This window comes from Tachypleus tridentatus, chromosome 10, assembly GCF_004210375.1.
Source record: "Tachypleus tridentatus isolate NWPU-2018 chromosome 10, ASM421037v1, whole genome shotgun sequence".
Classification (NCBI taxonomy): domain Eukaryota; kingdom Metazoa; phylum Arthropoda; class Merostomata; order Xiphosura; family Limulidae; genus Tachypleus; species Tachypleus tridentatus.
Genome location: NC_134834.1, coordinates 13,958,420 through 14,011,786, shown reverse-complemented (window position 1 = coordinate 14,011,786; position 53,367 = coordinate 13,958,420). Strand labels below are relative to the sequence as shown.

General features: G+C 35.8%; 1 protein-coding gene across 1 annotated transcript; it reads right to left on the bottom strand.

The window, feature by feature from the left end:
• Nucleotides 1–10,428: 10,428 nt before the first annotated feature.
• Nucleotides 10,429–30,762, bottom strand: LOC143228759 (CCN family member 4-like). The gene is made up of 5 exons (XM_076460079.1): nt 30,390–30,762; nt 19,355–19,565; nt 17,033–17,260; nt 12,795–12,990; nt 10,429–12,406 (listed from the first exon to the last, which is right to left on the bottom strand). The coding sequence occupies exons 1-4, from the start codon at nt 30,549–30,551 to the stop codon at nt 12,836–12,838; spliced, it is 756 nt and encodes a 251-aa protein (XP_076316194.1). The 5' UTR covers nt 30,552–30,762; the 3' UTR covers nt 10,429–12,406; nt 12,795–12,835.
• Nucleotides 30,763–53,367: the final 22,605 nt, after the last annotated feature.

Below are 53,367 nucleotides of genomic sequence, written 5' to 3'. Positions count from 1 at the left end.
AACATCAAATAGTAAAATGCAGTATATTATGGAATCTAGAACGGTCTAGGTGCGGTCTTGTGGTTAGCCTGTCGGGATTATCAGCAAAGGGCCCGAGGTTTGAGACGTGACACAACTACCTCCATCTTTTAGCCTCGAACGCGTTATCGAAGTGGCAGTTACTTCTGTTTTTTTTTTCATTTGAAAGTGGTGAATAAAGACCAAGTGCTGACTGTCTTTGCTATTGTTAGTTGTGTAGAATTACAAACGACCGTACTTTAGTCCCAAATATTTTTAACATGGTGCATCGAGAAACTATCTTCATCAATACTTTGTGTAGGAAGAGATTTTTAGCTAAAGATTCATTAAAGGCATAACACTTCCACCCCCGCTCTCTTGTCTTGCCCCCTCGTGTATCAATATTATGGTAATAGACGTACAACTCTAAATTTCGAGATTTGATTATCCGGGATTTGTATAGATAGCCAAATGCATGCTTTGCGCCCCGTCAAAAATACACACAAATATACATAATTAGTTTATTTAACAGCCATAGAGCTAAATTAGTTCTACATCTTGCAGCCTGACACGGTCTGGAAGTTAGAGCGCTCGACCCGCAGTCTGAGGGTCACGGGTTCGAATCCCCTTCACCAAACATTCACGCGTTTTCATCCGTGGAGGCATTATAATATTATGGTCAATCCCACTATTCGTCGGTAAAAGAGTAGCCCAAGAGTTGGCGGTGGGTGGTGATGACTAGCTGCCTACCACAGTCTTACACTGCCAAATTAGGGTTGGCTAGCGCAGATAACCATCGTGCAGCTTTGCGCGAAATTAAAAAAGAAAAATCCCGGAACAATATAAGCCTCTGTAATTAAAACCACATTCCGTATCTTGGGGGTCATGGGTGCGTTATAAGGGTAACAATAAATCCTATTGTTTGTTTTGACAAAAATAACCCAATAGTTGGTGGTGTGTTGTCAGTCTAGCTGCCTTTCCTTTACTAGAGCTCTGCAAGAAAATTTTAAACCAGAAGGAAAACTCCGATAGATATTTGATCTAAATAAACGACAACTCCCAACTAACACTCCTTGTATTATTTTTTCTTAACAAAACTGGTTTCGTAACCTGATCTTTAATAAATATATATGAACTTATTATTCCAAAGCTTCCTCCTTTACTTTTATTTCTGTTCAATATATGCGGTGTTCTAGCCTTCCCGAACCATTTCAAGATTCGGTTTTGGTTTTGGTTGTTGCTCCGAGCTGAGCTACATAATTGGTTATCTGTGTTCCTCCGGTTCATAGTACCTTCTGTTTTAGACAGGTATGGCCAGATGGTTAGAACACTCGACCTGTATTGTGAGGGTCGCAGGTTCGAATCCCCATCACACCACACATCTTTCAGCAGTGGGGCGCAATAATGACGTCGGTCAATCTCACTATTCATTGGTAAAAGAGTAGCCTAAGAGTCAGCAGTGGGTAGAGACGACTATCTGTCTTCTCTCTAGTCTTACACTACTAAATTAGGGACAGCTAGCGAAGATAGCCCTCGTGTAACTTTTGCGCGAAATTCAAAACAAACAAACCGTCTGAGCCACTGATATCTGCTCTTGTGTCAGATATATGTTTGTTAGTGTTTTTAAATAGTACGTTTACATACACATATATGTAAGTCGCCGCGTGTGTGTTAATATTTAATGTTTCATATTAATGAGAATGCTTTTTATAAATGATATTCAATATTCTTTTTATCAGCTATTTATATTCGTATTTTGCTGTATATAATATTATTATATTTGACATCATTTTTAATTAATTATTATTTATGACATTTACACTGTCTTAGTGTTGTTCATCACAAAAGTACAATTATTTAGGATATTCTACATTCTATATTCCTCAGGGCTGTTGTATTACCCTCTGCAATGTCCCTCAAGCTCACGAGACTTGATATCTTCAACTTATGCCTTTATTTCCCTGTACTTGGGTCCCCCGATGGTACAGCAGTAAGTCTAAGGATGTACAATGCTAAAATCAGGTGTTCGATTCCCCTCGGTGGACACAGTAGATAGCCTAATGTGGCTTTGTTACATAAAAACACACGCAGACACACGACCTCTATTGGGGCGTATCTTTTCTGGCTCAACGGTAAGTTTTAAAACCAAAAGCGATTAAAACCTGGATTCAATACGTTTGTAAGATAAGGAGTTTTAATAAATAAATTTTAAACTTGAGAAACATTACCTAAAAGGTCTCTTGTATCTTACTATAACACCATACGTCGTCCAAATCACCTTCATTCTACGAGTCACATAATCTCACTGGTATTTACCACCGTCACAGATCAAATGACTGGAAGTATTTTGTGCCGTGTTCGGCATTTTTTTAAAAGGATTTTCACCGCAATGTTGCGGTCTGACATCATTCAGTACTTTATTTATTGTGTGCGTTACCACGCACTGCAGTACTGCAACCTGTTTCAAATGTGAGTGTATATTAGTGTTCTAATGTGTATCATACAGACCAGTGAATACACGGTTCACGTCATTAGCTCATTAAAATCACCTAGGAAACCTCATTGTTATTGTCTTTACGATACCAGAATCATCTATCGTTAAAACTTTCATTAAATTCGACTGTTTCCTCCAGGTCATCCGATCGATAAATCACTGATAAGAATCAGTCATTTTTCAAATTTCTTCCACATCGGTTGTCTAGCCTATTTGTCAATTGATGAATCTGTGAATTCATGCATATACATGAGACGTGGGTTCATTTTTCATTAAATGAATTACATCTAATTTTTATCTAATACAGTTGCTTATTCTAGATCAATAGATCTAACAAACTTAAAATATTATTCAGTTAACGTTACTAACAAAGTTAAAATATTCTTCAGTTAACGTTACTGACAAAGTTAAAATATTCTTCAGTTAACGTTACTAACAAAGTTAAAATATTCTTCAGTTAACGTTACTAACAAAGTTAAAATATTATTCAGTTAACGTTACTAACAAAGTTAAAATATTCTTCAGTTAACGTTACTGACAAAGTTAAAATATTCTTCAGTTAACGTTACTAACAAAGTTAAAATATTCTTCAGTTAACGTTACTAACAAAGTTAAAATATTATTCAGTTAACGTTACTAACAAAGTTAAAATATTATTCAGTTAACGTTACTAACAAACTTAAAATATTCTTGAGTTAACGTTACTAACAAAGTTAAAATATTCTTCAGTTAATGTTACTGACAAAGTTAAAATATTCTTCAGTTAACGTTACTGACAAAGTTAAAATATTATTCAGTTAACGTTACTGACAAAGTTAAAATATTATTCAGTTAACGTTACTGACAAAGTTAAAATAATTTCCAGTTAGTACAGTTTTATGAAGATTCTGAATTAGTTCTTCACTGACCATAAATGAAAAGTCAAAACGTATTTAACATAATCATCGTGGAAACTACACCTTTACTACAATTAAAGATTATTTGTAATACCAGCAGCGACCGACAGGACACTAACAGTTGTATTCATTTGCATCACTCGAGTGTTCTTCTTTGTATCATTTTCAGACACGGAATTTAAGCTATGTTTTCTTGCAGGTAATTTGGGTTAGATCGATAAATCCTGGTAATCCTGGTCTAGGTGATACAGTCAGTGAAATTCACGTGTATATAAATTTATTTAATAAAAACATTTGTAAAGTAAACTCTAGTAAGGTTACTAGAATATTAACATAACGATAAGACCCACTGTTTTTTGTCCTTGTTTTTTATTCTATATTTTGGGGATATAATAGAAAATAGATTAATTCAGAAACGCTTTAAGTTTAAATTGAATCGATATTTTTACCTTCATGGTAAATTTTATTAACTTTGTTCTAGGCTAGGTGATCCTACACTACATCTTTACACTAGGCTTGTTATACCAACACTCACAACACTTATAAGGTTTCATGGCACTCCTCTCTCTAAAATCATAATGGGCAGGCAGTAATCGAACTGTTTTATCTGATAATTGCATTTTGGTTTTCATTTCTCCTATTTTGATAAATCAACCCTGACATGACGCGACACACTAGTTTTATGTTTGATAAATTGCAGTCGTTTCGTTGTTTCAAAAGTTAAAGACAACAAACAGAATATCTCAGATATTTGGATTATCATATAAAAATAAAATGGGACCATGATAGAAATATGCTAATGAAATGTTAATATCTTAAAACAAATTGTTCAAGTAATTTAATTAAACTGACACTTAAAAGATGTAATGAATTTTAAACAATACAAACTTACAATAATGAATAAAATACACCGAGAAGTTACAATAATAAACAATATACAGTGTAAACCTACAACAATATATAAAATACAGCGTGAACCTATAATAATGAATAAAATACACCGAGAAGTTACAATAATAAACAAAATCAATGTAAACCTACAATAATGAATAAAATACAGCGTGAACTTTCAGTAATAAACAAAATACAGAATAGACCTACAATAATAAACAAAATAAAGAAAGAACGTACAATAATTAATACAATACAATGAGCGCCAATACCAGTCAAGCAGCTTAGAGAGTATGTGTTATTTATCTGCTCACAAGACAAAGTCTGCCAATACAATCTTTCATCCGGGACCTTTACATACTCTCACGTCACGGGATAAATTACTAAAGAAAAGAAACAGAGACATCAAAGGTCTTATCGAATCCTATCTTACTATGCGCTGCACATTTGATATCGTGTAACTATTGTCACAGTATAATCTTCATTAATTTTGGACTTTGAGCTCCATGTGCATTATTGTAAAAGCTATCAAATAAAATCGTGTTATATAATTCGATCGTAACTATAGCAACCCATGTTTCTAGCCTCGTTCCCCTAGTTGCTGGCTGTTTTCACAATTTAAATGTTTAGCGACAGTTAATTATCGTGCAACAGAGTGGAGTAAATGTAACTTAAGATTCTAATTAGAGGCTATTAGCGTAGCTATGGAAATTTCTGCTCTGGACATCTTTGATAACCCGTTTAGAACGTTAAGGTTAAAAATAAATTATTTAGTAGTAACAGAAAACAATAAGCTACGAAATCAAGCTAATTAGGATCTCACAGGGGAAGTGTAAAAACTTTAAAGAAACCGAGTTACAAAGGAAAGGAGCACATCCTATGTTCTCAGCTCATTAACAGGTTTAAAATCCAGTGGATAAGAAAGGTAAACTGTATAGTTTTACGAATGTTTCAGCCAATGTAACTACTATTGAATAATGACAATGCGTTCGTAAATTAGGCTTAGCATTTCTATCGTGTGTGTAAAAGTATATATTTCTAAGGTGTCTGTTTCGCCTTAGACATTATTTATTCGGGTTTTTAAAATCACTTTTTGTACTGTTTTTCAATGACTGTAAGAGAAGAAAGGTCAAAAATCGATTTTTTTATTTCCTATGTCTGTTCAGTTGTCTTAGCCCCCCGCCCTCTTACGCTTAGCGATACGTCTTTAGACCTATACAGCTAAAAACCAGGTTTCGATGCCCCCAGTTGGCAGAGCAAAGGCTAATATGTAGGTTTGCACTTAACGACAAGACGTTGTCTTTATTTTAAATGTTGCCGGATTACCACATGCATACACATATTCTCTTTACTTTATAAACAAGACATAAGAGGGCGCTATTAGTTAATGATCTGGACTCTAGATTCTGTTTGAAAGACTGTGGGTACGAGGCTTGACTCACGCTTCGTTGTTGTGTCTTTGGGAAAGACACTTTAAATAAATAACTTCAGTTTACCTAGTTGTAAAATAAATATCAACTGAGGGTTAATTTGTGTTGAACTGGCCTTTTATCCGAAGGTAATCATGGTTCCATTATCTTCCGCTAGGGGGAAATCTTAAAATATATACAGAATGGATTTAACCTTAATCTTTCTCGTCATCAGAAAAACCGGAAGTGGAAAAGCAGCTGTGTGAAAACCAAAGATTATTGAAAGGTCCCTTAAGAAAGTGTTTAAGCTAATATTTTTGTTTGTTTGTTATAAACCAAAATAACATACAGAATTATCTTTTATCTATAATTACTACCGACAATAGAAATAATTAATTTATAATTAACTCAAGAACTTTTGGATCATCTGGGCTGTCATTATTCGTTCATCAATACATTCCTTTAAATCGATTTGGGATGTAAAGTCAGTAATTTATGCTTTTCCAAGATTAATTTAGAATGCCATTTAATTACCTCAAATATACCTCTAATATACCTCCAATATTTTCGATGTTAAAAATAATTCTTCAGTTTAATTATAGTATTTTTATTTATTTGTTTGTTTTTTGAATTTCGCGCAAAGCGTCCCTAATTTAGTAGTGTAAAACTAGAGGGAAGGCAGCTAATCATCACTACCCACCGCCAACTCTTGGGCTACTCTTTTACCAACGGATAATGGGATTGACCTTCACATTATAACGACCCCACGGTTGAAAGGGCGGGCATGTTTGGTGCGGCGGGGATTCGAACCAGCGACCTTCAGATTAAGAGTCGATTGCCTTAACCACCTGGCCGTGCCAGGCCTCCAATGACGTATAAGTCACTCAACAAAGCTAATATTGTGATTAACTCTAATAGTTATTTCTATTTCTTTGTGTATTTTAAGATGGTGCAACATGTGTAACCCACAGATGGTGGACAGTATGAAAAGTAGGTATTCGATGGCTAACACATTTCCCAGTACGGTGTTAACAGCAGATGTAATTTTCTCACAACACCAAACTTATTCACTAAAACAAAGTAATTAATGTAAAAAACTATTAACGCAAAAGCCAAATTCCCCGTTTGCTTGTTGGTCAGTTTCAAAGCTCATGACATTAGAATTTCGGATTCGATTCTCGCTGCAAGATACAGCTAAGTAATTCATTAGTTAGTTGGGCGGACATAACCAAGTGGTTAGGGCGCTCGACTCGTAAAATGGAGGTCGTGGGTTCGAACTCCTGTTACACCAAACATGCTCGCACTTTCGACCGTGGGTGGGACATTATAATGTTACGGTCAATCCCACTATTCATTGGTAAAAGAGTAGCCCAAGATTTGGCGGTGGGTGGTGATGATTAGCTGCCTTCCCTCTGGTCTTACACTGATAAATTAAGGATGGCTCACGCTGTTAATCCTGGTGTAGCTTTGCGCGAAATTCACAAAACAAACAAACAAACCATTAGTTAGCTTTGCAATAAAACTAGCAAAAGGGATCACAGTAATAAAAAAAATCACTCTTTGTTTATAACTTATATATACTAAAAATTAAAATATAGAAAGAAAATAAGGTGTAGTTATGAAGTTACGGCTCTTTCCACCAGGCTAAAAAAACAATGTGATAATAAGATTTATGGTTCAGTAGAAGCTATACGTCATAATGTGATTTCAACAACAACCTTGTTGAAGTCTGAGGAGAAAGAGAACGCTAGGTCGTTTCTGACCAATATATTACTGCACAACCTGTTCCGGAAATCTGGTAATAGCAAAAGGTTGTCTCTTCTAAACACTGCCTGGAGTAGAAAGAACCAATGCTGACGGGGCAAGTTGTCCTAAATCTTAAGAACAAGAAGTGATAGACAAGAAAACTTTTCTCAAGGTGATGAAATGTGTCCCCCTAGTGGGACGGTGGTAAGTCTTCGGATTTCAACCCTAAACTTAGGGTGTTCGATACCCCTCGGTAAACACAGCAGATAGCCTTATGTGGTTTTGCAATACCAAAAAAAATTGAAACCCCTTTAAGTATTTAAAAAAATTCGGTTTTTTTAGGAATGAATATAAAGAATGATGTTTGTACTTAACGTAGCTCATATCTTCTCATTAACCTTATATGATTACAAAAAAATGAAAACCTTATTTTTTAGACGTTTCGAAAGAGCTTCTTAAATTGGTAGACTAGTTTCTTCGATCGAAACTTACAACAAGAAATTTAAATTTTGATACGAAAACATATTTGATGAGTCATCTCGATTCTCTACACTTAAGCCTTTAACGAAGAAACAAAATATTTGGTAAATCGTTTGATGTATTTTATTGGTCGATGTTGAATCTTAAAAAAAAAAAAAATCCATTTTTACTGAAAGAAAGAAAATCAAAGCGAGGAGGAACAATTTTAAAGCACATCTCACGGATTGAACCTTGCAAGTTTGAAAAAGAATTGATTGATCGGTAGCAAGACTTTCTGTTGATACTGGACATAAGTAGCAATCAGTTTCCGGTCTAATGCACTGTTTGATGTGAATTTGTAAGGACACACTCGTACGTAAACATTTGTCCACCTAGCGGCGATTTCCTAAACGATCTTTTCTCGACGAGTGACATTAATTTCACTGTTTAGGAAAAAGTCCTGAGAAGGTTCACGGTCAACTGTAAACTTGTTTGAGGCCGAGGTTTGGCTTTTACCATGTAGACAGAACATTACAATAAAGTGTCTGTCTTCTTTAATTCATTAACTGTAAACAGAAAGCAAACCTTTACATTTGTTTATAAACTATCCATTAACTTCGAAAACATGAGATAACTGAATTTGGGTTTTCGACAAACCTCTCGTGTTCTCTTCTGTTTAGGTTGGCTCTTTAGTGAAAAATTGTGCTATAATCTGTCCACCGCAGGGAATCGAACCCCAGCTTTTAGCTCGTAAACCTACTGAATACGGACAGACGAAGACAGGAAGAGTACATCATCCACCATTGATGTTCGGAATTAAAAACTATATAATCTAAAATGGTTGAAGATACAACCACAGTTTGATGATATGACGCATGCGCACTGTACTTTTCACGACGCGCATTCCAATAAATGCTGACAAACTGCTAATTACTGTAAAATGCTATCAAGTTAGATGAATAAACTATTGTTTATAGTGTTTAATGTTTGTAATAATAACTTTTAGCCGGATACAATGACTTCCAAGTGCAATCCAAATAAGTGTGTATAAGGGAAAACACAAAGTTTTCATGACATAACTTTGTTTGTTATTATAATAAAACCCTTACCGTTTCTAACGTTTCGTATAGCACTCGTGAAACACAAAGAGGCTAGTCACGTGATTAACTTTAGTCGTATCTGTCTGAGGCTAATTTTACAGTACGAGCAAAACATTGTTCCAAGCATCCATTCGATTCTCTTCTTTGTTACCGAGTTCGTGTCATAACAGATGTTTTAAACTACTATAACAAGTTATATGAAGAAACTGACGCATATACACTTCCCTGCAGCGTTTTACACTACTTAAAGTGCGTATTATGTGTTACGACATGGCGTCTCGAACCATGGACTCTCCAGTCTGCACGTTAACCACAGAGCCACACCCGGCAAATTTTTATGACTCGTCATTTTAAAAAGGAAAAAAAAACAGGAATTCATTAGCAGAAGACGCGTTACGTTAAGGTAGATTTCCTTCATGTGAGTTAACTTAAGACAGCGGATTTACTACGTGGAAAACTTATATAAGGTGGGATGGGCTTAATTATGGTATCGAAATTTAATATATGTGTTTATCATAGGAATAACAACAACCTTTTCTGGGAGTTCAACGTGTGGTTGTTTTATTTATAACCAAAGTATAAGTACATTTACAATCCAACAGTTTTAATGTTCTTTACTACCATGTTTCTCCCAACAGTTTTAATGTCCTTCACTACCAAGTTATGTCCTTTACTTCCAAGTTTATCCCAACAGTTTTAATATTCTTTAGAACCGAGTTTTTCCATCATTGGTAGTATTCTAATTAACAAAACACAATCTAAACACCCCAACGTTTAAAGTTAAATTTCCTTGACAACCATATTCAAAACAAACAAGTTCTTCCTAATATAAATATTGTTATTTCATTTTCATTAAAAACAGAAACGCACAACCTAACCAAGATATTAGTCAGTTAACACTGGTTTCGTTATGAACACATGTAAATATTGATTCAATTTTCTTCTAAAGAATATTTATAGTTTCAGCACATACAAAGAAATAGAACTAAAGGATACATTTACTGTGAATTTCTTGAAATGAATATATTCTAGTTAACATGAGGCACTTAACTAACCCTAACTTCTAGTACATATCTAATAATAGAGAAAGAAAACTGGCTTGTCACGTGGTCCTAAGTGGTTACATATACTAACTCTATATTAACCTTCATTGGGCACGTGGGACCAACAAATTTAGGCCTAATAAAGAGTCAGTATTAAAACGAATGACCAGCCAGTACTGGTGTTGAACGTAAAGATTTATGATATGATAAATATTTAATTTCTATTGGGGTTAATCCAGTTATGTTTATTGGAAACTGACATGTAGGTGGTCAACTTTTCAACACTATTTTCTGGTTCACTCTTTGTTAACGACCGATTATTATAAGTAATATGTTTCACACGTACGTCATCAGGAATAAAGTGAAGAAAACACACAGAAACTTTAGGGTTCCCAATATCTCAATGACTATAGATTTAAATCTGCAAGTTCTGCAAGAGTCATGTGACTAATGACCTGACTTTACAGATTATCTGGTATCTGTGTGGCCAGAATTAAGAGTTCAAACGTTCTTAATGTCCACATGTTTAGAAGAATAACTTTACACTTTTTCAATGTCCACATGACTGAAAGTACAAGTTCACACTTTTTCCAATGTTTACATGACTGGAAATACAACTTAACACTTTTACAATGTCCACATGACTGGAAGTACAAGTTCACGTTTTTTCCAATGTTTACATGACTGGAAATACAACTTAACACTTTTCCAATGTCCACATGACTGGAAGTACAAGTTCACGTTTTTTCCAATGTTTACATGACTGGAAATACAACTTAACACTTTTCCAATGTCCACATGACTGGAAGTACAAGTTCACGTTTTTTCCAATGTTTACATGACTGGAAATACAACTTAACACTTTTCCAATGTCCACATGAGTGGAAGTACAAGTTCACGTTTTTTCCAGTGTCCACACGATTGGAAATACAAACTCAAAAGTCAACATTACGAGAATATAATTTCACTTGTTCTCCGCCAAACATCACTATAAGTTTGGCTTCACAAGCTCCCTCTGTTTAAGATTTTTCTAAATGATGTGAGTTCTCTGGTTTCTTGACATTCGCAAGACTAGAAGTATGAAATCTCCGATTGTTCGCTCTCCACATGACTTCATTAACCCATAAGGCTTAGCTTCGGTCATTAACTTCCGAGTTCCTTTAAAGCCGTTGTAAGTGGAAGACGTTGCGTTTATTAAAAATGTATTGTTTCTAGCAGTCTTAATAAGTATTAATATATGATTCTTGACTTAAGTAAATGATGTTTCACAATAATCCTTGTGCAGTAACCACGTGACTTTTATTATTTCCCAACAATCTATTATTATAATCACGTGATTATTATTGTTTCACGTGTAGCTTTGTGCGAAATTCAAAAACTAAAAAAAACAATTATTGTTTCACAACAATTCTTGTATTATAGCCACGTGATTAATATTGTTTCACAACAATCCTTGTACAGTAACCACGTGATTAATATTGTTTTACAACAATGTATGTATTATAACCACGTGATTAATATCATCTAACAACAACCTATATATTATAACCACGTGGTTAATATTGTTTCACAAGAATCTACGTATTATAACCACGTGGTTAATATTGTTTCACAACAATCTTCGTATTATAACCACGTGGTTAATATTGTTTCACAACAATCTACGTGTTATAACCACGTGGTTAATATTGTTTCACAACAATCTTCGTATTATAACCACGTGGTTAATAGTGTTTCACAACAATCTTCGTATTATAACCACGTGGTTAATATTGTTTCACAACAATCTACGTATTATAACCACGTGGTTAATATTGTTTCACAACAATCTTCGTTTTATAACCACGTGATTAATATTGTTTCACAACAAGCTACGTATTATTAACTACGTGGTTAATATTGTTTCACAAGAATCTACGTATTATAACCACGTGGTTAATATTGTTTCTCCACGGTCTTTGAATTACATGTGTTTGATCAGAAGGCAATTGTTACGTCTAGAGATACACATCTACGAATTTGACAAGAAACTTGTCTTCAGAGGGTGTATCACGTAAACCAAAATCTAGTTTCACAGGACGAGTTCTCGTTTCTTTGTTGACATCATAAACATTATTCAACAAACGTCTGTGCATTCACATCTTGCTAGGAACATTACGTTCTTGGAAACCAACTCTTCGCCTTTCTCGTCTAGCTGACCACAACGAAAGGGAACTTTGATCGTAGTGGACAGCTGTGGCTGACAACATCGATACTGGGGACATGTTCCACAGAATTTAAAATAATAAGCTTTGAGGGTGGTACAATTTCCGTTGTCTTCGAGGTGGACAGGAAAGGCACTCCTAATGGTACTCCGACAATGGTGGTGACGCTGTGATTAGAGGCACATTGTTAGATAATCTAATCAGTACTGGACATGATGGTCAATACAATAGTTAGACATCCAACGACATATAGAACCTGCTCTGACATTTTAAATAAATTAGTTCAAGTCTACTGAACGGCATCAGAGCTATGGTAACACTGCCTTGTAATCTTACCTAGTGTTATATGAAAGACATATTCAGTAGCACTGACATTTGAAACAGATACGAGGCCTAAAGACATTAGGTATCAATACTGTATACATAAGTTAGTAAATAAAAGTGCTAATAAAAATATATATGCAATGCAACAGGACCACTGTAAACAAGAAATGAACATTGGTATAAGAAAGCACTGAGCCGTAAATGATAAGAAATTTAAAAAGATATTCTTACTCGACTACGACGAAAAAGTGTTTTTGTGTTTGTTCCCATGGTTACAGTCTCACAAGGTCGCAGTTGACATAATCTTGTGTCCCTCCGCAAAGGCACTCATTATTGTCGTTCGTCTCTCTAAAAGATACTCCTACGCCACAGGTCACCGAACATGGGCTCCATACTGTAGAGTATCGAGTGCAGTTTCCTTTTCTGTCTGAATCAAAAGAAAGTAAAGTCACTTAACTTAGGTTTTGGTTTCGATCTAAACTCAAATGTAAATTCTCAGTTTTTTTTTTTTTTCTGTTTTTATCGTCACATTTATCTTAATCTATCAGTCGCTTTATCCTCAGTTGTGCATCCAACCAACGATTTTAGTAATAGTTAGTTAAAAAACACTCAAAGGAAAAAGTACTGTATTTGTTTGATTGTTGAGTTTCGCGTAGAACTACATGAGGACTACATGAGTTATTCGTCCTGAATTTATAAGCGAGAAACGAGAGAAATTTCATCCAATCAATATCATCCAACCCTAATTGTTGAGTTATTCCGTTATTAGCGAAAACTGCGTTCGATCGTCACATTATGATTCATCATGTTTGAAAGAAGTAGCACTCTCGGTGACAAGACTCGAACCAGCGATCCGCATAAAAAAAGCCAATAAAAACACGCTTCGCCGTTATTTACATATATTACAGCCTAATGTTATCTTTATCCTTAGGACAATTAATTCACGTTTAATATTTAGCACTTGTCGTCAGTATATCGTCCAGGACAAACATGGTAAAATGACGAGAAACTCACCTGAAGTAAAACAAAAAATGTATTCTAAAGACGGCTGGAGGAGGTACTAAAACTTTAACTGAAGTCAGTTCTAGTACGTGAATCGGTATATAGGACGAAGTGCTTTACGTAGTTTCTGGAAATGCCACTAGGCACAGCACTGTAGCGTGGGTTTTATATTACCACGTCTGTTCTGACAGATGTATTGAATATTGCATTTCGAAGTACTATTTTAAAAATAACTACTGAAAACCCAAAAAACTGAAACTAGTTACTAGCAGGTGTCAAGTCAAATAATTATGGTGGACATTTCTGACCAATGAGCATTAAATAAACATAGTCCACATCTCTTATTTGTCCAGGGGTGGTACGCTTGTAATGCTACTTTAGTGTGTTTGTTTTTTAATTTCTCACAAAGCTAATCGAGGGCTATCTGCGCAGCCGTCCCTAATTTAGCAGTGTAAGACTAGAAGGAAGGCAGCTAATCATCACCACCCACCGCCAACTCTTGAGCTACTCTTTTACCAACGGATAGTTGGATTGACCGTAACATTATAACGCCCCCACGGCTGGGAGGGCAAGCATGTTTGGCGCGACCGGGTTCGAACCCGCGACCCTCAGATTACGAGTCGAACGCCTTAACACGCTTGGCCATGCCGGGCTCGCTACTTTAGTATTTCAGCCATTTTGGTTCATTGTTCCAAATGAACATTGTTCATATCATGTCTGTTATTGTAGCTATAAAACGATGCTTCCCATATTTAAATACTTTTTGTAACTATAAAACAATGCTTCCCATATTTAAACACTAACCTAATATGCTCGTGAAACTTTCTTGGAGTCTTGTATGACTATTGGTTAGGATACTCAACTCGCGGAATGTGGATTCAAATAGCATCACCCACCATCATGATCATCCTTTCAGCCAAAGGGACGCTATAATGTATCAGTCAATCCCACCTTTGGTTGGGATAAGAGTAGTTCAAAAGTTGACGGTAGACGGTGTTAAATAGCTGCCTTCTCTTTAATATATCATTTATAAATCATGGAGGGCTAGTGCAGATGGCTCTTAAGTAACAAACAAATAACACCCCTAGAGACATATTCAAAAACCAAAGAATGTTTCCTCTAGAATCATTTCACCCATAACTAGCGATTCATTAATGTTATGTTAATGTGAAGTGCATCATATTTGAATTCCACATTTTCACAATCACAATTCTTTTTTAACGTGAAGTGTTTATTTTTTGAATTCCACATTGTTTGCACTGAAGTCACAATTATTCTCTCGAGTTCAAGTGCATATAAGTGTGTATTAGGTTATTACGCTTTCACATTGGTAAAATACAAATAGTACGACATTTGTAAGTAATATTGATCTAAATATTCTATCGACGTTTCGAACTGCAGGCCATTTTCGTGTCTATCTTCAATATTGTTTTATTATGTTTCACAATAACATGTCAGTTACAATTTTAAAGCAACAATTTATTTGAACAAATAAACTACTATTTATCCCTATGAATACCTGGTGTAGAGATAATAACCTAACTTGCTTCTCGGATCGGCAGTTAAAACACAAGACTCGTAATCCGAGAGTCGTGGGTTCAAATCCCCGTCACTCCAATCATGCTCGCCCTTTCGGTCGTGGAGGCGTTATAATGTGACGGTCAATCCTAATATTCGTTGGTAAAAGAGTAGCCCAAGAGTTGGCGGTGGGTGGTGATGACTAGCTGCCTTCCCTCTAGTCTTACACTGCTAAATTAGGGACGACTAGCGCAGATAGCCCTCGAGTAGCTTTGTGCGAAATTCAAACCAAACTAACTTATTTCTTTGAGTATTCTATTAGCGTGAAAATCACGCATCACCGTTTTGCATATTTAGTTCCGATACTGCATTCTACGTAAGTGTAGAAAAATTTTAAAACATTCCATATAAATAAAATTATATATACATTTTCTAGAAACTTCCGAGCTGGCTTGTAGCTATCTGGATATTTTAGACAGTTTTACATCTAACAAAATACCCCTGATATGTTTCGTCCTCTGAAAGTTAACGAACTCACAACACTAAAATCTGGAGTTCGATTTCTCACGGTGGACGTAGTGCAAATAGTGAATTATACAGCATTATACAATTTGCTTGTTTTTGTTCAATTTCGCGCAAACCATCTCTAGAGATATATGCGCCAGTTGCCTCTGACCTAGATGTGACAAACTACAGGGAAAGCAGCTAGTGCACACCAGCACCACCCCTCGCCAAATCTTGGACTATTCTTTACCAATTAATAGCGGAATTTACCTTAGCATTATACCACCCCACAGCTCTAAAAAACGAGCATGTTCGGCGACAGGATACGAACTCGCCACCCGCAGGTTGCGTGTCAAGTGCCCTAAACACTGGGCTTTACCCGTCCTATAGTTTAACCTTAAATCTACAGCAACGAAAGCACATTTCGCATCAATTGGCATCAATATTTTATAATATCCTTCGTTATCTGTCAACATATCATTCCACAAGGAACTAATTCCCCGAACCAAAATTCCATTATAAATATTTATATCGATTTAATTTGTGTAACAGCACTTTAATAGTCATTCTGCGTGCCTTGCTCGCGAACACGTGCATTATTCTCTTTACGGCAATACACGTTTTCAAATACCATTCCAAATTAATCCATTGAGTTTAACTGCTCTTCTATGGAGTGCCATGCTGTCTCAAAGGTAAGAGTACTGACTGACTGATGGCGCAACAGCCCATTATGTAGATTTGTGCTTAACAACAAACACACAAACTCTTTTCATATTGGCTCGGCTCCCCTTAGTTTCAGTGCATTATTACCTATTGGAGACACGAATAAATGAAACAGCTTTTTTTTTTGAGCTCCCAAACTGTGTCACAGTAATCATTATTGATTTGTTTTCTGTGTTGGGATTAGAAGATTCTATTTCGTTACCACCGGGGTGGGAGCTCGTTCATTAGTTAGCAAACGATACAAAAGTTTATAGTTATTTCTTTCGTTTACTTCTTAGAAAAAAAAAAAAAAAAATCAGTGACTCCTGGTGGTGGACGTTTGAACTTAAATAATCAACTTAATACAACATATTAATTTAATAGACCCGGCATGGCCAAGCGTGTTAAGGCGTGCGACTAGTAATCTGAGGGTCGCGGGTTCGCATCCCGGTTGCACCAAACATGCTTGCCATTTCAGCCGTGGGAGCGTTATAATGTGACGGTCAATCCCACTATTCGTTGGTAAAAGAGCAGCCCAAGAGTTTGGCAGTGGGTGGTGATGACTAGCTGCCTTCCCTCTAGTTTTACACTGCTAAATTAGGGACGGCTAGCACAGATAGCCCTCGAGTAGCTTTGTGCGAAATTCAAAAACAAAAAACAAAACATGTTCATTTAATAAAAACAAAACGTTGTAAATATTCGATCTCTTATTCAACAAAGAAACAAGACGGAAAATATGTTACTCTCGCTCAGACTCTGATCACAAAGCCACTCCCGACAGCATGCTCCGGTCACTGGTACAAGTTGAGGATTCCGACACTTAGCTGATGGTCGAACGTTCTCGTGGGGACACAAGGACACGCACCCGTATGTCCCGTTTTGGCACGTGCACTGGGTTTTACAGTCCAACTTGAAGGTTTCTCCGTCCGTGTAAGTCACACTTCCAATTTGGCAACCTATACCTTCCTTCACTGAAAATTTATTCACGTTCAGACAGGTTATAAAAAAATGTTTGAAAAGTTGAACAATTTCTTTCGTATTTTTACTTTGCTTTTAATAAAAAAATTAAAAGTTCTCTTAAACAGTATAGTGAAGTCAAATAAAAATAGAAATAATTACTATTAATAAGACAAAAAAAAACAATGTTACAATATAATAAATAATCCTCATTTCTAAATGATTTTTATAATTTATAATAATTACAGCTCACTCGCTCAAGTTGATTCGCATTTTGAAAAGTGTTGAACCTGAAAACGGCTGTGCAGCGCTCGTATCCATGTTGTGTCTACCACGTCCCAATGGTATCGCTTTGTGCTAAACTGCAAACACGCAATATTCCAGCCCAGATGATAAGTCCTGGTGTTTAACGAAAACCCTCGTCGGCGATAACTAATGTATATTTGGTACGGTTGATGTTTTAACATATACTATTTTGTCTATGCTTACAGAGCGCCCCCCAGTGGCTGAGCGGTATGTCTGCGGACTTAAAACGCAAAAAACCGGGTTTCGATACCCGTGATGGGCAGAACACAGATAGCCCATTGTGTAGCTTTGTGCTTAATTCAAAACAACAACAGCTTACAGGGCTTTTAAAATTACATACTGCACTTCGAAGTTAACCTAAATTATGTTACACCCTACCCTATATCTGAATACACGTATTATATAGATGTATATCAAATACGTTGACTACACATGAAATCATTCGTATAAAATAATAACTCCATGAGATATATAACAGAACCAACACCTTCCAGAAGGAACCTACTACTACTACGACACCTATGATACTGTTTTCTATTCTTCAATGAATGTTTACTCTTGTATCTGCTGAGCAGAAATTTGTTGTTGTTTTATATGCTTTTTTTAATTTCGCGCAAAGCTACATGAGGGCTATCTGCGCTCTAATTTAGCAGTGTAAGACTAGAGGGAAGGCAGCTAGTCATCACTACCCACCGCAAAAATATTATAACGCCTCCACGGCTGAAAGGATGTTTGGTGGAACAGGAATTCGAACCCATGACCCTCGGATTACGAGTCGAGTACCTTAACCACCTGGCCATGCCGGGCCCTGAGCAGAAATGGCGAAACACCAGTGACATGAATGAAATCCATTTCTGATCATCTCCCTTACGCGTAACGTTGAGTCGTTTCTCCTTATTTTATATTAATGTTTCACTGTATAATCCACTTATTTTTACAAGAATAATGTGTAATATAGGGAAGAGTTCCACGCGTATCGCGAAACTTTATAAATTGCAGAGCGATTGGTGAGTCACGAAACTGATAAAACCTGAGAGTATGGAACAAAGACATACCTCTAAATACCTAATCTGTATAAAAACTGGTGATAAATACCGTTTTTCTAATCATATACCATATTATTTTCAGTTTTACTTTTCCATTTCACTGACCAGTTTGTTCGCTTACGAAAATCGCAGCTACGCTATTTGCCAAGTTTTTTCATAGTTCTTTAACTATGTCGTTAATTTGCTTTTGTAAAAAAAAAAAAAAACTGTTAACGTTTACTATAAACCAATCACATCTTGTTAAGTATCCGGGTTACCAGAGTGTAGGTAACAACTATGACAGTCATGGGATGCTTTTGTGTATCGTTAACCCTAAACGGAAATGACGACAACAATTATAACTACGCAGGAAGCTGTTGTGCAAGGATAACACTAAAAAGGAAGTGTACTGGTTTCACAAAAAGTAGTTCCTATGACTTTCAACAAATTAAAGTAAATACGTAAGTAAGCCAATACATATCTTCCTGACGTATTTTAAAATGAATGCTATTTAATGTTTTGTATTTATAAACCAAAAAAATATATTTATTAATTACTTCCTTTATTGTTATTTTCAAACTTGAAAAAAGAAATATATTGAAAATAAGACAGTTGACTCATATTGTAGCTTTCTCTTTTCTTTGTACTCAATGTAACTTTAAAGGGTTGAAACCAACAAATTTTAAAGTCTTCTTACATACGCTAGTTAGCCTAACTACACCGTTTTCCCTAACCAACAAAACACTGGAGGTTGCTATAGTGACGACACGATCTTACCTTTACATATTCCCGTGGTAGCAAGAGCTGTTGGATAGAAACAGTGTAGTTTTCTGTTATGATCACATATGTTCACTTTGTCGCAGGTTTCTCCCTGTTGACGAGCACAAACAGGGCAACATCCGCAACCGTCCGTGACAACAGCCACACCTTCCGGACAAATAGGGTTACCCGGTGGGCAATGGCATGGGTAAGAGCACCGACCTCTGACCTGAATACACAAAGTTGAACATCGGAGTCAATACTGGGTAAAACAAAGTTGCCCGACATAATAAATACCTTTTAAACCCGAATTTTACCTCGTTTAGTAGAAAGATAGTAATGATGGTATTAAGATCCCACACACTTGCCCCAAAATTTAGATAATACGGAATTTATATGAACAATAATATCTCGCAAGTTGTATAAACATGGCGAGCAATGTATTTTTTCACTGTCCGGTTAATAAATGTATCATGATAACAAAAACATACGATGGTCGTTTATTGTGTTGCTCTATTTAAGTAGAACTTAATAGACTCTGTGGGTAGAAAAGTTACTGATGAAAAATCTATTATGGTATAAACTTTGTATATTTGACCAAGCGTGACATAGATGGAAAAAAATATAACATGACGTAAATATTGGTTCTATACACAAAAAGTGTTTTAGTTAGAAATAATATATAAAGTTACTAACGTTAAATCTGTAGATGAATGTGTGATAAACTAAAATATATATATAATAACATAAACATTGGTTCTATAGATAAATGTTCTTTTGATGGAGAAATACATAACAACTCTCATAGATTGCATTCGAGGTTTCCAAGTCGTTTTATTTAAACTTTCCGTGTAGCTTTAAAAAGTGTGTTTGTTTGTTACTGAATTTCGCACAAAGCTAAACAAGGGCTATCTGCGCTAGCCGTCCCTAATTTAGCAGCGTAAGACTAGAGGGAAGGCAGCTAGTCATCACCACCCACCGCCAACTCTTGGGCTACTCTTTTACCAACGAATAGTAGAATTGACCGTCACATTATAACGCCCCCCACGGCTGGGAGGGCGAGCATGTTTGGTACGACCGGGATTCGAACCCGTGACCCTCGGACTACGAGTCGAACGCCTTAACACACTTGGCCGTGCCGGGCCGGATATATTTTTATGATATACATCTGGATTCTGGTCATTTATAATATATTTATAATTTATAATATTTTCAACTTGTCTTTAAAACAACTTTCCCAACTTTACTAATATTTCGACCAAGACAAAGGTCTACATGAAAATATTATTCAGAAATAACAGTTTCTGACTTTTAAAAATAAAAAATAAAACAAATTTAAATTATATTTGGTTAGAATGATAGGAGGGGCTCACGGGTCGTCCACAGAATTTATATATATGTCGTCTTCGCAGCTGTGAATGAATGAATCTTATTGGCTCAGTAGATTTTGAGAAACCAATCGCAGCACGTCATACAAATTGTACCTTAGCAAAGCCGAGCTATGTTTTGCATCAGTGCGTGCTACTGGATACCGCACATCTCAGAGATCAAAAATTGGACGGCTGTGCAGTTACGAAAACTTTTTAACATGGGTTCTGATTATATCTATGGTTCAGTAAAAATAAATATATATATATAACACTTTACACATTCAACGTACGAAAGCACTTTATCTACTTAACTTTCAATCTAAAAAAGCAAAAAAAAAAACAACCTTTGTTGAGGTGCATCATCCATTAATGGTATGGATCTCCATTGTAATCTCTCGTGGCAGTGCGTATCATCAGATTTTGCCTTTTTAAACCAACGTAATCAAAGACACTTTCTTTAAATCAAAACGTCTGAGTTTTTAATTAACGGCTTCCATTTCTTACATTATAAACTGATAACTAATGAACTGCTGCTTCAACCGGAAGAAACGCTTTGGATTTCGAGGGTCACAAACCTCGAAGTTTACTAATCGCATTTTTTGCTAATCTGTCAAAAAAAAATCCAGATTTAATCGAGCCACCATGAACGTTAACGTCTACAACCCGTCTAACATTTTTAGGCTTAACATGCCGTTTTACTAAAATCGCTGTATATTTCAATGTTATAATTTTTTGTTGGTTATTTTCTAAAGGGCACTTTACCATTTTGCAAAACAAAGTAGGAACACGTGCCCTCAATCCCCCCCCCCCCACGTTTCGTCGTCTATGATATAAAAATTGAGCTGTATTTGTTATATATGATACCGGAGACAGACACCACATAAAATATATTGGTGTCAAGAGTGTGCTACTACAAGAATCTCGAAGTACCTAATCATGCTCAACCGAGCAAACTAAAAAAAAAAAAAACTGATAAAATATTCGTCCATAATTGATGATCGTTGTACTTGGACTACAGTAGTCCGTGGCAGTTTAAGGTCCAAGGTACTGAAAAATATTGAAAAACTGGTATATACGATCATTTAGGTTTAGTTATTAATGAATAACATTATTATTATTTATTAACTAATAACCAGTTAATGAACAACTAGCCAAAAAACAACAACAACCAAAAACTAAACATTATAAGAACTAAAACTCAATACTTTATAGTGGTTTCTTATGTTCGTATGATATTTAAATATATTAAGTGTAACACATAGTTACGGAAGAGCGTATGTATGTATATATAATTCTGATTTATAAATCATTTTCGGGAAGAGACAAACCTGACCCCAGAAAATCAAACCTAAATTAAACTGTTATCCTTAAAGTACAAGTCGGAGTAAGGACCCCTATCCTCCATTTGTTAATGATAAGAACAACACAAACAAGTACAGAACGTTTGTTCCTCGGTTTGTCAAGATCTAAAATACGAAATAATGATTTGCACCATTCAGTAAAGTGTTATTTGTAAAACAGTATTGATAAAGTTGATATAATTATTAAGGTATCTCTTAAGAATTACACGCATCCTTACAACTAGGCCCACAAAAATTCGGACTCCTGACTCCCATCTTTCCAGAATCGTGTATCTGATCCTAAAGAGCGAATAAAGAATTGTTTTTAAATTCGCATTCCTTCTTTTTCCCTTTTAAAACGTTAAAAATTAGAAGCGCAATGAAGAAACAGTTCCGAAGTTTATCGTTCTATATAGAGGAACTTACGGTTTGATAAGAACACCTAATCTAAACATTAGTTTAAAATTAAGTCACGCCACGAGGTTAATCATCCGGACAGCAGACAGTAAGTGCAATTCTAAAAAGCTTTTTTTTCTGTTTGTTTTTTTCAGAATTTTCGCTCTGAGCTACACAATGGATAATCTGTGCATAGTTGTTCCTGTAGCCTATCACACTAAACAAAACAAGTTCGTTAATAACCACTTAACTATTGGTCTGCTCTTTTCTGGCGGAAAAATAGGATTTGACATTTCATTTTATAGTATACGTACAGTTCCAAGGTTCGGAGCTCATTTTTGTGGCAATGAGTCTCGAAATACGAACCCGTGGACACGTAATCCCAGCTCGTTAAACCTTAGTCACAACTGGTCTAATCTCAAGTTGTACTTGACCACGATACTCTTCTTGTCAGTATCTAGGGAAGCTGAGTTAAAAAAAACTAAAGTGGAGTCCTAGTCTTTTTAACAGTTTACTGGCGGTCCAACTTAATGTGTGTGAAACTTCTAGTTGTTCATAATCTTGAGTTCCTGACGATGCAACTGAAGGTGTGTGAATCTTCCACTTGTTCACAATCTTGGGTTCCTGACGATCCAACTGAATGTGTGTGAAACTTCTAGTTGTTCATAATCTTGAGTTCCTGATGATCCAACTTAATGTGTGTGAAACTTCCACTTGTTCACAATCTTGAGTTCCTGACGATCCAACTGAAGGTGTGTGAAACTTCCACTTGTTCATAATCTTGAGTTCCTGATGATCCAACTTAATGTGTGTGAAACTTCTAGTTGTTCATAATCTTGAGTTCCAGTTGTTCATAATCTTGAGTTCCTGACGATCCAACTGAATGTGTGTGAAACTTCCACTTATTCATAATCTTGAGTTCCTGACGATCCAACTTAATGTGTGTGAAACTTCTAGTTGTTCATAATCTTGAGTTCCTGACGATGCAACTGAAGGTGTGTGAAACTTCTAGTTGTTCATAATCTTGAGTTCCTGAAGGTGTGTGAATCTTCCACTTGTTCACAATCTTAGGTTCCTGACGATCCAACTGAATGTGTGTGAAACTTCTAGTTGTTCATAATCTTGAGTTCCTGATGATCCAACTGAAGGTGTGTGAAACTTCCACTTGTTCACAATCTTGAGTTCCTGACGATCCAACTGAAGGTGTGTGAAACTTCCACTTGTTCATAATCTTGAGTTCCTGATGATCCAACTTAATGTGTGTGAAACTTCTAGTTGTTCATAATCTTGAGTTCCTGACGATGCAACTGAAGGTGTGTGAATCTTCCACTTGTTCACAATCTTGGGTTCCTGACGATCCAACTGAATGTGTGTGAAACATCCACTTGTTCATAATCTTGAGTTCCTGACGACCCAACTGAATGTGTGTGAAACATCCACTTATTCATAATCTTGAGTTCCTGACGATCCAACTGAAGGTGTGTGGAACTTCCACTTGTTCATAATCTTGAGTTCCTGATGATCCAACTGAATGTGTGTGAAACTTCCACTTGTTCACAATCTTGAGTTCCTGACGATCCAACTGAAGGTGTGTGAAACTTCCACTTGTTCATAATCTTGAGTTCCTGATGATCCAACTTAATGTGTGTGAAACTTCTAGTTGTTCATAATCTTGAGTTCCTGACGATGCAACTGAAGGTGTGTGAATCTTCCACTTGTTCACAATCTTGGGTTCCTGACGATCCAACTGAATGTGTGTGAAACATCCACTTGTTCATAATCTTGAGTTCCTGACGACCCAACTGAATGTGTGTGAAACATCCACTTATTCATAATCTTGAGTTCCTGACGATCCAACTGAAGGTGTGTGGAACTTCCACTTGTTCATAATCTTGAGTTCCTGATGATCCAACTGAATGTGTGTGAAACTTCCACTTGTTCACAATCTTGAGTTCCTGACGATCCAACTGAAGGTGTGTGAAACTTCCACTTGTTCATAATCTTGAGTTCCTGATGATCCAACTTAATGTGTGTGAAACTTCTAGTTGTTCATAATCTTGAGTTCCTGACGATGCAACTGAAGGTGTGTGAATCTTCCACTTGTTCACAATCTTGGGTTCCTGACGATCCAACTGAATGTGTGTGAAACTTCTAGTTGTTCATAATCTTGAGTTCCTGATGATCCAACTTAATGTGTGTGAAACTTCCACTTGTTCACAATCTTGGGTTCCTGACGATCCAACTGAATGTGTGTGAAACATCCACTTTTTCATAATCTTGAGTTCCTGACGACCCAACTGAATGTGTGTGAAACATCCACTTATTCATAATCTTGAGTTCCTGACGATCCAACTGAAGGTGTGTGAAACTTCCACTTGTTCATAATCTTGAGTTCCTGATGATCCAACTGAAGGTGTGTGAAACTTCCACTTGTTCATAATCTTGAGTTCCTGACGATCCAACTGAATGTGTGTGAAACATCCACTTATTCATAATCTTGAGTTCCTGACGATCCAACTGAAGGTGTGTGAAACTTCTAGTTGTTCATAATCTTGATTTCCTGACGATCCTACTGAAGGTGTGTGAAACTTCCACTTGTTCACAATCTTGAGTTCCTAACGATCCAACTGAATGTCTGTGAAACTTTCACTTGTTCACAATCTTGAGGTAGTTAATACATCTGTCGGTAAATCAATGCTCATCTGGTGTACACTTTCAGTGGAACAGCTTTCTTCTACGTGAGAGTGTTAAAATATTTTGATGCTAACGTTAACGTGATTGGTTAGTGATCTTAAAGGGAATTCTGCTATGGTATAAGCGGAATTTTATATAGCTGCCAATTTATTTTATAACTGTCTAGCTGTGGCCAAGAAGTGGGAGTGATCCAATTGTGCAGAAACTAATTTGGGCTGATGGGTGCGACATAAGAGTGGCGCTCATATCTCAGTGAAACAAGAACAAACAACAAGTTGTTAAAATGTTGTCATCTTTCTAATGTGTCACTTCGAAGTTAGGAACTTCCATAACCTTTGTTTTCTAATTACAACAACTCTTTGTTTTTGTTCTAAATGGTCTTTATAAAGACAGAGAAACACTGCTGACCACTTTTAAAACGAATATAGTTTGTTATTACTGACATTGTGTGTATATATATATATTCATGTAACGAATGTAAAAATATCTATTTAAACCGTTTTAACAAGAAATAAACATTCTTACAATTGGTAGAGAAAACGATATAGATAAAGACACTACAAACAAAACGATATGGATAAAGACACTAAGGACAGAAGGATATAGATAAAGACACTACAGACAGAAGGATATGGATAAAGACACTAGAGACAGAATGATATAAATAAAGACACTAAAAACAGAATGATTTAATTAAGACACTACAGTCAGAACTATATGGATAAAGACACTATAGACAGAATTATACAGATAAAAACACTAAAAACAGAATGATATGGATAAAGATACTACAGACAGATGGAACGAATAAAGACACTACAGACAGAACGATATGTATAAAGACACTATAGACAGAAAGATGTGGATAAAGACACTACAAACAGACGGTATGAATAAAGACACTACAGACAGAATGATATGGATAAAGACACTACAGACAGATGGTATGGATAAAGACACAACAGACAGAAGGATATAGATAAAGACACTACAAACAGAACGATATGGATAAATACACTACAGACAGAAGAATATGGATAAAGACACTACAGATAGAAGGATATGGATAAAGACACAACAGACAGAATAATATGGATAAAGACACTACAGACAGAAAGATATGGATAAAGACACTACAGACAGAAGGATATGGATAAAGACACAACAGACAGAATAATATGGATAAAGACACTACAGAGAGAAGAATATGGATAAAGACACAACAGACAGAATAATATGGATAAAGACACTACAGACAGAACGATATTGATAAAGACATTACAGACAGAAGGATATGGATAAAGACACAACAGACAGAAGGATATGGATAAAGACACTACAGACAGAAAGATATGGATAAAGACACTACAGACAGAACGATATTGATAAAGACACTACAGACAGAAAGATGTAGATAAAGACACTACAGACAGAACGATATTGATAAAGACACTACAGACAGAAAGATATGGATAAAGACACTACAGACAGAACGATATTGATAAAGACACTACAGACAGAAAGATGTAGATAAAGACACTACAGACAGAAAGATGTGGATAAAGACACTACAAACAGAAGGATATGAATAAAGACACTACAAACAGAAGGATATGAATAAAGACACTACAGACAGAAGGATATGGATAAAGACACAACAGACAGAATAATATGGATAAAGACACTACAGACAGAAGGATATGGATAAAGACACAACAGACAGAATAATATGGATAAAGACACTACAGACAGAACGATATTGATAAAGACATTACAGACAGAAGGATATGGATAAAGACACAACAGACAGAAGGATATGGATAAAGACACTACAAACAGAAGGATATGAATAAAGACACTACAGACAGAAGGATATGGATAAAGACACTACAAACAGAAGGATATGAATAAAGACACTACAGACAGAAGGATATGGATAAAGACACAACAGACAGAATAATATGGATAAAGACACTACAGACAGAAGGATATGGATAAAGACACAACAGACAGAATAATATGGATAAAGACACTACAGACAGAACGATATTGATAAAGACATTACAGACAGAAGGATATGGATAAAGACACTACAGACAGAAAGATGTAGATAAAGACACTACAGACAGAACGATATTGATAAAGACACTACAGACAGAAAGATATGGATAAAGACACTACAGACAGAACGATATTGATAAAGACACTACAGACAGAAAGATGTGGATAAAGACACTACAGACAGAAAGATATGGATAAAGACACAACAGACAGAAGGATATAGATTAAGTCACAACAGACAGAATAATATGGATAAAGACACTACAGACAGAACGATATTGATAAAGACACAACAGAAAGAATAATATGGATAAAGACACTACAGACAGAACGATATTGATAAAGACACTACAGACAGAAAGATGTAGATAAAGACACTACAGACAGAAAAATGTGGATAAAGACACTACAGACAGAAGGATATGGATAAAGACACTACAAACAGAAGGATATGAATAAAGACACTACAGACAGAAGGATATGGATAAAGACACAACAGACAGAATAATATAAATAAAGACACTACAGACAGAAGGATATGGATAAAGACACAACAGACAGAATAATATGGATAAAGACACTACAGACAGAACGATATTGATAAAGACACTACAGACAGAAGGATATGGATAAAGACACAACAGACAGAAGGATATGGATAAAGACACTACAGACAGAACGATATTGATAAAGACACTACAGACAGAAAGATGTGGATAAAGACACTACAGACAGAACGATATTGATAAAGACACTACAGACAGAAAGATATGGATAAAGACACTACAGACAGAACGATATTGATAAAGACACTACAGACAGAAAGATGTAGATAAAGACACTAGAGACAGAACGATATTGACAAAGACACTACAGACAGAAGGATATAGATAAAGACACAACAGACAGAAGGATATAGATAAAGACACTACAAACAGAACGATATGGATAAAGATACTACAGACAGATGGTATGGATAAAGACACTACAGACAGAAGGATATGGATAAAGACACAACAGACAGAAGGATATAGATAAAGACACTACAAACAGAACGATATGGATAAATACACTACAGACAGAAGAATATGGATAAAGACACTACAGATAGAAGGATATGGATAAAGACACAACAGACAGAATAATATGGATAAAGACACTACAGACAGAAAGATATGGATAAAGACACTACAGACAGAAGGATATGGATAAAGACACAACAGACAGAATAATATGGATAAAGACACTACAGACAGAACGATATTGATAAAGACACTACAGACAGAAGGATATGGATAAAGACACAACAGACAGAATAATATGGATAAAGACACTACAGACAGAACGATATGGATAAAGACACAACAGACAGAAGGATATGGATAAAGACACTACAGACAGAACGATATTGATAAAGACACTACAGACAGAACGATGTGGATAAAGACACTACAGACAGAACGATATTGATAAAGACACTACAGACAGAAAGATATGGATAAAGACACTACAGACAGAACGATATTGATAAAGACACTACAGACAGAAAGATATGGATAAAGACACTACAGACAGAACGATATGGATAAAGATACTACAGACAGATGGTATGGATAAAGACACTACAGACAGAAGGATATGGATAAAGACACAACAGACAGAAGGATATGGATAAAGACACTACAGACAGAAAGATATGGATAAAGACACAACAGACAGAATAATATGGATAAAGACACTACAGACAGAAAGATATGGATAAAGACACTACAGACAGAACGATATTGATAAAGACACTACAGACAGAAAGATGTGGATAAAGACACTACAGACAGAAAGATATGGATAAAGACACAACAGACAGAAGGATATAGATTAAGTCACAACAGACAGAATAATATGGATAAAGACACTACAGACAGAACGATATTGATAAAGACACAACAGACAGAATAATATGGATAAAGACACAACAGACAGAATAATATGGATAAAGACACTACAGACAGAAAGATATGGATAAAGACACTACAGACAGAACGATATTGATAAAGACACTACAGAGAGAAAGATGTGGATAAAGACACTACAGACAGAAAGATATGGATAAAGACACAACAGACAGAAGGATATGGATTAAGTCACAACAGACAGAATAATATGGATAAAGACACTACAGACAGAACGATATTGATAAAGACACAACAGACAGAATAATATGGATAAAGACACTACAGACAGAACTATATTGATAAAGACACTACAGACAGAAAGATGTGGATAAAGACACTACAGACAGAAGGATATGGATAAAGACACTACAAACAGAAGGATATGAATAAAGACACTACAAAGAGAAGGATATGAATAAAGACACTACAAACAGAAGGATATGAATAAAGACACTACAGACAAAAGGATATGGATAAAAACACTACAGACAAAAGGATATGGATAAAGAGACTACAAACAGAAGGATATGGATAAAGACACTACAAACAGAAGGATATGAATAAAGACACTACAAACAGAAGGATATGAATAAAGACACTACAAACAGAAGGATATGGATAAAGACACTACAGACAGAAGGATATAGATAAAGACACTACAAACAGAAGGATATGGATAAAGACACTACAGACAGAATGGTGTATATAAAGATACGATCAGGGAGATGCAGATACAGATACTTACACTTATCTTGATAATATTTACATCGTGACAACATATGACACATTGTAACGCTAAGAAGTAAGTGCTACAGGCCCACAAACCGACACCGAACTTAGGTTAACTTTATGACAAGCTCACTAAGCCTAGCAACAAATATTCTAGACTACTTTACAATCCCCAGAATGGGACAGCGTTAATTTGACGAACCACAACACTAAAATCTGGGGTTTAATTCCCCATAGTGGATATAGTGGGAACTAATCTAGATTAGGAAACAATAATACTCCATGTTTTACTTGGAGAACCCTGAGACAAGTTATTAATTAATGATTCGTTGAACTATCTAACATTTAGGTTAAACGACGTTCGCCCTAATTCGTTACTTATATAAGTATTGGGTCTGCATAAATGTTTCTTAATCACATCGTCCTGATATGTTTACCAATATACTACGGAATGAGAAATATACCTTTGGAAAAGAAGACATTTCTTTCTGTATGTTATATAGTGACGAACCTTTATATAGGGATGAGATCTTGGGTGGGAATTGCGATAATCCTCGCACTCAAAGCACGGTCCGTGCTGGCTCTGTGCATTGTTAAACATCGCTGTTAGGAGCAGTCCAACCGTCAGAGCTTTGGTGGTCCTCATCGGTTCTTTCTGCTCTTGTGACCACATTTCGGTGGTTTTCTCTAACTTCTCTTAACGAAGTGGTTCAAATTCCTGTCCGACTCGCACGCGATATTTTACTTCACAGAATACTTATACGTGATTTGCTACAGTCGCCAGAGAGCGTACACGGCTCTGAAAGGTATCTAACGCAGTGTAAATAAACGGGTAACGTCAGTTGCTGGGTTTGGTGCACTGATATATGACGGTTCTCACCGCTAGCCCGATTCAGTGTCTAAAACGTTCACCGAAATGCAGCGGTCTTTAGCCTTTTTCAACGCCCTCTAACGAGTAAACGCGAACTGTCGAAAACAACTGTGTCGAAGCTGATTTAACATTAGTATAAAGTTGATCAAACTGACCACTCTAACCGTTTCTTAAACAATGTACAGTCGGTATACATTGTTTTACACTTTGTTTTCAACAATAGGGTTTTCTTTACATTGTTTTACACTTTGTTATCAACAGTATCGTTTCCTTTACATTGTTTATACTTGGTTCTTAACACAAGTATTTTCTTTACATTGTTTATACTTGGTTCTTAACACAAGTATTTTCTTTACATTGTTTATACTTGGTTTTTAACACAAGTATTTCCTTTACATTGTTTAAACTTGGTTCTTAACACAAGTATTTCCTTTACATTGTTTATACTTGGTTCTTAACACAAGTATTTCCTTTACATTGTTTATACTTGGTTCTTAACACAAGTATTTCCTTTACATTGTTTATACTTGATTCTTAACACAAGTATTTTCTTTACATTGTTTATACTTGGTTCTTAACACAAGTATTTTCTTTACATTGTTTATACTTGGTTCTTAACACAAGTATTTCCTTTACATTGTTTATACTTGGTTTTTAACACAAGTTTTTCCTTTACACTGTTTATACTTGATTCTTAACACAAGTTTTTCTTTTACATTGTTTATACTTGATTCTTAACACAAGTATTTTCTTTACATTGTTTATTCTTGGTTCTTAACACAAGTATTTCCTTTACATTGTTTGCACTTGGTTCTTAACACAAGTATTTTTTTACATTGTTTATACTTGGTTCTTAAAACAAGTATTTCCTTTACATTGTTTGTACTTGGTTCTTAACACAAGTGTTTCCTTTACATTGTTTGCACTTGGTTCTTAACACAAGTATTTCCTTTACGTTGTTTGCACTTGGTTCTTAACACAAGTATTTCCTTTACATTGTTTATACTTGGTTCTTAACACAAGTATTTCCTTTACATTGTTTGTACTTGGTTCTTAACACAAGTGTTTCCTTTACATTGTTTGCACTTGGTTCTTAACACAAGTATTTCCTTTACATTGTTTGTACTTGGTTCTTAACACAAGTATTTTTTTACATTGTTTATACTTGGTTCTTAACACAAGTATTTCCTTTACATTGTTTGTACTTGGTTCTTAACACAAGTGTTTCCTTTACATTGTTTGCACTTGGTTCTTAACACAAGTATTTCCTTTACATTGTTTGTACTTGGTTCTTAACACAAGTATTTCCTTTACATTGTTTGTACTTGGTTCTTAACACAAGTATTTCCTTTACATTGTTTATACTTGGTTCTTAACACAAGTATTTCCTTTACATTGTTTATACTTGATTCTTAACACAAGTATTTTCTTTACATTGTTTATACTTGGTTCTTAACACAAGTATTTTCTTTACATTGTTTATACTTGGTTCTTAACACAAGTATTTCCTTTACATTGTTTATACTTGGTTTTTAACACAAGTTTTTCCTTTACACTGTTTATACTTGATTCTTAACACAAGTTTTTCTTTTACATTGTTTATACTTGATTCTTAACACAAGTATTTTCTTTACATTGTTTATTCTTGGTTCTCAACACAAGTATTTCCTTTACATTGTTTGCACTTGGTTCTTAACACAAGTATTTCCTTTACATTGTTTGCACTTGGTTCTTAACACAAGTATTTTTTTACATTGTTTATACTTGGTTCTTAAAACAAGTATTTCCTTTACATTGTTTGTACTTGGTTCTTAACACAAGTGTTTCCTTTACATTGTTTGCACTTGGTTCTTAACACAAGTATTTCCTTTACGTTGTTTGCACTTGGTTCTTAACACAAGTATTTCCTTTACATTGTTTATACTTGGTTCTTAACACAAGTATTTCCTTTACATTGTTTGTACTTGGTTCTTAACACAAGTGTTTCCTTTACATTGTTTGCACTTGGTTCTTAACACAAGTATTTCCTTTACATTGTTTGTACTTGGTTCTTAACACAAGTATTTTTTTACATTGTTTATACTTGGTTCTTAACACAAGTATTTCCTTTACATTGTTTGTACTTGGTTCTTAACACAAGTGTTTCCTTTACATTGTTTGCACTTGGTTCTTAACACAAGTATTTCCTTTACATTGTTTGTACTTGGTTCTTAACACAAGTATTTCCTTTACATTGTTTGTACTTGGTTCTTAACACAAGTATTTCCTTTACATTGTTTATACTTGGTTCTTAAAACTAGTATCGCATTTACGTTTTTTTCATATTAGTTGTCAATATTAGTATGTGTTTTTTCTTGTTTTTTCGTGCTTGCTTTAGACATATCGTGTCTGTAAATATATATATCATAGAGTTTGAATTTACTGGCCTATAGACTCTTGTATTCACGATATGGTTAAATCACTTTTCTGAGATATAAAGTTGAGATATAACTGACAGATCTAGTAGTCCTCAAATCAAACAGTTATTTCTGTCACATTTCTTTAAGTAATCGTATAAAGATCAAAGTTTGTGTATTTGATTTTTGAATTAAACCTGAAATGTGTTGACAACACGTCAGTGAAACTACTCCGTGTTGTCAAATGGAACAAGTAGCGTTATGGTTTGTTTTTCTCGCGAGACGAAAGAAAATGTTTATTCATCAAACAAAAAGAACGTTGTTGGACTTTGTTCCAATGTTTACTTCACATGCCAATAGAAGCGACCACATTCCACTAGCTCCACGTAGGTAGTAAACAAGTGAAACTCAAATAACTAGCTGACCCCCAGCGATCAGTTTAACAGAGTTTATTAAAGGTGTGAAGACGCAGGAAACATCGTGACACTAAGGACATGTGAACTGACGAATGGAACCTGTCTTTCCGGAAGACAACTTAGCAGTTACGAGATATCTCTTTCCGTTGTCATGTTGGAAGAAATTTGAAGAGAGACTTATTTGTTTGTTCGTTTGTTTTTTGAATTTCGCTCAAAGCTACACAGAGCTACGTGCGCTCGCCGTCCCTTATTTGAGAGTGTAAGACTGAAGGGAAGGTAGCTAAGCCGTCACCACCCACCGCCAATTCTTGATCTACTCTTTTACCAACAAATAGTGGGATTGATCGCACGTTATAACGCTCCCCATGGCTAAAAGAGCGATCAAGTTTGGTATCACGGGGATTAGAGCCCGTGACCCTCAGATTATGAATCGAGTTGCCCTAACCAACTGGCCATGCCAAGGCCCTCTGGAAGACAGCTTTACAATACAAATGAGTTTGTTCTGCTTTCTGAGTTTTGTTGTTGTTTTCCAGCGTCTTCACGTTTCATGCTTTGTACGCTTATTCAGCTGCTAATGTAGTCCAGCGGTTCTCAAACTCCTTTAGGCTAAGATTCCACTGAAGTGAATATAAAAAGTCTGAAGTCCCCCAGCATATAAAACTGACTTAAAGTGTGATAGTAACATGTTCTTTCACACACTGCTTTATCATGGTGAATGAAAAATAGTGTCTTTGTAGACACAAGAACGTCTTCCTTTGATATACGGCCCCGGCATGGCCAGGTGGGTTAAGGCACTCGACTTGTAATCCAAGAGTCGCGGGTTCAAATCCCCGTCACACCAAACATGCTCGCCCTTTCAGCTGTGGGGGCGTTATAATGTGACCGTCAATCCCACTATTCGTTGGTAAAAGAGTAGTCCAAGAGATGGCGGTGGGTGGTGATGACTAGCTGCCTTCCCTCTAGTCTTACATTGCAAAATTAGGGACGGCTAGCGCAGATAGCCCTCGAGTAGTTTTGAGCGAAATTCCAAAACAAACAAACGTTTCATATACCGTGTAATTTAATTTGTTCAACATAACTTTTATCATAAATTTATATTTCAAATTAATTTACTCTCTTTGTTTACGGCCTATTTTTGGCGGTCACTCAGGAACCGCTTCAGGAGGACTGCGGCATCCACTTTGAGAAACATTGACGGACTCCATCTTGGATTACACTATTAAAACAGTTCTGACGTAAACAATTAGGGACAGACTTTGTGCTGTTTCGCAATAACCCAAAAGGTAGTCTCCAAACACAAACAACTTATTATTGTATCGGTATAAACACACAAGAGTTTAGACAAGACTTGAAAAGTGCGTTTTCTTAAATTGTTAATCATTCAACAGAAAGCTCTGGTATAAATTATCCTCATTGTTCCTACCACAGGAATCGACTCCCAGTTTTTAGCATTTAAACTCCACAGGCTTATCACTGAGCACACATCGTTGTGCTATGAAGTCACATTTTTATGATACGTTACATTCGGTTCGGACGGTTCGGGGCACACATCATAGTAAGAATCACTCTTCGTTTGAGGGTTTATTTCAAACTATTTTTTATGTAGCGTTCGACTTTCAATTGACATTCCTGTATGTCTGAAGACTTACAACGCTAGAATCCGGGTTTCGATTCCAGCAGTGGGCAGAGCACAGATAGCCCATTGTGTAGGTTTGAATCAACCTGTGTGTATGACAAGTTAAACACATATATCATATTTACGTAAGTTAAACACACGTATCATACTTACGTGTGCACAGATCGTGTTGCTTTTAACTAAAGTGGTTTTAATATAAAATGTCTAAGCATTATTCCGCGTCAGTGATAACTAAAAACAGCTTTGCCACGTATCTCATGGCTACGAGCATCAGGATAAAAACAATCGTCTTCGAGCCAGGCATAACAAACAAACACAAATAAAAAAATAAAAACAAGCAAAATCCAATTTAACCAAAACATCTTTGATGGGAATCATGTTAGCATACCAGTCGTTTAACGTTAAGTCTAAAGGCTTATAACGATAAAATCCGGTGTTTGATACCAATGGAGAAACAGCACAGATAACCTATTGTGTAGATTTGTACTTAAGTTTTAACTATAAACGAACAAGGAACATTGCGCTAGTTAGATAACATACAAAATGTTCTGGTTATTTCTTTAACTGTTTCTGACGTATATCAATCACGTATTCTTTGTTTTTTATTGTATGTTTTGCCACATTTTTATTACGAGATTCATATATATACATATATGTTGACCGTTTCCGAACAGTAGCGTGAAACGCTATACAAAACTGTAATCGTGTGAGCACTAGGAATGGTTTCTTTACATTGGTCAGACACATAACGTGACAAGACACCTTGGTGACGAAACTCCCTTTTATCCAATCAAATGTTATCTATACCGTTATCACCATATGTAAATGTTAGAAAGGAAAACAACAAATACCATAAACGGAATGAAGACTCAGACCTTCCATGTCACCACTATATCTAATAGATAACAACATAAACATAATGAAGACTCAGACTTTCCATGTCACCACTATATCTAATAGATAACAACATAAACAGAATGAAGACTCAGACCTTCCATGTCACCACTATATCTAATAGATAACAACATAAACAGAATGAAGACTCAGACCTTCCATGTCACCTCTATATCTAATAGATAACAATATAAACAGAATGAAGACTCAGACCTTCCATGTCACCACTATATCTAATAGATAACAACATAAACAGAATGAAGACTTAGACCTTCCATGTCACCTCTATATCTAATAGTTAACAACATAAACAGAATGAAGACTCAGACCTTCAATGTTACCACTATATCTAATAGATAACAACATAAACAGAATGAAGACTCAGACCTTCCATGTCACCTCTATATCTAATAGATAACAATATAAACAGAATGAAGACTCAGACCTTCCATGTCACCACTATATCTAATAGATAACAACATAAACAGAATGAAGACTTAGACCTTCCATGTCACCTCTATATCTAATAGTTAACAACATAAACAGAATGAAGACTCAGACCTTCAATGTTACCACTATATCTAATAGATAACAACGTAAACAGAATGAAGACTCAGACCTTCCATGTCACCACTATATCTAATAGATAACAACATAAACAGAATGAAGACTCAGACCTTCCATGTCACCTCTATATCTAATAGATAACAACATAAACAGAATGAAGACTCAGACCTTCCATGTCACCACTATATCTAATAGATAACAACATAAACAGAATGAAGACAGAGATTTATCAGGTAAGATCATCACTATACCTAATGGATAACAAGATTAAAAAAAAAAACACAAACATTCCAAATGAGGATATCACTACATCTAATGGATAACAATATAATAGGACAAAGACAGAGACCTACCAGGTAACGTCATGACTATTTATAATGGAAAACAACATAAACAGAACGAAGACAGAGACCTGCCAGGTGAGGTCATCACTATATCTAATGGATAACAAAATAAACAGTATGAAGACAGAGACCTGCCAGGTGAGTTCATCACTATATCTAACGGATAACAATATAAACAGAATGAAGACAGAAACATCCAGGTAAGTTCATCACTATATCTAACGGATAACAATATAAACAGTATGAAGACAAAGACCTGCCAGGTTAGTTCATCACTATATCTAATGGGTAACAATATAAACAGAATGAAGACATAGACCTGCCAGGTTAGTTCATCACTACATCTAACGGATAACAATATAAACAGTATGAAGACAGAGACCTGCCAGGTTAGTTCATCACTATATCTAATGGATAACAATATAAACAGAATAAAGACAGAGACATGCCAGGTTAGTTCATCACTATATGTAATGGATAACAATATAAACAGTCTGAAGACAGAGACCTGCCAGGTTAGTTCATCACTATATCTAACGGATAACAATATAAACAGAATGAAGACAGAGACCTGCCAGGTAAGTTCATCACTATATCTAACGGATAACAATATAAACAGAATGAAGACAGAAACCTCTCAGGTTAGTTCATCACTATATCTAACGGATAACAATATAAACAGTATGAAGACAGAGACCTGCCAAGTTAGTTCATCACTATATCTAACGGATAACAATATAAACAGTATGAAGACAGAGACCTGCCAGGTTAGTTCATCACTATATCTAACGGATAACAATATAAACAGTATGAAGACAGAGACCTGCCAGGTTAGTTCATCACTATATATAACGGATAGCAATATAAACAGTATGAAGACAGAGACCTGCCAGGTTAGTTCATCACTATATATAACGGATAGCAATATAAACAGAATGAAGACAGAGACCTGCCAGGTTAGTTCATCGCTATATCTAACGGATAACAATATAAACAGTATGAAGACAGAGACCTGCCAGGTAAGTTCATCACTATATATAACGGATAGCAATATAAACAGAATAAAGACAGAGACATGCCAGGTTAGTTCATCACTATATGTAATGGATAACAATATAAACAGTCTGAAGACAGAGACCTGCCAGGTAAGTTCATCACTATATATAACGGATAGCAATATAAACAGAATAAAGACAGAGACATGCCAGGTTAGTTCATCACTATATATAACGGATAGCAATATAAACAGTATGAAGACAGAGACCTGCCAGGTAAGTTCATCACTATATATAACGGATAGCAATATAAACAGAATGAAGACAGAGACCTGCCAGGTTAGTTCATCACTATATCTAACGGATAACAATATAAACAGAATGAAGACAGAGACCTGCCAGGTAAGTTCATCACTATATCTAACGGATAACAATATAAACAGTATGAAGACAGAGACCTGCCAGGTTAGTTCATCACTATATCTAACGGATAACAATATAAACAGAATGAAGACAGAGACATCCAGGTAAGTTCATCACTATATCTAACGGATAACAATATAAACAGCATGAAGACAGAGACCTGCCAGGTAAGTTCATCACTATATCTAACGGATAACAATATAAACAGTATGAAGACAGAGACCTGCCAGGTTAGTTCATCACTATATCTAACGGATAACAATATAAACAGAATGAAGACAGAGACCTGCCAGGTTAGTTCATCACTATATATAACGGATAACAATATAAACAGTATGAAGACAGAGACCTGCCAGGTAAGTTCATCCTATATCTAACGGATAACAATATAAACAGAATGAAGACAGAAACCTCTCAGGTTAGTTCATCACTATATCTAACGGATAACAATATAAACAGAATGAAGACAGAGACCTGCCAGGTAAGTTCATCACTATATCTAACGGATAACAATATAAACAGAATGAAGACAGAGACCTGCCAGGTTAGTTCATCACTATATCTAACGGATAACAATATAAACAGAATGAGACAGAAACCTCTCAGGTTAGTTCATCACTATATCTAACGGATAACAATATAAACAGAATGAAGACAGAGACTTGCCAGGTTAGTTCATCACTATATCTAACGGATAACAATATAAACAGAATAAAGACAGAGACCTGCCAGGTTGGTCATCACCATATCTAACGGATAACAATATAAACGGAATGAAGACAGAGACCTGCCAGGTAAGTTCATCACTATATATAACGGATAACAATATAAACAGAATGAAGACAGAGACTTGCCAGGTAAGTTCATCACTATATCTAACGGATAACAATATAAACAGAATGAGACAGAAACCTCTCAGGTTAGTTCATCACTATATCTAACGGATAACAATATAAACAGTCTGAAGACAGAGACCTGCCAGGTTGGTTCATCACTATATCTAACGGATAACAATATAAACGGAATGAAGACAGAGACATGCCAGGTTAGTTCATCACTATATCTAACGGATAACAATATAAACAGAATAAAGACAGAGACCTGCCAGGTTGGTCATCACCATATCTAACGGATAACAATATAAACGGAATGAAGACAGAGACATGCCAGGTTAGTTCATCACTATATCTAACGGATAACAATATAAACAGAATAAAGACAGAGACCTGCCAGGTTGGTCATCACCATATCTAACGGATAACAATATAAACGGAATGAAGACAGAGACCTGCCAGGTAAGTTCATCACTATATATAACGGATAACAATATAAACAGAATGAAGACAGAGACTTGCCAGGTAAGTTCATCACTATATCTAACGGATAACAATATAAACAGAATGAGACAGAAACCTCTCAGGTTAGTTCATCACTATATCTAACGGATAACAATATAAACAGTCTGAAGACAGAGACCTGCCAGGTTGGTTCATCACTATATCTAACGGATAACAATATAAACAGTATGAAGACAGAGACCTGCCAGGTTAGTTCATCACTATATCTAACGGATAACAATATAAACAGAATGAAGACAGAGACATGCCAGGTTGGTTCATCACTATATCTAACGGATAACAATATAAACAGTATGAAAACAGAGACCTGCCAGGTAAGTTCATCACTATATCTAACGGATAACAATATAAACAGTATGAAGACAGAGACCTGCCAGGTTAGTTCATCACTATATCTAACGGATAGCAATATAAACAGTATGAAGACAGAGACCTGCCAGGTTAGTTCACCACTATATCTAATGGATAACAATATAAACAGTCTGAAGACAGAGACCTGCCAGGTTAGTTCATCACTATATCTAACGGATAACAATATAAACAGAATGAAGACAGAGACATGCCAGGTTGGTTCATCACTATATCTAACGGATAACAATATAAACAGTATGAAAACAGAGACCTGCCAGGTAAGTTCATCACTATATCTAACGGATAACAATATAAACAGTATGAAGACAGAGACCTGCCAGGTTAGTTCATCACTATATCTAACGGATAGCAATATAAACAGAATGAAGACAGAGACCTGCCAGGTTAGTTCACCACTATATCTAATGGATAACAATATAAACAGTCTGAAGACAGAGACCTGCCAGGTTGGTTCATCACTATATCTAACGGATAGCAATATAAACAGTATGAAGACAGAGACCTGCCAGGTTAGTTCATCACTATATCTAATGGATAACAATATAAACAGAATGAAGACAGAGACCTGCCAGGTTAGTTCACCACTATATCTAATGGATAACAATATAAACAGTCTGAAGACAGAGACCTGCCAGGTTGGTTCATCACTATATCTAACGGATAGCAATATAAACAGTATGAAGACAGAGACCTGCCAGGTTAGTTCATCACTATATCTAACGGATAACAATATAAACAGAATGAGACAGAAACCTCTCAGGTTAGTTCATCACTATATCTAACGGATAACAATATAAACGGAATGAAGACAGAGACATGCCAGGTTAGTTCATCGCTATATCTAACGGATAACAATATAAACAGAATGAAGACAGAGACCTGCCAGGTAAGTTCATCACTATATCTAACGGATAACAATATAAACAGAATGAAGACAGAGACCTGCCAGGTTAGTTCATCACTATATCTAACGGATAACAATATAAACAGTATGAAGACAGAGACCTGCCAGGTTAGTTCATCACTATATCTAACGGATAACAATATAAACAGAATGAAGACAGAGACCTGCCAGGTTAGTTCATCACTATATCTAACGGATAACAATATAAACAGAATGAAGACAGAGACCTGCCAGGTTGGTTCATCACTATATCTAACGGATAACAATATAAACAGTATGAAGACAGAGACCTGCCAGGTTAGTTCATCACTATATCTAACGGATAACAATATAAACAGAATGAAGACAGAGACCTGCCAGGTTGGTTCATCACTATATCTAACGGATAACAATATAAACAGTATGAAGACAGAGACCTGCCAGGTTAGTTCATCACTATATCTAACGGATAACAATATAAACAGAATAAAGACAGAGACATGCCAGGTTAGTTCATCACTATATGTAATGGATAACAATATAAACAGTCTGAAGACAGAGACCTGCCAGGTTAGTTCATCACTATATCTAACGGATAACAATATAAACAGAATGAAGACAGAGACCTGCCAGGTAAGTTCATCACTATATCTAACGGATAACAATATAAACAGAATGAAGACAGAGACCTGCCAGGTAAGTTCATCACTATATCTAACGGATAACAATATAAACAGAATGAAGACAGAGACCTGCCAGGTTGGTTCATCACTATATCTAACGGATAACAATATAAACAGTATGAAGACAGAGACCTGCCAGGTTAGTTCATCACTATATCTAACGGATAACAATATAAACAGAATGAAGACAGAGACCTGCCAGGTTAGTTCATCACTATATCTAACGGATAACAATATAAACAGTATGAAGACAGAGACCTGCCAGGTTAGTTCATCACTATATCTAACGGATAACAATATAAACAGAATGAAGACAGAGACCTGCCAGGTTAGTTCATCACTATATCTAACGGATAACAATATAAACAGAATGAAGACAGAGACATGCCAGGTTAGTTCATCGCTATATCTAACGGATAACAATATAAACAGAATGAAGACAGAGACATCCAGGTTAGTTCATCACTATATCTAACGGATAACAATATAAACAGAATGAAGACAGAGACTTGCCAGGTTAGTTCATCACTATATCTAACGGATAACAATATAAACAGAATAAAGACAGAGACCTGCCAGGTTGGTTCATCACCATATCTAACGGATAACAATATAAACGGAATGAAGACAGAGACCTGCCAGGTAAGTTCATCACTATATCTAGTGAAGACCTAGAAGACTTTGTTCCCTTTTTTTAGTACCAACTACCAATCATGACCTCCAGCCAGGTCAGGTCACTGTCATCATAATATCTATTGATTGGCACCATGTACCGAACGAAGTCACAGACCTTTGTTCTTGATATATACACATGACAGTGTAAACCTCCAGTTCTTAAGAAATAACTTTAAGGCAGAGAAAAGCAATATATAAAAAGGTGGACACGAGGCAATCTCTTACTGGGAAAGCACGTGAATGGTTTTTACATATCTTAGTCTTAAAGTAAAAAAATGTTTGTTTGTATGCACATAAAAAGTTGGCTGTATGGGTCGACGTAATTCTGCATGACGCCAAAGTGTGAGCTGATCTTGTATTAAAACAGTCTGTATAATGAAGTGTTATTGTCACGATCTGTAGTACTAGGGTGGGGTGGTGGTAGAAACTTATGGGAGCGTTAGTTGATAAAAAACAACAACGATAACTCAAATATCGCTGGTCAGTTTTCGAAAATCGAATGACTTTCCTCGCTAGTTAACATACGTTGTACATTTGTCATGATATGCTCAAAGTGCAACTGACATCTGTATAAGTTAAAGGTTCATTTGCACCGTTAATACAACTATTAACGGTCGTTAAAAAGTCATTCGGTATCTCATTGTACTGCTAAATTAATAAGTTGAAATCGGCTGGTTTTCATAAGAACTTGTGATTGCGTGAGGGAGACAGAAAGAGGGACCATTTCTATAGTACCCATCTCCTAGTGGCACAACAATGTGTCTGCGGGCTTACAACGCAATAAACCTGCTTTCGATGCCCGTAGTGGGCAGAGCACAGAGAGTCCATTGTGTGTAGCTTTGTGCTTAACTGCAAACAAATAATTTCTTTAGAAGATATTTAACGACACTTATGCACTACGTGAAAGTCCCTCGACACGAGCATGTTACTCAAACGTGATGGAGTTGCTCTCCGAAAGGCTGTCCTCAGATAATTAATATCACTCTACCAGCGTTTCTCGAAACGGGACTAATTAATTTTTCCATATTTTTGTCGGTTCTCACAATCTATCCTCTTATCGGGTGACGACCGTATAATGATTAATTACTCAGCTGTTCTTTCTGTTTTTATGTCCGTACAAATATTTTCGACGGTTCCATCGCTATGGCTGTAATACACGATAGCCACAGCTAACAGTTGTTGGTTCTTGTTTTCTTTTTACATAGTTGCCTGACTAGCGACATCTCAGTAGTTTGATTTCTACATTAATTTATCATTATTATTCAAGTTGCGTCATCATTTTACAATTTGCTTTTTTTGCTTTTTTCTGTCGCTAATTTTTGTCATGATTACTTTTGACACTCCAGGAAGTATGTAAGGAGTTATAATATAACTTTAACTACCAATCATAATCTCAACTTAGGCGCTAATGTCTCTCGCTAAACTATTAAAACTTCATTTCGGAACGGCCAGGTGGTTAAGGAACTCAACTCGTAATCCGAGGGTTGAAGGTTCGAATCCCCGTCACGCCAAACATGCTTGAGCTTTCAGCCGTGGAGGCATTGTAATGTGATGGTCAATCCCCTTATTCGTTGGTAAAAGAGTAGCCCAAAGTTGGTTGTGGGTGGTGATGACTAGTTGCCTTCCCTTTAGTGTTACACTGATAATTTAGGGACGGCTAGCGCAGATAGCTCTAGTGTAGCTTTGCGCGAAATTCGAAACAAACCAAACCAAAACCGTTTTTAGATATAAAAGAAATTTCGTTTTTTTTTTTTTTTTGTTTATTAGTGGTTAATATTTTGAAATTTTATCAGTAGACGAAGTTTAATCATCACCTTGTAATATTAAATAATACAAAAAGTTGTTTACGTGTACAAAAGTTTATTTTGTACCAAGTAACATTTGATAATTTTACAAAAATTATATTTCTAAAAGAAATTTAATTTCACCATTTAGTAACCTTTGACGCTTTGACTGCTCTGAGTTACTGATTCAAAACTTACAGAAGTTTTATAGAAGAGAAAGCTTGTTGAAACAAATGTTGTTGTTGTTTTTCACAAGGAATATTTTCGAGTTTAAAGAATCTCACGTAATGAATCATTTAAAGTCGAATTAAATCACATGACTGTTGTTTTCAGTGCAAGTTTCAAAATGGACTATCTGCACGTTGTCCACCATGATGAACCGGAACTGAGACTTTATCATTATTAGACCCTAAAGATGTCGCTGGCTCACTACGGAAATAAATTACATGAAAAACACGAAAAACAACGTGCGTGTGAGTAACTTGTGAAACTGCTCATGTACTAATACATACATATATAAATCTGGTAACGTGTATAGGTTTAGATAAATCGCAAACTACATACCAATAAAACAGCATACGAGATTCCATTTGTATATCAGTTTCGAAGGAAAATATTCTAGATTTCGCTAGCATTAATGTATCTTTGTGCCACTAATTAGCCTTTATACTATCATTTTTTTTAAATGACTACGTCATATACATAGCACGTGCCATTTGCTACACAAATCATCACGTAGATACTGGACCTTATAAACGAGTAATTCCTCAAAACTCGTCTCACTAAAATGTCAAGTGTCAGGTACACTTGTTCTCGTTTTCTGTCGTAAACAGGAAAACTTCTAAAGAGAGGAAGACCCTTAAAAACTTTAACCAAGAACACATTATGGGTTTATTGCTTCATGTCGTTACTATGGTAACAGTAGCAGATGTAAGTCCACGAGACCCAGATCACTTCCTGAATGTTATTATAAACCAGTTCTAACCTGATTTACTCGAAATTCTGGTGCATGTTCGACAGAAGACAAAATATAATAATATGTAAATTTAAGAACGAGTGTTCTCAGATGTCGGACTACTTTCTTCTCAGATGTAGGGCTATTTTCTTCTCAGATGTCGGACTATTTTCTTCTCAGATGTAGGGCTATTTTCTTCTCGGATGTCGGACTATTTTCTTCTCGGATGTCGGACTGTTTTCTTCTCAGATGTCGGACTATTTTCTTCTCAGATGTAGGACTATTTTCTTCTCAGATGTCGGACTATTTTCTTCTGGAAATTCCATCAGTCATTTCGTGCACTGTGACGAACTACAAGGATGGAATACTGTTCTGAGCAACCATTCCACGTTGTACGTTAACCCTTGTTATATATTACACAATGTCAAGCTACTGTTATAAGTTAGCTTCCACAAGCCGGGCTTGATCTAATGGTCAGCATACTGCTGTGATACAGAAGATCTATGGTTCGAGCCACGATATGTCAATGAAAACTTTTCACTCTAGGGTTGTTATAACTGTAGCAGTCAATACTACTACGACATTCAAGAGTAGACGGTTAGAAAGTGGAAGCTAGTGACTAGACTTTCTCTCGTGGTGGCCTCTGACCTGTGTCACATAAGGCGCCAGTCATCATTCACTGCTTGATCCAAACGTTGTTTGACATTGAAATAATTGTTTATAAAACTACTGCTAACTTTCGCGTTTGTGAAAGAGAATGTGATAGAAGTATTCGCGTTTTTAAACTCAAACATTAGTACATTAGAAATCTGTCTGTTTAACTGTTTGTTCTGTTTTAGAGCAGAACCACAATAGGTTGTCTGTATGTCCACTGCGAGACTCAAACCCCAGACTTTAGCGTTGTAAGTCCATAACCTTATCGTTGTACTACATGTGATACCTTTTTGTGTATCTTTATGTAAAACTTTATAAAAAAACATTCTTGTGTTTATATAGAATAATAATAATAGAATATTTTATGTTTATATAGGATAATAATAATAGAATATTTTATGTTTATATAAGATAATAATAATGGAATATTTTTATGTTTATATAGAATAATAACAATACAATATCTTATGTTTATATATAATAATAATAATAGAATATCTTATGTTTATATAGAATAATGATAATAGAATATTTATGTTTATATAGAATAATGATAATAGAATATCTTATGTTTATATAGAATAATAATAATAGAATATCTTATGTTTATATAGAATAATAATAGTAGAATATCTTATGTTTATATAGGATAATAATAATAGAATATCTTATGTTTATATAGAATAATAATAATAGAATATCTTATGTTTATATAGGATAATAATAATAGAATATCTTATTTTTATATAGAATAATAATAATAGAATAACTTATGTTTATATAGGATAATAATAATAAAATATCTTATGTTTATATAGAATAATTATAATAGAATATCTTATGTTTATATAGGATAATAATAATAGAATATCTTATTTTTATATAGAATAATAATAATAGAATAACTTATGTTTATATAGGATAATAATAATAGAATAACTCATGTTTATATAAGATAATAATAATAGAATATCTTATGTTTATATAGAATAATTATAACAGAATATCTTATTTTTATATAGGATAATAATAATAGAATATCTTACTTTTATATAGAATAATTACAATAGAATATCTTATGTTTATATAGAATAATAATAATAGAATATTTGTTTTAAATTGTACAAAAAGTACGTGTTTAATATTTGAATATTTCTTTCTATGAGATTATGTAGCAGCCAACATTTGTAAAACTTATTTACTAAGTATCAAGCTTAAATATTTCGTCGTTTTAAGTTTTTCATGTAAGAAGCCAAAATTTATTGTTTATAAAAACGCAGCTGGACCAAACAATGACAGTTTATTGTCAGTCAACAATGAGTTGTAACGACGGGCCAACAATGACGACATGAACAATCCTAAGAGAAACACAATTGTAAGGCCTTTTTAAAACAATGCCTCATAGCGTAGAGTCGTCCATAAATACGTTACAAAATGTACGTCAGTCGCGGTCGATTAGGCTAAACGATTTGTAATTGCCACGATAAAAACCGAAAAAAAAACAACAACAAGACAAACATATTAACACTTCTTAACGTTCGAAAATCAATACGTCATGTCACTCTGGTGATAAACTCTAATAACGTTTCTTATTACTTCTAAATAAAGTATAGAATAAAAAAACAACAAATGAAGTCTCCATTATTACACAGTCTCTTTAAAGTTATCCCATTTGATCTTTTTGTATTTTCCCTGATGTCATCTTTTAAGTTGTTTCTTCTGCTAATTTGATTTTTCAATCGTCCTATTTCTGATTGTACCTTTTAAATGAAATCCAGCAGTTCGGTGAGATGTGTTCTTAAGATGGCTGGTATGTGTATTATAACTTTAATTAAAAGCAAAGTACTGAACAACGTTTCGACCATCTTCAGATTAAGAAGGTTTAACAATTCCCTTTATAACCTGAGTATGATCTAAGAGGATCAAACCGTTGTTCTGCACTGTGTTTTAATTAATATTTTAATACCCATACCAGCCGTCTTTAGAATACCTTTATTCTTCAAGTGGTTTTCAAGTGAGTTCAGTGAGATGTCTTAAGAAAATACCAAAGCAGGTGTCTGACCAATGTTCAAAATCAGATGCCTCAACAATGTACAAAACCAGATATCTCACCATTGTACAAAACCAGATGTCTCACCATTGTACAAAACCAAATATGATTAAGAAAAATCGTGGCTTATTCCTTTCTTACTTTGATTCAACATGAAATGATTGGCCATGATGTCAAAATTAGTCAAGTGTAAGCGAAACATTCGAAAAATAAATTTATATTTAAAATGATTTGAGAATTGAAAACGATACTGCAAAACAAAACAGTCGCTTCTTTTCTTGGGATGGTGTGTAAACTTTGTAACTACCATCAAGGTTTGATAGTGACGTGTAACAGTTGACTCTGTGACTACCATCAAGGTTTGATAGTGACGTGTAACAGCTGACTCTGTGACTACCATCAAGGTTTGATGGTGACGTGTAACAGCTGGCTCTGTGACTACCATCAAGGTTTCATAGTGACGTGTAACAGCTGACTCTGTGACTACCATCAAGGTTTGATAGTGACGTGTAACACTTGACTCTGTGACTACCATCAAGGTTTGATGGTGACGTGTAACAGCTAACTCTGTGACTACCATCAAGGTTTGATGGTGACATGTAACAGTTGACTCTGTGACTACCATCAAGGTTTGATAGTAACGTGTAACAGCTGACTCTGTGACTACCATTAAGGTTTGATAGTGAAGTGTAAGAGTTGACTCTATGATTACCATCAAGGTTTGATTTGATAGTGACGTGTAACAGCTGACTCTGTGACTACCATCAAGGTTTGATGGTGACGTGTAACAGCTAACTCTGTGACTACCATCAAGGTTTGATGGTGACATGTAACAGCTGACTCTGTGACTACCATCAAGGTTTGATAGTAACGTGTAACAGCTGACTCTGTGACTACCATTAAGGTTTGATAGTGAAGTGTAAGAGTTGACTCTATGATTACCATCAAGGTTTGATTTGATAGTGACGTGTAACAGCTGACTCTGTGACTACCATCAAGGTTTGATGGTGACGTGTAACAGCTGACTCTGTGACTACCATCAAGGTTTGATGGTGACGTGTAACAGCTGACTCTGTGACTACCATCAAGGTTTGATAGTAACGTGTAACAGCTGACTTTGTGACTACCATCAAGGTTTGATAGTAACGTGTAACAGTTGACTCTGTGACTACCATCAAGGTTTGATAGTAACGTGTAACAGTTGACTCTGTGACTACCATCAAGGTTTGATAGTGACGTGTAACAGCTGACTCTGTGACTACCATCAAGGTTTGATAGTAACGTGTAACAGTTGACTCTGTGACTACCATCAAGGTTTGATAGTGACGTGTAACAGCTGACTCTGTGACTACCATCAAGGTTTGATAGTGACGTGTAACAGCTGACTCTGTGACTACCATCAAGGTTTGATAGTGACGTGTAACAGCTGACTCTGTGACTACCATCAAGGTTTGATAGTAACGTGTAACAGTTGACTCTGTGACTACCATCAAGGTTTGATAGTGACGTGTAACAGCTGACTCTGTGGCTACCATCAAGGTTTGATAGTAACGTGTAACAGTTGACTCTGTGACTACCATCAAGGTTTGATAGTAACGTGTAACAGCTGACTCTGTGACTACCATCAAGGTTTGATGGTGACGTGTAACAGCTGGCTCTGTGACTACCATCAAGGTTTCATAGTGACGTGTAACAGCTGACTCTGTGACTACCATCAAGGTTTGATAGTGACGTGTAACACTTGACTCTGTGACTACCATCAAGGTTTGATGGTGACGTGTAACAGCTAACTCTGTGACTACCATCAAGGTTTGATGGTGACATGTAACAGTTGACTCTGTGACTACCATCAAGGTTTGATAGTAACGTGTAACAGCTGACTCTGTGACTACCATTAAGGTTTGATAGTGAAGTGTAAGAGTTGACTCTATGATTACCATCAAGGTTTGATTTGATAGTGACGTGTAACAGCTGACTCTGTGACTACCATCAAGGTTTGATGGTGACGTGTAACAGCTAACTCTGTGACTACCATCAGGTTTGATGGTGACATGTAACAGCTGACTCTGTGACTACCATCAAGGTTTGATAGTAACGTGTAACAGCTGACTCTGTGACTACCATTAAGGTTTGATAGTGAAGTGTAAGAGTTGACTCTATGATTACCATCAAGGTTTGATTTGATAGTGACGTGTAACAGCTGACTCTGTGACTACCATCAAGGTTTGATGGTGACGTGTAACAGCTGACTCTGTGACTACCATCAAGGTTTGATGGTGACGTGTAACAGCTGACTCTGTGACTACCATCAAGGTTTGATAGTGACGTGTAACAGCTGACTCTGTGACTACCATCAAGGTTTGATAGTGACGTGTAACAGCTGACTCTGTGACTACCATCAAGGTTTGATAGTGACGTGTAACAGCTGACTCTGTGACTACCATCAAGGTTTGATAGTAACGTGTAACAGTTGACTCTGTGACTACCATCAAGGTTTGATAGTGACGTGTAACAGCTGACTCTGTGGCTACCATCAAGGTTTGATAGTAACGTGTAACAGTTGACTCTGTGACTACCATCAAGGTTTGATAGTAACGTGTAACAGTTGACTCTGTGACTACCATCAAGGTTTGATAGTGACGTGTAACAGCTGACTCTGTGGCTACCATCAAGGTTTGATAGTAACGTGTAACAGTTGACTCTGTGACTACCATCAAGGTTTGATGGTGACGTGTAACAGCTGACTCTGTGACTACCATCGAGATTTGATAGTGACGTGTAACAGTTGACTCTGTGACACAGTGTGGTTCTGTTTTTTAGCGATTGTAATTACAAACAGAACACACTGAAAGAGAATGATTAATAGTATGGACAAAAGAACTTTCTATGTTTGTGGTGTAATCTTTGGGTAATATAAAAATATTTGAGTATGGTCACTAGTGTTGCTGTTAAGGTATCTCCAGGTGATCCACAGTCTCAAAGTTTGTCAGATATTTGATCATTGATCATCTTTTAACCTGTTCCTTTTTCAGACTTAATCTTACAAATGGTCCTTTATCTACATTTTACAATAATTCTTCTACTTTTGACCTTCTTAACAAATCTCTCCTTCAGATTCTTTGCTTTGAATTAAGACCTTTTAAAATATGACTTTTTTAAAGTAAAGCACAACATGGCGACGTAGAGTGTAACATCTAGTTAAGGTTCTAAATTCGTTTTGATATAAAGTACCCAACCTATATAGCCACTGCAAAATAATGAAACGTATATACAGTTTTCTACTTTATAGGGCACGGCACCTCAGGTGGGTTAAAGAGTTCGACTTGTAATCTGAGGGTAGTGGGTTCGAATCCCTGTTGCACCAAACATGCTCGCTCTTTCAACCGTGGGGGCATTATATAGTAACGGTCAATCACACTATTCGTTGGTAAAAAAGTAGCCCACGAGTTTGCGGTGGGTGGTGATGACCAGCTGCCTTCCCTTTAGTCTCACACTGCTAAATTAGGGACGGCTAGCACAGATAGCCCTCCTGTAGCTTTGCGCAAAATAAAGTAAAAACAAATCTACTTTATAGCTACGACAAGACACGGCTGTTGTTATTAACCGATGGTATCATGAAAAACGAGTGTGAAACGAGAATAGACATGCAATTTGATAAGAAGATGCTGCATCTTTCAGAGTTGCCTGTACTATATTCATTCAACATCCACTTCTTCCACGAAGATGATAAACAGGTCATCAAGGTCATCTTTTAATGTTATCACCCATTAAAAGAAAGAACTGATTAATTGCACCTGTGTCTGGCAACACTAGCTGTTGTATCAATGCATCCTATTCGTATGATATTCATAGTACCATACAGTATATGATGACCATGTGTGGATCAGAGATAGTGAACCCTGCCAAAAACCAATAAGCTACTATTGCCATATTCTTGTCTTGCATCTTTAAAATTCGGGGCTCGAGTTCGTCCAGAACACTCTCCAAGTGTATACATATTTCGTATCTAACTGCAATATGAAACCTGAATCTTCTGTGTATGAAATATTTACCGACATATTATTTGACTAATTCACGGGTTCTTTTATGCTGTTGAAGACAAGTTGCTTTATATCGGTCGGTTAGAAGATTCACACCATTCATTGCTTGGCATTCCTACGCAAAGGCCAACATTCACGAAACGTATTTGTTGCCGTTGGTATGCTGATTTATTTCCAGTTGTTGCTTTCAACTGCTGATTTAATTACAGATATGAGGTCCACTTGTTGCTTCAAACTGATATTGTCAAACTGGTAAGATATGAGGTCCACCAGTTGCTTCAAACTAATATTGTCAAACTGGTAAGATATGAGGTCCACTAGTTGCTTCAAACTGATATTGTCAAACTGGTAAGATATGAGGTCCACTAGTTGCTTCAAACTAATATTGTCAAACTGGTAAGATATGAGGTCCACTAGTTGCTTCAAACTGATATTGTCAAACTGGTAAGATGTGAGGTCCACTTGTTGCTTCAAACTAATATTGTCAAACTGGTAAGATGTGAGGTCCACTTGTTGCTTCAAACTGATATTGTCAAACTGGTAAGATGTGAGGTCCACTTGTTGCTTCAAACTGATATTGTCAAACTGGTCGCTTTTGGGAGCTGTGGACCTGTTCAGGGTTTCGGCCATCCTGTATTGATGACCTGAAAGAGATTCCACACAACGTTGTCCTCTGTTTATCAAAACAAAGTTAATACCCATGCCAGCCGTTCTGAGATACATTTTTATTTCAAGTGAGTTTCACGTCATCAAAGATTCCACACGTTGCTAACCATACTTTAAGATCCTTGTTGCTATCCCTGGTCAGTTTCTAGCTTATATGTTTTTCTCATCATCAGATGACATTACAAGTGTCTTCGGTAGGCACTTTGCTTACTTTAACCTACTCAAAATATTCTCAAATTTCTAACTGTGTTCTGTACATTTTTCTATATAAATAAAATAGGTGTGTCAGTCAGTAAACTGTTTTAGATAACAATAAACCCAGGGGTTTCCATTGATAAATAACTATGAGCTTTTATTTCCCTTAAGAAATTTTAATGGCAGTGTGTGTGTTTTCTTATAACAAAACCACATCTGTCCATCTCCTGAGTCAAACCCCTGATTTAATATATAATTAGAGAATTTCACTGACATTTTTAGTGGCAAGAGTTACGCCTTGCCTGAGCCAGAATATAAAAACTATAATAATTTATTCATAATTGAAACATGGTGGCTAGGGCACCCGACGTATAGTCTGCAGGTCTTCACCGAGCATGGTCACCCTTCCAATCACAAAGTTATTATAATCTATGGTCAGTTCCATCATTCATTAGTAAAGAGTACCTTAAGTATTGGCGGTGGGTGTTGTTAACTGGCTGCCTTCACTTTAGTCTGCCACTAAAATTAGCGAAAACGTATAATGAATGCCCTCGAGTTGCTTCACGCGAAAATTCAATAAAGGAAACCTTCATCATTTTCAACAGGATACGTAATACACTTACAGTGCGATA

Coding starts and splice junctions, on each gene's coding strand:
- LOC143228759 (XM_076460079.1), bottom strand. CDS start 30,551: ATGTGGTCACAAGAGCAGAAAGAACCGATGAGGACCACCAAAGCTCTG. Junction 19,566..30,389: donor GATCTCATCCCTATATAAAG/GTTCGTCACTAT, acceptor TTGTGTATTCAG/GTCAGAGGTCGGTGCTCTTA. Junction 17,261..19,354: donor TACCACGGGAATATGTAAAG/GTAAGATCGTGT, acceptor ATAAATTTTCAG/TGAAGGAAGGTATAGGTTGC.